The following is a 72,089-nucleotide window of genomic DNA, read 5'->3' as shown; positions in this document are numbered from 1 at the left end:
GGGAGGGTTGAATGGAGCTCTCTGCTCAAGCTGCCTGCATACCACCATTGGAATCAGAAGTCCTCCTTAAGAACATTTCTACTTAAGAACCTGGCCACGGAATAAATTAAGTTCTTAAGTAGAGGTACCACTGTATATGAAATTAATTACTAATTAGGCAAATGGAATTTGGGGACAAATTTATAAGAATGATTGATACAATATATTCTTCCCAGTCTGCCAAAGTATTAATAAATGGAGGCATGACAAAAGTATTCCCAATTAAGAAAGGAGTTAGGCAGGGGTGCCCTTTATCTCCTTTACCTTTCATATTGACATTGGAAGTGTTGTTAAATAAAATTAGAGAAAATACAGGAATCAAAGGAATGACAGTTAAAAGGGAGACATAAATTGCAGGCCTTTGCCAACTATTAGATTTTTTTCTTAGAAGAGCCACAAGAGGCAGGCCCATGTTTAACCCAAGAATTAGAAAAATAAAAAAGTAGCTAGCCTCAAGATAAATAAACAAAAAACTAAGGTATTAACGAAAAATATGACAGTACAACAACAAGTAGAGCTGGAAGGGGACTGAATTTGCAAATAGTTAAGAAAGTTAAATATTTAGGGATATATCTAACAAATAAATGTTCCACAATAAAAGAAAATAATTATTAAAAACTGTTAGAACAAATAGAATTGGATTTTTTAAAATGGGGAAATTTACAATGATCACTGTTGGGACAAATAGCAATAATTAAAATGAATACACTCCCAAAATTATTATATTCATTTCAAGTTGTTCCACTTAAACTAGACAGAAAATATTTTACAACTTTAGATAAAATGACAAAAAAGTTTATTTGGCAAAACAAAAAACCAATAATAAAAAAGACTAATTTACAAGATGCTAAAAGTAGATAATGTTTTGGTATGCTGGATTGGAAATTATATCAAATTGCAGCAACATTGGCTTGGATTAGAGATTGAGTTAATTTGAACAGCAACAGAATTTTGACATTAGAAGGACACGACCTAGAAACAGGCTGGCACTCCTTCCTATGGAATGAAGAGAAAATCCCAACCTACTTTAGGAAACAATCAGAGATGCAATTATTACAATATGGGCAGAAATAAAATTTTTAAAATGCATTAGTATAAAATACCAAACTGGTTATCAGTAATGGAAGCTGTAATATATCCGAATGTACTTGATAAAGAGAAAATAAAAAGCTATATAATTATTGATTGGTGGCCATACAGTCAGAATACAATCCAGGTATAAAAAGGACATGAAGGAAGATGGGATAAACATAACACCAAGTAAACATAACACCAAGTAACCTTCTAACTGGACCTAAAAATAAAATCATTTCTAAAATATATACTTGTTTACTATAATATGAAAGACCTGAAGATGTGGCAAAAGCGGCTATGGTGACATGGGCACAGAACATTGGTTACAATATTCACTTGGCAGACTGGGAACAAATATGGAACAGAAATTTTAAAATATCAAAATCAGTATCTCATAAGACAAATTACAATAAAATATGTTATCGATGGTATTTGATTACAAGAGATAATAGAAACAAAGATAGAATTCTTACTAGAATTGTTCTTATTGGGAATAATAAAAAAGCAATACAGTGATCCCCCGGTTATTGCGTCCCCAACCATTGCGAACAGGGTAATTTGCGAATTTTGAACCCGGAAGTCAAAATACCATCTACGCATGCGTGCCCTTTTTTCTATGGGCACGCATGCGTAGATGGCGCCGGGCAGATCAGCTGCTGGGCGGCTTCCCTGGGTCTTCCCCCTCTTGCTGGCGGGAGGGCGAAGCCCCCCCCAGCACCCGCTCGCCCGCCCTTCGCCCTTCGCCCGGCCACCCGCTCGCCCACCCGCTCGCCCTTCGCCCTTCGCCCGGCCGGCTCCGATCGTTTTAAAGCAGGCGCGCTGTTCTCCGCTGACTTCTAAAGCGGGGAAGTTCGCTAGGAGTCAGCGGAGAACGGCGCGCGTTTTAAAGCAGGCGCGCGTTTTAAAGCAGGCGCGCGTTTTAAAGCAGGCGCACGTTTTAAAGCAGGCGCACGTTTTAAAGCAGGCGCGCCGTTCTCCGCTGACTTCTAAAGCGGGGAAGTTTGCTAGGAGTCAGCTGAGAACGGCGCACGTTTTAAAGCAGGCGCGCATTTTAAAGCAGGCGCGCCGTTCTCCGCTGACTTCTAAAGCGGGGAAGTTCGCTAGGAGTCAGCGGAGCCGGCGCGCCTGCTTTAAAACGATCGGAGCCGGCCGGCTCCGATCGTTTTAAAGCAGGCGCGCCGTTCTCCGCTGACTCCTAGCGAACTTCCCCGCTTTAGAAGTCAGCGGAGAACGGCGCGTCTGCTTTAAAACGATCGGAGCTTTCCAATGAGTCCCGAAGACAAACGTCAAACTTCCGCGTTTGTCTTCGGGACTCATTGGAAAGCCGCGCCGGTGTTTTAAAACGTCGCCGCCGACATGGGGGGCTTGCTAGCACCCCCCCAAACCCGGGTTGGGGGTTCGGGGGGTGCTAGCGAGCCCCCCATGTCGGCGACGACGTTTTAAAACACCCGCGCCGCCCCCAATCTTCGGCTCCTCGCTAGCGCTGCGGAAGTTAAAAACACCATCTGCACATGCGCAGATGGTGTTTTTACTTCCGCAGCGCTACTTCGTGAAAACCCGCTCATTGCGGGGGGTCCTGGAACGGAACCCTTGCAACGAGCGGGGGATCACTGTATAGTAAAGCCGAAAAATATCTAATATTACATACGGTATTACAACTGTGATCAGAATGACCTTCACCCAATATTGAAAAAATACAGAACCCCCCTCAGAAAAAACAGTAATTAATAAGATATATAACTGTTGTGAAATGGATAAACTGACAATGGAATTAAGGGGCCCAAAAGATTCTGAGTATCCTGAAATATTGGCAAAATGCACAGACGGATTGAGTTAAGAAACAGAAACAAAAAGATTACAAAAGATATATAAAGATTAGTAAAATAAAGAATATAAATATGTAAATATGAATGACTTGAATAGGGATTTTGTAATTGTATGGAATAATATGAATATTACTGTAATTAATGTGTATATTATTACAGGACTTAATGAAATATCTGATGTAGCAATGCAGAAATATTGAATGTTTGCTGATATTATGTTTTTGTTATGTTTAACGTGTATGTCTTTTGTTGTTGTCTGTTTAAAATATATTTGAAAACCAATAAATTCCTCCCTCCCCCCAAAAATTGGCTGCATGTTATACAACGAATGTTGCCGAGACAGGACGGGGGCAGCGGCAACTGCTGAGGCAGCTCCGGGGGCTTCCCTCTAAGGGGGAGCAGCACCGGGAATGTCATGTCCATGACCCAGGCCACTGCCGCCACCAAATCTGAGGTCAGCGAACAGGCCCTGAAAGGGTAGAACCGTCATCCACACTGGCGCCATGTTGTTGGATGGCTGCCTCAGCCGAACTGGTCGTGGCAGGGACCAGTCAGGTGCCGCTTCTCCCTGGCTGAGGCAGATTTCCTCTGAGCACCTTTCACTGACCGCTGCACCCTCCCAAAGGCATCCCTGAAGGCAGATTTGGGTGGGGGCTGATGGAGACAAGGCCCCTCCTGCTGGACAATTGGGTCCACCCGAGTTAGCCGGTCCTGGTGGAGGCAGTGACAGAGGTGGTGGCAACTGCTGAGGTGGCTCCGGTGGCTTCCCTTCGAGGAGCAGCACTGGGAATGTCATGTCCACGCTCCAGGCTGCTGTACCGGTGCCATGTTGTTGGGTGGCGAGTTTGGGCTCCGCGGTAGCAGGCAGTCCATGTTTCCATCTTGTGGGTCCCTTTAGCAGCGGCTGTAACCAGAGCCGTGGGATGGACCCTACCAGAGAGAGATCGGAGAAACCTGGAGCGTGGAGTGCAGGAGAGGAATTGATCCTGCTCAGCCAGCTGTAAAACTAGAAACTGGTGGGGAGGAATGCCCGCTGAGTAGGTGAGGTGGGGTGCGCGTCGGCAGCTATGGAGAACTAGGCAGGCATTTCCTCTGCACTCTGCACCCAGCGGGCCTTCAGAGGACGCCTGCTGGATGGCCCTGATCGTCCAGCAGGAGGGGGCTCAGCCCCATCCTGGCTCAGGAGAAGCCTGACTGGTGGAGGAATTCTGGGAGTTGAACTCTTCTAGTCTTAAAGCTGTCAAGTTTGATGACCCGAGTTAGGGATTAGGAGTGCAAGGGTCTTCAAACCTGGCAAGATTAAGGCTTGTTGACTTCAACTTACATTCCTAAGGTAGCTTGACTGGTGGAGGAATTCTGGGAGTTGAAGTCCACAAGTCTTAAAGCTGTCAAGTTTAAGGTTTTTAAAAAGTGTTCATGATTTTAAAAAGTATACATGGTTGTAAAAAATACTCTGCTACACTGGTATTTTATTAAACAATATAATACCACACCATTTGGTTCAGAATATTTTTTTTCCTTGTTCTCTAAAATCTAGGTGCATCTTATACACCAAAAATACGGTATATCAAGAGTTAACTAACAATATGTGGAATACGATCTGCAAATTGAGTACTCAAGATGTCATTAATTTGCTCAATCATGGCAAGTGCTGCAGGCAGAACCACAATGAGATCTCCAGGTTGTTTCTTTTTAGTCAATAAATCAAATAATGAACTAAATAAATGTGTAGTTAATGAAAATTATGGGCAAACCCAATTGAGAGTGCCTAACAACTGCTCCAAATTGATCGAAGAAATAATTCTGGGTAACTCAAGTGAAGAACTGGAGCAGAATTGGATTGCAACATCCTGTATGCCCTAAAAAGATAGGGCAAGTGCAACTGTAGCTTTTCCAGGGCAATCTGCAATCCATAAATATTTAAATCATTTTGTATTTCAAAAACCTAATTAGGTTGTATCTTTGGGGCTCCAATTAAAATATCATCCATGTAATGATATATCAATGGATGTTTGCAAAAAAGGGCCAATGCTGCAGCAACATAAAGCTGACATAATGTGGGACTATTCAACATTCCCTGTGATAAAACTGTCCAGTGATAATATTTATTGGGTTCTGAATGATCCACTGCAGGCACAGAAAAGCAAACTTTTCCTGATCATGGGGGCACAGAGAAATAGAGAAAAACCAATCCTTTAAAAGTTACCCAAACATGTACAATTGATCAGGAATGAAGTCTTCCTGGATGAAGGGCACCCACAGCATATTGGTGTTTAAATTCAGTCCCAAACTACATATTGCGCAGGAGTAAGCAATATGCCAAAAGTAACTTTCCAATCTTCAGGTACTAAAATATGATTTCTCATAGTATGCCCTGCACATAGGTACTTCCCAATACCACGACTCTAATTTCTTTTCTAAGTTATTAAAATTACATATGACAAAGGGCAATATTCCACTATTTGAGCTCCATTTTGATCTACTTGCCTATCCCGTGGCATGCACTGGACAAACAAAAAGCATATTGATAGTTTCTTCTATATTCTCCCCGCCCCCTTTGTCTAAATGTTACCCTAATATTTGCCTTATGGAGGTGTACAATGGCCAAGAAGCAAGAATTAGCACCTCCAGGAGGTGGTGAAAGTCCAATTGGAGATGATTTCTGGTTGACAATTTTTACCTGATCATAATCACGTGGGGGAACTGGTAGTTAATTGTTGTCGTGCCAAAGCATCAAAGCCAAATCTTTCCACTGCTTGATGGCATTGATACAATAGATGTAATATCTGTACTGGAACCCAGGGTTCAAGATGTAAAGTATGCCCTATCTTTTTCCAATTCTGTAAATGGAATGTCCCACGCTCTGGATACCTCAGAGAGTGTTTTCCTACCTCTCCAACCAGCTTCCTTATATCTACCTCAGATGGTGCCACACTTGATTTATGTAACAGGAATCGGAGTTCCTGTACATGCTTATGCTGGTGTTAAGATAGATTGCAACCTATACTTACCAATGAGGAGTCCTGAAGGTGAAGGACGAAGATTATTATTATTTATTAGATTTGTATGCCGCCCCTCTCCGTAGACTCCTAGAGTGCACCTAGAGGTCTGGTTCCAGATAACGGTAAGTATGTTGGCTGTTGCTCCCCATGGGGGAGGGGGCCTTACCTTGGGCACTGGATGATGCAGTTAGAGACAAGTCATTGCAGGATGCTAAGAAGTCTGACTGCCTTCACAATGTTTATTGCTTTTTATAGTTTTCCAAGCAGCAAAAGGTGGAAATGTGCAACAGCATTTTCATTGGTGAATTCTCCCTGCAAATCTTTAAGAATATCTTGTTGATAGAACTTAGATGAGATCACATACCAGCCAGAGATAATGTCCTAAATCATTCTGGCTATGTGAACTGGGTGAGATCATGTAGGCATGAGAGGCCCATTAGAGGTAGGCAGTTTGCTGCACACAACTTCACATTGCCTCTATTTCTAGAGACCCATTAACCTCCAATGGGGGAATCAGGACCCAGGGTATTTCTGCCGATGGAAAGGCTTGGTGCTGCCACCTAGTCCCTGGCACCTGAACTGTTATTGCGGCCTACCTTTGTCGCTAAAATGTGTGAAAATCAGACATGTGCTGATAGAGCCTGAATGATGGGAGAAACTTGTCTTAGAAACATGTCCTCCATTTGTAGGAGGGTCATCTGACTTAGGGAGAAGGCTTAAAGCAAGTACAGCTACTTGGGAGGGTAGGATCTTCCCCTTATCCCTGGTGTCTATGAGAAAGGCCAAAGCATGGGCAAAGAGATTCTCCCCCTTCAAAGGGCCCAGAAGTTAGTTTTCAGCAGTTCTTGGCGTCCATGTGCCAATGGGGTAGCCAGACCAACCGCCACTCCATGACTGAAGACATGATGGATCAAGCCAAACACTTGGCTGCGGCCAAGGAGGTATCTGCCATAAACTCAGCAGCTGAATTTGGACAGGTTCTGGTGACTCCGAAAGTCCTCCAAGAAGGCCCTGTCCTGTAGCTGGCCATCTCAACAACACTCTAGTAAAAAAGGATGCTGTTGTAGTAGCCCAAGTGGCCCAAGCATCTCCCGTCACTCTTTGGCTTTCAAAGCATCATCTGTGTCCGGCGGCAGGATGGAATTCAAAGTCAAGGAAACCTCCTGCACATCAACCTGCGGGAACTGGAGCAATTTGGGTACTACCAGTGAAGGGCTACCAAAATTTTTACTACCACACTGTAGGTGTGGCTTATTTGTGGGTGTGGCTTGATGGTCATGTGACCAGGTAGGAATGGCTGGCTTGCAATATGACCAGGTGGGAGTAGCTTGACAATCATGTGACTTGACTGAGGATTTCCCAAGAACCTCAAAACAATACCCATATCAATGGACTCAAAACAAGGTGGTCATCGAATTCACCCACATCCTAGAAGTGAGCAGCTATAGAACAGTGAAATGAAAGAAACATCTCTTAGAATTCTGAAAGCACATTTTGAGTATTGTCATAAATGTGCCTTCATGATTAAAATGGCCACTCACAAAATAATCACTTACTCAAAGGCAACACTCTAAATTGTTCCTTGCTACTTTCACAGCCTAAGTGAATATTCCAAAATGTTCCATTTCACATAGGTTTTAACCCTCCTTCCTGCAGATTACCAAACAAACATGGCAAAACATTAGGTTTCAAGCATTATTCATTTTATTTTCTAGAGCAGGGGTCCCCAAATTTGGCAACTTTAAGACCTGTAAATTTCAATTCCCAGAATTCTCCATCCAGTTATGAAGACCTCTGTTCTAGAGCAGTGTTTCCCAACCGGTGTGCCGCGGCACACTGGTGTGCCGCGAGACATGGTCAGGTGTGCTGCGAAGAAATAAGCTCAGCTTCTGGTCTCGCAACTTTTTGCGAAGAGAAAAAAGTTGTGAGACCGGAAGCTGAGCTTGCTTCTTTGCGCCTTCCAGGTTTTCCAGCAGCTGCGGCGCCCCGCCCGGCTGGAGCTTCCCTGTCAGCAGGTGAGCTTTGGGGCTTGGTGGGAGGGCAGCGGCAGCGGGAGGGTGGCGCGCAGTGGGAGGGTGATGGCGGCGGCAGCGGCAGCGGGCAGGAGCCATGCCGTGGGGCGGTGGCAGGGTGGTCCCTCTCTCTCTCTCCCCCTCTTGCTTTCTCTTTCTCTCCCCCCCTCTCCCTCTCTCTTTCTCCCAGTAGCCGTGGGGCGACGTCAGGGTGATCAGCTGTGAGGCGGAGCTACGGAACAGAGAAACAGAGGCACCGACGGTGGCGGCTGGAAATGCTGGAATTGCGTGGCTGGCACTTGCCTGCTGGCTGGACCAGGACGGAGGCTCAAGCCCCACGTCCATGCCCAGCGCAACGCCAGAAATGTACGGCGTCTAGCCACCGCTGTCTGTGCCTCCGTTCTGGAGCTCCGCTTCACAGGTGATCACCCTGCCGTCACCCCACGGCTACTGGGAGAAAGAGGGAGAGAGGGGGGAGAGAAAGAGAAAGCAAGAGGGAGAGAGAGAGAGAGAGGAAGAGAGGGGGGAGAGAAAGAGAGAGAAAGATATAGCAAAAGAGGGAGAGAGAGAGAGGGAGAGAGGGGGGATAGAAAGAGAGAGAAAGAGATAGCAAGAGAGGTAGAGAGAGGAAGAGAGGGGGGATAGAAAGAGAGAGAAAGAGATAGCAAGAGAGGGAGAGAGAGGAGAGAGGGAGAGAGAAAGAGATAGCAAGAGAGGGGGAGAGAGAGGGGGAGAGAAAGAGATAGCAAGAGAGGGAGAGAAAGAGAGGGAGAGAGGGGGGAGAGAAAGGAGAGAGAGGGGGTAGAGAAAGAGAGAAAGCAAAAGAGAAAGAGAGAAAGCAAAAGAGAGAGAGAGAAAGAGAGATAGCAAGAGAGAGAAAGAGAGAGGGAGAGAGAGGGGAAGAGAAAGACAGCAAGAGAGAGAAAGCAAGAGAGAGAAAGAGGGTGGAAGGAGGGTGAGGGAAAGACAGAGAGAGGGAAGGAGGGCAAAAAAGAGAGGAAGGAAGGGAGAAACAAAGAGAGATGGAGAGAGAGGGTAAAGAAAGAGGAGGGAAGGGAGAGAGAGAAAGAGGGAGAGAGAAAAATAGAGCGAAAGGGAGGAAGAGATATTTTTTGTCCAAACTTTTTTTTACACACACACACCCGCCCCCGCTCAATGTTCCCCAGGATTTTGTAAATGTGAATAATGTGCCGCGGCTCAAAAAAGGTTGGGAAACACTGTTCTAGAGAATACTATAGCCATTTGGAAAGGAGGGGGAGACAGAAACTCAGATCACACTTTTCTGAGACAGTTTTGTTTGTAGCAGAGTCGCTGGCTTTGGGGTTTTTAAACGCTTTCAGGAAGAATGCAGAGGCTGCCCAAAGAGGACACCCTGCATTTTCTTTCAACATCTTTGGTGCAAATTGGGTGCTCTGGAGTGGAGCTCCATTTTCGCTACCCCACTGTGTCCCCCCCGTCCGGGCAGCAGTCCACCCCGGGTACCACAGTAAAACAGATGTTCATACTGCTAGGCCACTGAGAGCTGGCAGCAGAGTTCCACTGTGGCTAATAGTGTTCAGGAACATTTCAGGGATCAGGCTGGAATTAGGTGCCATCTCCTGCTTGGAAAAAAGAAAGTCCTCCTGCCCTGGTGTTGCAGGTCATATTCTAATATGAGCCAAGCGTACCTTAGGAGCTGCTTAAATAGGGCTGGATCTTGGCCAGGCGGACCTTGACCAGGAGATGCTTAAATAGGGCTGGACCAAACAGGCCCTTGAAGGATGGTTTGGATGATGATTCCAGATCCAGGTCCAAATAATCCTCCTCCCCTTGCAATTCTCCTTTGGAGGTGGAAACTGACTGGCATCTAAAAGACCAGCAGAATAGGCCCCTAACCACAATACCCCTCTGTTGGCCCTAACAGGGCTCATACACCGCTGATTGAGCTCTAGGGACAACTGATGTCTGATGCAGCTAAGCAGCAGTCAGCCAAGCCTTAACAGGAGGGATGATCTAGTCCAAAATCTCCTGGTGGAGCCCCGCCGCAGTAGGGGTAAAGATGGCTAAGGGACAAACCCAATTACTACCATTGGAAGCTGACACATTCTGGGCAGGCCAAGAATCCAGAACCTCCAGACAATCAGAGGTTAAGAGCACCCCCTGGGACACTGCACAGTTGTCCATGGTGTGTTCAAATTGACTGGCCACAAGTCCTCAGAGCGGGCTGGAATCAGCAGAAGGCCGCCCAGAAGCCACCTCAGGCACCCTTTGATGCCCTGCTGAGGAGTGCTGCTCTAAGGCCTCCTCTGAACTTGCAAACCTTTTTTCCAATGATCATTGGCATTTCAGGGCCACCTTTAAATCCACCTTAGAAACCTTTGTAAGGCCTGAGCCCTTTGTTTTAAGTTTTTCCGTAGCCACCAGACCAGTGGGTCTGGGTTGAACCATACCCTAGGCCAGTGTTTCCCAACCGGTGTGGTCAGGTGTGCCGCGAAGAAATAAGCTCAGCTTCTGGTCTCGCAACTTTTTACGAAGAGAAAAAAGTTGGGAGACCGGAAGCTGAGCTTGCTTCTTTGTGCCTTCCAAGTTTTCCAGCAGCTGCGGCGCCCCGCCCGGCTGGAGCTTCCCTGTCAGGTGAGCTTTGGGGCTTGGTGGGAGGGCAGCGGCAGGGCAGCGCGCAGCGGGAGGGTGATGGCGGCGGCGGCAGCGGGCAGGAGCCATGCCGTGGGGCGGTGGCAGGGTGGTCCCTCTCTCTCTCTCTCCCCCTCTCTTGCTTTCTCTTTCTCTCCCCCCTCTCCCTCTCTCTTTCTCCCAGTAGCCGTGGGGCGACATCAGGGTGATCAGCTGTGAGGCGGAGCTACGGAACAGAGGAACAGAGGCACCGATGGCGGTGGCTGGAAATGCTGTAATTGAGTGGCTGGCACTTGCCTGCTGGCTGGACCAGTACGGAGGCTCAAGCCCCACGTCCATGCCCAGCGCAACGCCAGAAATGTACGGCGTCTAGCCACCGCCGTCTGTGCCTCCGTTTCACAGCTGATCACCCTGCCGTCGCCCCACAGCTACTGGGAGAAAGAGAGAGGGAGAGAGAGGGGAAGAGAGAAAGAGAGAAAGACAGCAAGAGAGAGAAAGCAAGAGAGAGAGAGAAAGAGGGGGGAAGGAGGGTGAGGGAAAGACAGAGAGGGAAGGAGGGCAAAAAAGAGAGGAAGGAAGGGAGAAACAAAGAGAGATGGAGAGAGGGGAAAGAAAGAGGAGAGAAGGGAGAGAGAGAAAGAGGGAGAAAGAAAAATAGAGCGAAAGGGAGGAAGAGAGATATTTTTTGTCCAAACTTTTTTTTTACACACACACACCCGCCACCCGCCCCCGCTCAATGTTCCCCAGGATTTTGTAAATGTGAATAATGTGCCGCGGCTCAAAAAAGGTTGGGAAACACTGCCCTAGGCGCTCCATCGGAGGTGGGGGAGATCGAGATCCCCTACAATGGGAAGATGATGCAGTTTCTTAAGTAGTGAAATAAAAATAAACTAATATGTGCCGAATGAATGGTGTGCTGGAGTCTGGGCAATTTGGTCTGGACTGCTAGTCAGAGAGGACCAAGAAATAACAGGTCCACCAGGCCAGAAACCAACAGGGAGGCAAATGGAGGCCAACCTGTTAAAATGTTTATATCAGAGAAGGCAGACTTATGCAAAAGGCCGCTGCTCCTGCGCTAATGAAGAAAGAGTATGGCAGCAGCCTGAGACCCTGCAGATATAGGCAACACCCAGGGTTTACATATTGGGGCAGCTGAGCGCCGTAAAGAATGATCACTGTGAGGTGACCAAGAGTGAGTCTCAAATGCAGTTAGAAGCCCGGATTCTCTGAATTGTAGCTGGCTGTCAATTGAAGCTGGAACCCCACCCAGTTGCTGAACAATGAGGGAAGGGCCCGATAGAGGACAAAAGAGGGCTATACTGCACACCTTGAAGCTAACAATGTTATCTACTGCCTCAGATAAGTCTCTAAATGACTCCAAACAAAAAAATGTAAGTGCAAGCTATTGAATGCTATTGCTGGGCAGATTAAAATTGCAGCCACACTAATCTCAACAACAAACAGTTCCCACAGTTCCCACTGGAAAAGCAATGTGACCATTAGTAACAAAATGGTGTTCACGCCAAAATAAAACAGGTGAGCAGACGGCAAAAAAAGCCAGTAATGGCCAACTTCATTAAACACGCGGCTGCAAGCTAGCAAACGGTTGGGCTCTGGAGACAGCACATGAAGGCTTGTAAAAGACAGAATGGTCAGCATGCATGGCAACCAAAAGCAAGCGAGGTACATCAAAGCTGAAGAGGCAAAGTGGCCAGTTCACCCCACAGTCAAGGGCAAGCAGCGAACTTTAAAGTGCTCCAAGAAACGAAGCAGCCAGCCTGCATCACAGCCAAAGGCTAGCGAGGCTGATGGAGCCAGCAGAAGCTCCAGCCGGCAACTGAATTCTTCGGGAATTAGTCTCAACTTTGAGCAGGACAATTCAAAGGGTCCAGCTCCTCAGCACAGCCCCTACAGCCAGCCCCAATCAAATAAATGAAGCAGCCTGCTTGGGCAGCTGAAGACATTGCGACACAGGAACTTACAGTTGAAAGTCACAGAGATCCTTATGGTCAAAGAAAAAACGAAATTAAAACCAGGGAAAGTCCAGGATGGATTAAAAGATCACAATTCCCAAAAGTCACAGGAGTGAAGAAAAAAACGTCCATGAGCTGAGGACTGAGTTGAATGATTGAGGAAATGTTATCAGGGAGGCGGATCCTCAGAAAACTCAACCCAGTCCATAGAGCTACGGGGCTAGAGTAACCTATCTTGGATACTTCCTTCGATGTGAGGGAAAAGAAATACATTTTTAAGAACTTTCACTGGTGCCATCTACTTTTTAATTTTGACCAGGATGGGGACAAAAAAAGTTCCTCTGTCTTCTGTTCAACTCAATGTATTATGAATTTATTAGATTTCCCTAGGGGAGATGTTTTCTCCTTGCCAAAGTGGAGTAGCCAACTCCAGTGCGGTACTGCCCCATTGGGTCCTCAGGCCAATTTTTAGACTCTCATGGAATAATAAGAGACTGAGGGCAGATCTTGTCCCAAGAGGCAGAATGTTCCAAAGGGCAAGTGATAGAGAACAGAGAAAGCTCCTCCGGATCCTGTCAGCTGGAATTCTTTGATCAATGGGATCTACAGTAGGCCTCTGCTGGCACAACTGCGGTGGGCTTGACAGGAAGAGAATGTCTATATCCAGCCTCTTCATTTCTCCAAAGTTCATTATCAGTCAATGCAAGCCAATGTTAAGAATTGTGTGTTGACCAAATCCACATAAACAACTCTTGATATTAGGAAATTCCTATTTAGCGCATATAGAATGAATCCAATAAGGCTATTAACAGACCATATTTTTTTACATGGATCCTCCTCAAAAAAGCATTTAGCAATTATCAAATTTTAGCAAAACAGGTTCATTGCACAGAAAGAACAATATGATTTTTTCCCCTGACAGAATATTTAAGATAATTTATTTTAATAGGTTAGTGTTCATACTGAATGTAAACCCCCCCCCACATCAAAGTAATTTTTTTAACAGGTAAAGTTCTTTTTCATAGTTCTATATTTTGATACCTCTGTTCACTGTAAAATATAAAGCATAGGAATAGCACCGAATTAATCTGCGGGTTTCAGTTCCTATGCTCTAGGGGGGGGAAATTCATAAAAAAATTCATGCATGAGTATGAAATCATCCTGTAGCCAATCAATCTGATACCATGCAACCTGGTACCATCCTGTAAGTTAGGATTCCCAATAAGCAGGAACTTGGCAATGCTACCTTGGAAATCCAAAAATTTGGTAATGTCAAAGTATGTAGAAGCCAGCAGATTAAATACAGATTTACTATAATTTCATAAGGACCAAAGACTTTGTATATCCTAATGAACTGCATCAAGAAAATTTAAAAGCAGCACTTATACACCACAATGATTTTAAAGGCAAGTGTAATGTAAAAGATAGACATATAATATAAAGTATTGCATAAACTGCATGTGTTCCAGATAAAATAAGGTCATGTAGATAAGTTTCAATGAAAGGCATTCAATAATAGCATCTTAATATCAGAATAAAACAATGTAATAATATACAGCGTACCATCATGATATCTTTTCTATTGTACTTGAGCGCCATAAACAGCATACACAAGTTCCACTCTAAAGCTTATTTTTTGTGTTTTGAACATAATAGATACCAATGTGACTTTCAAAAAAATAATTAAGTCTCTGTACAACAGTTTTCTGTATCTAGAGAAATCCTGGACTAATAACTGATTATCTTATTGTATAAAAGGCAGCAAAATTCTTCTGTTCCCTCAATGAGGTAGAACAATGTTTAATGTACAAGCCAGGTGCACATATTAGTGTTCAAATGTTTTCTTAAGCATTATTTTCTAAATTACATTTTTATTCCTTCTTGCTGACTGAGTTGTGACAGAGTTTTCTTTATGCGTAAAGCTGTTAGTCTAGCTGCACCATTGGCATACCAGCATTCTCGCATAATCTTGGCCATTACTCGTAATGCCTGCAAATAAATAAAACAATTTTTAATGAGCCATTATTTGATATCACATAATAAATCATTTTAAGTACATTTATCCATAAATACAAATATGAGTCCATAATCTTATATGAACTGTCCTGACATTCGTATTTCTTTTAATTCAAATTCTAAAATCAAAATATTTCTTTTTAAAGAAAATATTGATTTATTTTTTAAAGTATTATTTAACTTATCTAAAGAAAAGAATCTACCTCACAACTTTGCCACCTATTTGGAGTACTGGGTCGTAGCTTCTGTTCACAAACAATTCTCCTCATTTCTTCAACTGAAGGATCAGAAGGAACAAGGTCGTAATACGGTAACTGATAATCTTCATGGATTCCTGAGAAATATAAACCAATATATAATTTAATGTTCACTTCTGACACTGATTGAAGTTAAATTTGTTGGGATTTTATTTGAACGTACCACCAATTGAGCAACGACGAGCTATTTCCCAAAATACTAGTCCCATTGCATAAATATCTGCTCTTTTGAAAGATTCAAAATGCTTCATGTTTATTGAATCATCAAGTACCTCAGGAGCCATGTACCTATGAATATAAAGACCAATATGTATTGTTTATAAAGCAATGCTGTTCGAACATTATTTAATTTTATTTTTTTAAAGCCATAAGAAACCGTTAGCACTTTTTGAATTCTACAAAGTAATCATCTGAACTTTATACTGTATTTATTGCTCTGATAAAATCCACAAATTTTTGCCTTTAAAAAAATTCTTTAAATTGGAAAACTAAACCACATACTGTATTGCAGGCTAAGTTAAGCACAGTAATTCACCATATATTTTGAAGTCATAATTACTATGAGGTACATACTACAACTTTTGAAAACTTTGATTTATAAAATAAAAATTGTACATATCTATTCGGGACTGTTTTGAAAGTATTAATCTACTGACACAATAGTATATGGCTATTCCCAAATAGCTAAGAAATCACAAACAAAGCAGCATTTCTGGCTCAGGGATGTGCATTCACTGCTGTTTGGGATCTGGGATCAAATATTCACTTTCCTTTCTTTTATGGAGAGAAATATACTTTGGCTATGAAAAGATTATAATCTAACTGGGTTAAAAGTTTCAAACTGTCTCTTTCCTGTTCATCTCAAGAATGACCCTAATATTTTACAGCTCCATCTCAAGTGACCAAAGTGATATTGCAGCTGCCCACTTGCACTAGAGACAGTAGGGGTTTGGATATGGGACAACCAGCTTCCATTGAAAGGAGCTAAGATGGGTTCAGAGGGCCTTGGGAGTTTATCATTTTTAGTTATGAATTGGGTTTTGCTACCTCAGATAGATTTTAGGAACAATCTGTGGGTTCTCCTGGACTCACACCTCTTGTTCAAAGAGTAGATAGCCTGGGATTGCCTTTGTTCAACTTCATGTTGTGCCCTAATTGTACCTTTTCCTGGATCAAGAGGTCCTGTGCAGAGTCACTTATGCTCTAGTCATCTCTCAAATTGGATTGCTGTAATGCATTTTACATGGGGTTATTCCTGAAAAGTATTCAGGAGCTACAACTAGTATTGAATGTAATAGTGTGAATAGTTCTAGAGGTCCCTCAGGTGACATATATAACAATGCTATGGTAGGAGCTGCACTGGTAGAAGTCTGTTTCTGAGTCCAATCTGAGTTGTTGGTTAACACCTCTAAAACCCTTTAGGCAGTGAGGGGCTGCTCTTCTTACCCTTGGAGGCTGTAGGTGTGCGTGCTCCCATCGGTAATGTACACGCCTGTCGGCGTGAGATTTGGCTTCTGCACATGCGCAGCAAGCCAAATCTCATGTGAGGACTTGCGTGAGAACAAGATTTTGGCTATTTTTGCCTATCGTTTGGCTTCTGCACATATTCAGAAGCAAAAAAATGGCAAAAATAGCTGAAATCTCACTTGCACGTGCGTCGTCCTGCGAGATTTGGCTTGCTGAGCATGGGCAGAAGCCAAACTTCATGCAGGGGTGTGCTGGGAGTGCGCTGCTGCGCATGCATCCAGGATTTTCCCACCGGAGCCACGCAACTGGAAGCACTGGCTGCTGCCCCTCAGTGCCTTTAGGAAATGAATCCAAAGTTACCTTAGGAGATGTCTCACCCCAATGGCACTGGCCCATCCCACTTGCCCCAGTGGGAGATGTCTACCTCAGATTTCATCTGCCAAAAAATTTTGGCTGTCGGGGTCCAAGAAAAGTGGCCCATGATCTTGGGTTTATTTAGTCTTTCATAATTTTAATTGCTTTATATTATAATCATTCTGTAGGCTGTTCAGTCACTGTGACAGTAAGATGGACAGCACATAAATTAATTAAATAGAAGCCATTTAGAATTTTGTAAGTTATTGCAAATTCTACAAGGGAGACAGATGCCTATACATCTTTTTGAACAGTAGCTACTGTTACACTATTTGAGTTGAGAAAAGCTAGAGATCAGTTTGGCATTTCACATGTAAAAGTGATGGAGAACCTTTTTTTCCTCAGGTGCCAAAAGCACATGCGCGTGTGATATCACACATATGCGAGTGCCCACCCCCATAATTCAATGTCTAGGGAGGGCAAAAACGACTTCCCTGACATCCCCCCCCCCCCCCCAGAGGCCCTCTGGAGGCTGGAAAGGACCTGTTTTCTGACTTCTGGAGGGTCCAATAGGCCTGTTTTTTGCGCTCCCCAGGCTCCAGAGCTTTCCCAGATCTGGGGAGAGTAAAAATGTCCTCCCCCTTCCCCCCCTGGAGGCCTTCCAGAAGCCGAAAATGCCCTTCCCGAGCTTCCGTGTGAGCCAAATCAGCTGGCCCGTGTGCACATTGTGCATTGGAGCTAAGCTAGGGCAACAGCTCGTTTGCCAGGGGATTTATTTATTTATTAGATTTGTATGCCGCCCCTCTCCGTAGACAAGATATGGCTCCATGTGCCACCTGTGGCATGTGTGTCATAGGTTCGCCATCACTGACATATAATATGTTTTAATTATTTATGTGACTGAATAGAATCTGCTATAAGATTTCTGGAAAAATAAAGCATTGAGCGAGATGAATAACTAATAGAGAAAATAATTGACTTTCATAGTATCAGGCTGCAGATGAAGATCTTTTTCTGACATAAAACTCTTCCATACAGAAAACTCTTTTGTCAGAGAAAACTACACTGTTATTGTATTGTTGCACATACTTCATCTAGAAACTGAAGTAATACAGTATATTTCAGATAAAGGTTTATGTGTCATTGGTTAAAACAAAGTTCATACATTTAAATAGAAACTTAATTCCTGATTAATATTTACATCAATTTCCAAGATTAAAAGATTAATAGGTTACCAAGAATTATAGAAAAATACAAGGCCAAGTATATAATTTTCTTCTCCATTTTATTTATTGCTCTGTGGAGAAAATGGTCACCTTTCAATTACTTATGCCTTCATTCTTAAAGAGAAGGCACTACTCAGCAGTTCTGAGACAATTACTAGAGAAGAATAAAGTAGGAAAGAATAAGGCAAAGAATATTATTTCCTCTCATTTGTGAGCATGCAGCAATGTGTGTATTTTTTTAATGATTTATAGTCAATAAGTTAAGATGATAAGCAATAACTTCAAATGCGTTCATACTTATTTGTGCGAAACTCCAAATCCATGTTCAATATGAGGACATTTTATTATACTGGTTTTCATAATTTAATAGTAAGAGAAAGTTTGTGTAATATACAACCAGAATATTTTTTTAGAATATTTAGATTTAGAAGTTCTGATCACACTATAGGTCACATTACTGCAAGATTCTAATGGCTCAACAGACTTTCTCCTATTGCTGTAGGGATAACTGTCTTTACAATCTACTGTTTATCTTATCTTCAGTCTGGATTATGTAAAATATTCCATTAAATATATTACCTCTTTGTTCCCACTCTGTGATTTGGTGCAATATCTATTGTATCTGTAGCTGAATCGTGTCTTACTGCCAGACCTAAATCTGCAATGCAACATGTTCCATTTTTCTTTACTAATATATTTTTTGATTTTAAGTCTCTATGAGCTATAGCTGGTTTACCTGAAATTAAAAAACACAGAAGCACTATTAATATCATCAACTAAATCAATCTGAATTTTAACTCAAGGCACAAAAGATGGTGCTCATAGAGTAAGAGCTGGAAGGGATCCTAGAGGTCTTCTGCCTATGGATCCTTACTCCATAGATTGTCCAATCTTTTCTTGATAACCTTTAGTAACAAATTAATCTTTCCCTTGGGATCTCAAATTATTCCACTTCGAATACACTATATAAAAACCTAATTCTCCACATAACACTAATATTGGGAAAGACTGAAGGAAAAGAGGACAATCAGCAATAAGATAGAAGAACACTATGGCGCACCACTGGAAGACTTAAACTAAAACACCATGCTCATAATGGAGAAAAATCTAAATCCTCAATAAAAGTTGATAATGACTTGATGGCAATCAAACTAAAATAAATTTCTTATTATGTATTAAAACTCAGATTTGTTAAATTCTGACAATATATCAAGAATTACTGAATAAAGACGAACAAGCTTTAAAGCAAGGTTTCAAACTAAAAGGTGTACCCCTTGAGATGAAGTCCACGGAAGATATAAGAATATTTTAGTTACATTGTTAGAATAAATCTATGTTCTCCAAAGTTTCATTATTATTTTATTGTTCATTTTGATGTTTGGGTTTTTAGGCAAGGTTACATTGAAAGGAGGTTGATTATAGGAATTTAGGAATTCCTGCTTTAAAATAATTACAATTTAATTGAGAATGCTAGTATCTGGGGAAATAAAGTGCTTCTGCATATTTAAGCATGACCAAAAAGAAGAATAAGTTCATATTCTCAAAATTACTCAGTGGTTAATTAAAAGTCTAAAATTGATGGGATAAAATATAGATGGTCACTTGAAATGAGCAATTATTTTTTAATCTAATTCAAATAAATCAATATTTTATAACATAAAATTCACAAATAATGGTTCTTACACTTACCATATTTTTCGAAGTATAAGACACACTGGAGTATAAAATGCACCTTAGTTTTTTTTTTGGGGGGGGAATAGGAAAAAAAATCTACCTACCAGGTATTCATCTGACTAGCGACCTTAATCTGTTCAGCTTCAGCACATTATTTATCCCCTTGTTAGGGCTGTCATCCTTAGATCTGGACAGAATTGCACTATCCCGATCAAACCCAGTTTGCAACTTTGGAATTCTCCTGGATTTATATCTTCTGGTCAAAGAGTGAGTAGAGGATAAGACCAGGAAAACCTTTGCACAACTCCAGTTTCTGCATCTGCTGCAACCTTTCCTGAATTATGATTCCCTGCACTCAGTTATTCAAGCCCTACATATCTCTTGTCTGGATTACTTAAATGTGCTCTGTATGGGGTAACCCTTGAAATCCATTCACAAGATTCAATTGGTGCAAAGTACAGCAACAACAGTCTCTGAGATTCTAGGATGTCCCATATAACACCTCTGCTCTGCAAACTTCAGTGGCAATCAATCTGCTTCTGAATGCAGTTCAACATGCTGTTTATGACCTTTAAAAACCTTAAGGGAATAATCCAGAGGTTGGGATCCAAAATAAGAGTTTTCTCTGCTGCAGCACTGCACTTTGCAACATCTTAACCACTAAGGTAAGATCTCTCCCCCCACCGCCCCCCAGGCCATCTTTTTCAAGGAGCCTAAAATCTTCATTCTGCCAGTTGGTTGAGTCCAAATGGAGAAATTGCACACTGGAGTTGACTGCTGTATTCAAGGCAGATTGTACCCTCCTCCCCTTGTTTTCTCTTCTCTCCCCATCCATGCTTCTTTTTTGGGGTGGGTGGGTGTATAATCATATAGTTGTAGCGCTCATTATGTTCCTTTTCATTGTTCCTTTTTTTTTTGCTTTATGAATAAGGAAGAATCAGTATGAACATTATAAAAAAACTATGCTCAATCATTTGGAGTTGTGATTTTTTAAAACTTGTGAATTTCAAATAAAATCAGTTTATTGCACACCAAAGGCTAAATGCAATAAAATATGTCTACATAAAAGAAACATATTAAATATAATAAAAATAATTAAGATATATAATAAAATAGAGCAAAATAAATACAGTATTATTAAAAAAATAAAACTTGGTATAGCTTATTCATCAATGGTAGCCAAAAATTGGATGAATTGGAAGATATTTTGTGTCTTTTTCTGAAAGAAGAAACATTAAATAGAAAGAACAGTCCCTACACAGATATTTCTTCAACATGGGATTAATAAAGATCTGCCTACAATCCTTGTATAGAAAGCAGCAATATAGCATCTTGCTTAAGAGTTTCTCTTAAGCTTTCTGTAGTTTTAACACATGGACCTAACTGAAGATGTAAAGGACTGATGCAGGCAATGCATCCAGCTTGGTTAAAATTAGAGTGCTTACAGAATTTCAGAATTGTAATGGATGATAAATAGGGGGCTGGCACAAACCTTTTCAGAAAAATATGATCAATATTAGGGTATGGCACTTTGCTAACACTTGTTTGGAGATCTATATGCCAAATTCATTGTTTTGAGAGTAGTTCTAACATTATAAAAACCCAATAACCACAAATTTTATATATAGAATCTCAGGATCTCATATCTAGGGTTTTTTAAAAAATGATCTCTACATAATAATGGAGGAAATAAAATTAACTTGAGTCAAAAGGTAATTAGAAGAAACCATGCTCTCTCTAGCATACAACAAGACCATACTTGTTTCTACATGCAGGATAGCATTTTGGAACTGTCCATATGTCTCAAATTAATAGTTCCAAGAATGTCAATCTTTGAAAAGAGTAAATTTAGGAGCCACAAGGAATCAGAAATATTACCTTAGTTTGGAAAATCTTAATTTTAGCTAAAAATACTAGACTACAGTAGATTTACTAGACATTACATTTTTAAAAAATCTGGTTTACCTCTCACTATTTTTACTATGTGTCTCCAGTACAACATGCTAGCTCACATGGTAAACGTATATAGAAAAGCTAAAGTAAGAGGGAAACAGTGAGGAGGGATGTTTCCTACTAAAAATTTTAATTAGTAGATTTCTAAAAGTATTATTCATGCAATCATTTTAATCTAAACATAAATCACTTAAATATTAAATCAAATTAAATTGCAATGGAGATGATTAAAATGATTTCAAAATGCATACTATTGAGAAGATGTACATTAACAACTGAAACAAACATTGGGATTAAGTTACCTTGTGTGCCAACAATTTCCATGTGGAGATGTGCAAGTCCACTGGCAGTTGACAATGCTAGCTTTATCATTCCCTCTACAGTAACAGTGTACCTGTTCAAATAATCAAAGAGAGAACCATGCTCATGATAATCTGACACTAGCCAGAGTTGTGTCCATGTACCATTATCTGCAAACCAAAACAAAAAAGGAACAATTAAATTCAAAATAAAGAAAAAACATTGTAAAAATGACTTCATATCTAGAATCTCTAACATTCTTTGTTAAAATATTGAAGTTTGCAAATGATACAACAGTTGTTGGTCTCATCAAAGTTGGTAATGAGTCTGCCTATAGATAGGAGATTGAACAACTGGTCTGTAATACATCTGGAATAATCTGGACATGCTTAAAACTGTAGAGAGTGGATTTTAGGAGAAGCCCTTCTACTCTACCACCATCTCTTACAATATTTGACAGTACAGTATCAGAACAGATCCTTCAAATGTTGGGGTTCTATAAAATCTATAATTTTTCAGGATTTGAGATAGATACTAACATTAGAATCATCATTAAAATGGCACAACAAAGAATGTTCTTTCTGTATCAATTCAAGGAATTCAGATTGCCCCGAGAGCTGTTGATAGAGTTTTGCAAAGGAATTATTGAGTGTGGCATTAGTATTTCTACAACTGTCTAGCTTGGTACAGCAACCAAACAGGACAAGTGCAATCTCCAATGGATAAGTAGGACTGCAGAAGAAACAGTAACAATTAGCCTGCCTTCCATAAAATATTGTGCAGGCCAGAAGGAGAACTGAGAAAATACATCCAGATCTCTCACATCTTGGACATAAACAGCTTTTGGTTCCCTCCCTTTGGACGTAGCTATAGGGCACTTCGACTGCAAGTTACCAAATATTGCAACACTGAATGTTGCCAAAACAACTAGACAACAGGATAAGGTTTTTCCCATCATGCTATCACTCTGCTGAACATCTAATTCTCACAATACTAGCTTATGCCTAAATATGGTATATTTAACCATATTATCTGGCTGTAGTATTATTGCTATCCTTCTTTACGAATTCCACTTATTGGGTAATATTATTATTAATTAGTAATTAGTATTACTCTGTAGTTCTACACGTATGAGAGCTTCTGAATTGAGACAAATGCATTATATGTCTAGTCACATTTGATCAAATATTCTCTTGTCCAGTCTACTCTTATGAAAAATATTAACTATTTTACTGAAGTCAGAATATGTTATTGCAGTCTACTTGTATCAAAAATAATGACTGCAAAATTACACATATCAACTGTTTAAATCCTAATGAAGTTATGGAGATTAAAGCAACACACATCTCACTGCATTGAATTTGTAATAAATGTTTTGGTTTTTTTTTAAATCCAAGATGAAAAACATGCCTACAATATAGAAAACATTTGTTAAATGTACTGCAGGCCATTGAAGGTGACTGTAGATCTGTAGGTCAGCGGTTCAAATCTCATCACCAGCTCAAGGTTGACTCAGCCTTCCATCCTTCCGAGGTGGGTAAAATGAGGACCCGGATTGTGGGGGCAATATGCTGGCTCTGTTAAAAAGTACTATTGCTAACATGTTGTAAGCCGCCCTGAGTCTAAGGAGAAGGGCGGCATAAAAATCGAATGAATGAATACCTGGCTTCTGACATAGAAAGTCAATGAGGAAAACAGATTTACTTAACAAATATAATTTAATAAATGCAATGGTTTGATTAATAACTATGGAAAAAAGAGCATAAGAATGGGGCACAGCTCACTTAACTGACTTGCCTAAGAACCACAATTGAGCCAATTGGGCTCAATTGTGGTTGCAATTTGAGGACTACCTGTATATAATAACAAATTATTGTTTTGATAAATGAAGTATTTCTGCATTGTGACAACCTTTATTGTCTGCAGCTATAAATCCAAGAATATTCTCATGACGGAGCATAACTGTTTGATAGATTTCAGCTTCACGAAACCATGAGCGTTCTTCTCTTGAAGAAAATATTTTAACTGCAACTTCTTCTCCTCTCCATTTTCCTCGCCAGACTTCTCCAAAGCGACCTTTTCCAATACTTTCTTGTAGTACAATTGTTCTTGCAATTGTTCTCTGAACAAGTAATGGCAAACCTAAAAAAAGTTTTCTGATCAGTGATAAAGAATCAATTAATCAATCCAGGTTTTGATCTACAAGGTTTTTCCTCCTATCAAAAGATTATTAAAGCTTCTAGCTATTACTAATTTTAGCAGAAGCCAAGCTTTTCCTTTGTTAATAAATAACAGAGACCAATTCTGTTTTCTTTTAAAAAAGGCAAATTAAATAATAGTTTAATTTCCAGTAATAATAATATTTTTGGGTATCCTTTGGCTGCATTAATCTCCAACATTATGCTATTGCATTTGTTATAAACAGACAAATACTTGAAGATTTTTTTATCACTGCAACTTTCTACTTTCATATCTAAGTAGCCGTTATCTCTAAAGATTATTAATACATTTCCACTAATACTTGAATATGTAATCTAAATCAATTAAGTGAGTCACAAAATCTGTTTAAAGCAGAAATAACTTTTCCAAATGGGGTCTAACCAAATCTGGTTGTACATACCTGTTTGTCTTTTGAAATAGACCAGGCCAGGAAATCTACTCCACAAGTCTGGGTGGAACTACATTTTATTGATATTAACTTGAACTGATTTTATTCAGTTCTTTTTATATTGTAGAGATTTTAACAGCTATTCGGACTGAGAATGCTGTCAAAAAACCCTACTTATTCCAGTGCGCACTTACTCCTTAACATGTATATTCATACAAACTTTACTTCTTTGTATTAATTAAACTCCATAATCAATTTTGGAACCAGTTACCTCCTGAGATTCGGATTACCCCCACCCTAATTTGCCTTCTGGAAAGCGGCTTTTCCGACAGGTCTGGGGCCATTGAGCCTATGGTGGTAATCAGCAGGATCCAGCCATGAACAGTATACAGGCATTTAATTGTTGTATTATAAATTGTTTTAAAATTGTTTTAGAGGTTTTAGTACTATTATTTTATATTTTTGCTGTGAGCTGCCTAGAGTCCTTAGGGTATTGGCCGGCATAGAAATTGAATGAATGAACAAATTAAGTGTTTGTAAAATGAAATGTGATATCACTTAATAACAGCAATTCTGACAGTCATGATTGCTGTTATAATTCCAGGACCACACAGATCAAGCAGGGAGATGAGAGTCTCAGGGAAGGACTATGGGTAGGCTGCAGAAAGGAGATTGTGGTTGGTTCAATGAGGGCCACAGGTGGACATGTGCTATGGATGCAGACAGGCTGGTGGAAGCCATGGAAAGGCCAATGGAGGCCACAAGTGAAGAAATGTGTCGTTGCTGGCAGGCTATATGAAAGAATCAGGGTGGGTAGGAGGTGCTACAGAGTACAATATCTTGTGTTCCACAGCAAGCTCCTTGCAAAACAGAATGGTGGGAGAACTTGTGACCTTTTCCTCCAGTGACTTTTCTTGTGGTAAGCTGCAAATGGCAAACTTGTGACTTGCTAGCTACAACATTGCAATCACAAACGAGACACTCGGGGACGGCATGAACTCTCTCCAGGTTTTAGAAGCCTCCAGACGGAGAGAGAAGCAGATCCACTTGGTACGGCAGCAGGGGAAGGAGGAGAAGGAGCAGGAGGACAGCTCTTTCCTTTCCTCCTCCTCCCCTGCGGCTGTGGGCTATTCTGGCTCTCCTCCGCCTCATTTCCCTGTTGCCGTCCCAAGTAGATCTCTTTAGCAAATCTGCTTCCCTGCACAACACATGGGGCAATAAAGGGAGAGGGAGGAGAGAGCCAGCAAGCTAAAGGGGGGGGGCAGGACGGCATGAACTATCTCCAGGCTTTAGAAGCCTCCAGCCGGAGAGAGAAGCAGATTTGTTAAAGAGATCCACTTGGTACGGCAGCAGGGGAAGGAGGAGAAGGAGCAGGAGGACAGCTCTTTCCTTTCCTCCTCCCCCCCCCCCCCCGCAGCTGTGGGCTATTCTGGCTCTCCACCTCCTCCTTTCCCTGCTGCCGTCCCAAGTGGATCTCTTTAGCAAATCTGCTTCCCTGCACAACACATGGGGCAATAAAGGGAGACGAGGAGGAGGGAGGATCAGAGGTGGGAGATCAAGCCAACGAGCCAGCCAGCAAGCTAAAGAGGGGTGGGGGGAAACAGCATGAACTCTCTCCAGGCTTCTAAAAACTCAAGTTTAAAGAGCCCTGGGTTAGGGTTAGAAATGCAAGAGTCTTCAAACCTGGAAAGATTAAAGCTTGTGGACTTCAACTCCTACTCCTGAAGTAGCATGGCTGGTGCAGGAATTCTGGGAGTTGAAGTCCACTAGTCTTAAAGCTGTCAAGTTTAAAGAGCCCTGGGTTAGGATTAGAAATGCAAGTCTTCAAACCTGGAAAGATTAAGGCTTGTGGACTTCAACTCCTACTCCTGAAGTAGTATGGCTGGTGCAGGAATTCTGGGAGTTGAAGTCCACTAGTCTTAAAACTGTCAAGTTTAAAGAGCCCTGGGTTAGGGTTAGAAATAGGTTTTAGCTTGGTTGCTGATTGAGCTACTTTTTTTTACTTTTTAATTTATTGTTATTACCAGATTGCTTTTGTTTACCCTCTTTTAAATTTACAGAGCTAATTTTGGTTTTCTTTAAAATAAATATTCTAAAACATCTACTGATGTCTCAATTAATGTAATTTTATTGGTTTCCATTTTTATAAGTTACCAGTAGCCACTGCATTTTCTAACCTCGGCTTATACTCGGGTCAATAAGTTTTCCCAGGTTTTTCTGGCAAAAACTGGTGCCTCGGCTTATACTCGGGTTGGCTTATACTCGAGTATATACGGTATTTCAAAGGAAATGTCAGAAAAGGATTGGCCAAGGGCACCTGGGAGGGTGAAAGCAAGCTCGTCTGTTGCTAGATTGAATGCCTTTCTCCACAACGTTCCTTCCTTGTAACCCAGCTCCTACCCTTTCTTTTCTTCTCTTTTAATCAAAGATCAAACTCTTTTAATCAAAGATCAGACTTCAGCTGCAGAATATATTCTTGAGTTGCAATCTTCACAAGTCTCGGGAAGACTTGTGAAGATTGCAACTTCCAAACACACACTTCCACAAACACAGACTTCCAAACACATACACGCAGGCAGAGTCGAGGGGAATGAAATACATTGTCACATTGTTATTATTATTGTTGTGAACTGCCCCGAGTCTGCGGAGAGGGGCGGCATACAAATCTAATAAATAATAATAATAATAATAATAATAATAATAATAATAATAATAATAATAATAATATTAATGAAAAGGAAGGAATGAAGAAGGGAATGGGATTCATGCTCCTCTGATTGCCTGATGGCAAAGTGTCCTCTGCGTCCAAAAGAACAGGGTGAAAGAGCTTTTGAGCCCATTCAGCAAATGGACCAAGGAGAAAAGGCAGCACCTGAATGGTTGGGGGCATAGCCTGTGCCAAGCAGAGGTGGTGAACAATCCCATTCCTTAAATTATGTCAGCTTAGGTCATTTATATGTTTCACCGTCTCTTTTAAGCATGTTTTTGCAACTGTTATCAATACCTTATTTCTCCAATTTCTCATTATTTCACCTGCTTGTCTTCTCTACAGTATTCAAAATACATGACAACCAATGTAATATGGTAGTTAAAAATTGGGCTAAAGGTTCTAAACTACCTTTAGCCAAAGAACTAATCATTCCCACTAGCCCAAAGAGAACTGTTACGGGACAAAAGAGGAGGAAGGAGCTCTATGTATACTACTCTGAGAAAATTGCAGTATAAAGATAAATACAGATAAGTATAGATAGATAAAGATAAGTAGTCCTTGCTTAGTAATCACTTGTTCATCAACTGTTTGCATTGATGCTGAATTGTTCATCAATTGTTTGCACTGATGCTGAATGAGTATTATTTATAACTGCTTCTTGAAGTTCTGGCTGTAGTATAGCCCCCATAATTCACAAATGGATTGCAACAGCTAATGAATTAAATCACAAATGGATTGCAACAGCTAATGAATTATTTGATAGTTATTTGCCATTTTCCTTGCCACTTCCTATAACCAAGTCAATGGGAAAGCTGCCAGGAAGTCTGCAAGTTGTTCTAGCAAGCCTCTCCCACCTGGTAGCAATCCCCGGCCCAAAATCTCATCCATGTAACAATCTACACTCTGATCCAATAGTAACGACCTTCAGATCAAACAAGATTGCACATCCCTCTGCAGACATGTATACTCTCCCTCATTTGGAAACAACTATTTACCTTTCTGCTGGCCTTATGAGCTACCTGGAACTTACTGCTTCCTTTGATCTTGTCAAAATAATATTGGTTGGTGGAAATCAGTAGGAAGTTGCAAAGTGGTCCTTGTTAATGATCTATGCTTTCTGCTGAATTATAGCAACAGGGACTGCCTGTATTGTGGTAACTAAGTGATGTGATCACATAATTTGTGCTTTATAACCAAGTTTTAAGTTTAATTGGATTTGTATGCCGCCCCTCTCCGAGGACTCCTAACCACATTGCTAAGGAACAGAATTGCAATCCCAATTATTGTTGTTAAGTGATGATTACCCATGTGTTATAAACATTAAGGATAAATAATAGTTAGGTTAGGGTTTTACCTACAAGACATTAAACTTGGAAATACAATAAAACTTAAAATATTGTTTTTATTCTGATATGAAAAATCATAAAGAAAGGGATTTCTTTTTCTATTTGACAATATAAGGTGCAAACGTCTCTATGAACAAAATAAAAATTTCTTATTGGCATAACAAATGAAACCCTTAAACACCCCCCCCCCCCAAAAAGGCTACAGCTAAAATTTAATTTTTTTAAAAAAATTCCCCTTATAATTTATAGCAAGTTTCTATGTGTCCATAGCACTAAGAGCCGGGGTGGCACAGCAGGTAGAGTGCTGTACTGCAAGCCACTGAAGCTGACTGTAGATCTGTAGGTCAGCGGTTCAAATCCCATCACCGGCTCAAGATTGACTCAGCCTTCCATCCTTCCAAGGTGGGTAAAATGAGGACCAGGACTGTGGAGGCAATACGCTGGCTCTGTTAAAAAAGTGCTATTGCTAACATGTTGAAAGCCACCCTGAGTCTAAGAAATGCGGCATAAAAATTGAATAAACAAATAAATAAATATTAACATAACCTTTATATTAACATAAACCATTTACTAGAATATGAGAGCTGATTACCTGATCCTGATCCCGAAGTGGTCATATCATAAATTAAATCTTTTAAAGTAGTTCCTTCAGATATAAATGGTCGCTCCATTGAAGGATCTTCTTCACTTGGAACTCGATGGTGTATAAATGTACGATTATGGCAGACATAAAGAATCAACATAAGAGAAATACAAAGAAAACAAACTGGCCCAGCAATGGCAGCAGCTAATTCCACAGGTCCTAAGGTAGAAGAAAACTTCCCTGTTACAGGACCTAAGGATGTGAAAAGGGAGCACAAAATAAATAAATAAAACAAAGAACTATTTAGTTAAATAGTATATTAAGAATTTGGTAATTCGTGAAATGAAAGACAATAAAACTGTGCTTTATAGATGTGTTTGATTATAGCAAATTCTTTCAGTTATCCGTTTTCTGCTAGTAATGCAAAATGTTACCTGGTGTTGGAATTGGAAGATCTACTTTATTGCAGAAGTCTTTATCGCAGCAATGAGGCACTGTAATTCCTCCTTCACTTGTTGAAATAGCACAAACAAATGGCCTGTCTCTGGGAAATAGATCGACTTCTGCAAGACACATACTATTGCGATGAATTTTGTTTCTATTCCGTGTCACTGAAGTAAGACAGAGCCCATCTGTTATACATGTGAAGTTCTCTTTTGTACAGTGAAGACAAAAACACTGCAAAGCTGTTTAAAAGAAAAATGTTTAATAGTAATGCTATTTTAAATAGTTAAATAGTATCAAATTAAAATAATGTCATTGAACTCCAAAAGGCACTAAACTCAAATTTACTTCATAAATAGCTGTATTCTGTTGAAAGTCTCTAGACCAATGACAGCAAACCTTTCCTTCCCTCCTCCTGCATGTACAAATCCCCCAGCTGCCCCCACACGTGCACAGGCCTTTCTGAAGCCTGATAGGTGGGGAAAAAAATCACCCAACGGACAAACCGGAAGTTCAGAAAAAACACATTTCCGGTTTGCCACTGTGCTGTTTTTTGCACTCTGAAGTGCAAAAAAGTGCAAATGAGAAAATAGGAACAGGCAGAAGATGCTGGGAAAGAATGACCAGAATCGAGGGAATAATCTCTCACAACAGGTGAAAGCAGGAGTTAGGGGAAGAAAGCTTCTGCTTTTGGCTGCATGGAAACAGCAGAAATCTGTCTTTCTTTCTCCCAAACTCCGGCTCTTTGGCTTTCAAACCCAGCCAGGGCAGCAGCTGTTCTGGATGAATGTCTAGGAAGGGCCTTTCACAGTGGGGAGAGCTGTGAGATGCGTGTCCTACCTGGGACTTATAGCTCCATCGTGTTTCTCAGCGTTGTGTCCAGGAAAGGAATCCCATTATACTGGCAAAATAAAATGTCTCTCAAGTTCAATCAAACTTCTCAAACTCACGAGAAGTTTTCTTTTACTGGTACAATTCGCTTCCTTCCCTAGACACAATGTTGAGGAACACAATGGAGCTATGTTGCCCAACTAATGGCCTGCCCAGCCCCCATTCCCCTACGCCCCACTTCCCCAAACTGCGATCTACTGCGAGACGCGCATCTTACCTGGCACTTGTAGCTCCGTTGCGTTCCTGGTGCTGTGTCTAGAGAAGCCCATTGTAAATGAAAATGTCTCAAGAGTTCAATCAAGCTTGACTGAACTCGCAAGACTTTTCTTTTAGAAGGGGCTAGACATAACGGCCTGTTCTAAAAGAACGTATTGCCTGTAGAAGCTGCCGATTGCAATTGGGAAAGGCAGAAGCTATCAGGTAAAGAATGCTCCCTGAGTTGCAATTGGCATCTTCTGCTGGCAGCGCTAAGCTAGGCAAAAGTTGCCCTGGCCGGAAGAGCAAGCTTCATTGGCTCTGCCTCCTTCGCTTGGCTCCCACCGCCTCTTCGCTCTAAAATGCACTCCTGTCTGCCCCTCCCCCCCAGGGAGAAGCCAAAAGATCCCACACTGACTTTGGGATCAGTGGCAGGATGGCAGCTCCATTAAATACAATACAAGGCAAAAAATCTCTGTTGGGCGCACTTGTTTAAAGTAACGCATTCACCCGCTCACTTTTTCAAATCAGGAATACTTTTGGAAAGAACTTTGGGGGGATCGCCTGTCACACCCTCGTCACACCCTCCTTTTAGCTGAAGAAGAGCGGGAAGAGAAACAGAAACTTCAGGCAAAAAGGGTGACATTTCTGAGATCCTTAGTGCTACAAGGACGCCTCTTCTTCCTCCTTGAACAGCACCCTCTTCTTTTGCCTAGCAATCGCTCTTCCGAGCCATGTGTTTTGGAGCAGGTCATGGAAGGCAGGCGTGGGGAATATCTGCTTTGCAGTTTTATCTGATGGTTTAAAATCAGGGGAGGGAAAAAAATCCCTCTAGGAGGGTGGGTTTGTTACTAGCTTTAAAACCTCTGCAGCTGGAGAAGAGCGAAAGAGAGGATGGAGGAGAAAAGTCTCCCCACGAAGAGAAGCAGAATTCTCTTTAAATTATTCCTTCTCCCGCCGCCAAGGAAAAAAAAGAAAGAAAGATGATTGGACTGCTTCCCAAAGCCAGCAACTCTTTCCAATCTTCTGTCTTTTTTTCTCTCTCTCTCTCTTCCTGGCCATGGGAGAAGGAAGAAAATGCTCAGAGACCGCCTGGCATATCCTTCCACTGGCTTTCCAGGCAGCAGCACTTTCTCTCCCCCCCCCCCCCCAATGGCTCCCACCATCCTGGAGGCTGATGGAGCTCCATGGGTGCTCACCCTGACGCTTCCCAGCCCATGTAGATCCCAGAGCTGAAGCCGGGAAGGCGCAGAAAGAGTGCTCCCTGCCTCTGGGCAGACAGAAGTGCGTTTTAGAGTGAAGAGGCGGTGGGAGCCAAGCAAAGGAGGCAGAGCCAAAGAAGCTTGCTCTTGCTCTTCCAGCCAGGAGCTGTTCTTTCTGCAGTGGGAATTCTTTTGGCCAAGAGAGAGAGAGTAAGAAGAGGTGGTTACGTGCACCTCCCGCGAGATTGGATTGCTCCTCTTGGCTTGCCTGTGGCAGCATTTTCAAACGCACTAAAGCCTGTGCGGAGTTTGTGAGCCGCTCTTTCCGCGGCAGCCGAGGGAGGGAAGGAGGGAGGCGGCGGTGACAAGCACAACCAAAGAGGCAGAGGCTGAGCGGAGGAAGCGGCGGTGGCAGAGCTCTTGTGTCTAGAAAGCCCATTCGAAAAGAAAATGTTTTACGTTTTCTTTTATAATGAGATTCTCTGGACACAATGCCAAGGAATACGACAGAGCTACAAGTGTTAGATAGGACGCCTGTCTCGCACACGCAGAACCTCCAATCCATCCCACCTAACCTGTCACCCTGGATAGTTTGCTGCATGTTCGCAGTATTAGCAGCTGAGGAAAGGAACGGGCAACAGAAGCTATCTCCATTCCCTAGGCTACTGGAGGGGGGGATGGAGATAGCTCCTGCCATCTGTTGAGCAATCTTTTTGCCTCCTGAAGCTTCCCTGAAGCATCCAAAGTCCAAACAACAGCACAACGGCAAACTGAAAGTGCGTTTTTCCGAACTTCCGGTTTGTCCATTGGGGGATTTTTTTGCCTCTGTGGCTTCAATGGAAGCTTCCCTGAAGCGTCTGGAGGACAAAACAGCCTTTCCCACGGCTGAAAAAACAGCTGGCCAGCACGCACATGTGCACTGGAGCTGACATAGGGAAATGCCTCACATGCCCTCTGAAATGGCTCAGTGTGCCACCTGTGGCACGCATGCCACAGTTTCACCATCACGCTCTACACTCAGAGACAAAATGGTTCAACAAGTTTTGACATGGGGATTTGCGCATGCGTCGAAAGAGATAGACGCCTCTACAGAGAACTCCCTAATGTGAATTGGGAAAAGTGAAAGTTAACCCCTGACAACCCTCTCTGGCTTGATGGAAAGCGGATTGAGAGGAAGAGAACTAAACGGAGTTTTTGAAAACGTTACAAAAAAGAAGCAAGCTGCTGTTTTAAACGTGAGTAGGGGAAAAATAGTGAACAAAGGAAAAATGGCGACTACTCCGGATTTGGGGGGGGGAAATGGACTCACTGTTAATGGCATTTGCAAATATGGGGCAGTAACTCAAAGAGATGCAAAAGGCGATAGCTGCCGTCAGTGCTGGTGTAACAGATTTAAAAGAGCAGTCGAAAGCACAAGATCTGAGAATTGTGAAACTGGAGGAGGGGAAAGTTCGCCAGGAGTCACGCATAAATAACTTAGAAGACAGACAAAGGAGATCTAATCTGCGTTTGAGGGGCTTCAAGCAAGATTTAGTTGCGGGTAAACGTCTCATCCAAGCGATCCATCAATGGTTTGGTGAAAATAACATTAAATGTGACCCAGGTGAATATGAGAGAGCACACTGGGTATTTGGCCCTCGGAGTCAAGGAAATCAAAAGGATATTATCGTAAGATTTATTTCGGAAAAGAGGACAGCCGAAATTTACAGAGAATTAAAGCAAATTCCAAATTTACATTATAAAGTCACTCCAATACGCGTTTTAAAAGACTTGTCTGCAGAGACGCTCCAGGCGAGAAATCAAATGAGACTTATCACGAGTCAATTATATCAAAACGGAGTCCGTTTCACCTGGAAATTTCCTGCTATAATAATTGTTTTTAAAGATTCCAAAGTTCTCCAGGCAAGATCCTTGGATGAGGGGAAGAAACTGCTCCAACAGCTGGGGATTGATTCGGATGGAAATCTCCAGGCATCAGCAGGGAAGGAGAAACCAGCAGCAGAAGAAGGAAGAGGAAAAGATGATCTGTTTACAGCTCAGCCAACTCGCACAGCAGATCAAGAAAAAGATGAAAAAATTGCAGCCTTACAAAAGGAGCTTGCATTACTCCAGGAAAGAGAAAAAAAAGAAGAATCTAGAATTACGCGTCAAAAGAAGAAATAATGAATTGAACTGATCTGTTAACATGGTATTATTGTTCTCAACTAACTAGCTTCTTTGTGTATGTTATGCTAACTAACAAGGGATAAAGAGGGAAGGAGGGGGGGATTTCCTTTATTGCTTTTAAAGGGGAAAGGGGGGGGGAGTTCTCCAGTGGAACGCAAATCCAGGAGTGCCTCTTGGATAATGAAAATTCTTTTCGTTGCCTCCCCTTTGGGGGGGTGCAAGGGAAGGGGCACTAGGGTGGGGGTTCAAGACAATTAACAAATACTTTTCCAACAGGCTCTGTTTTGCAGGAGGGGGAAACACACTTAAAAGTATGTAAAATGGGTGAAAGAATTCTACTGTCATTAAATGTGAACGGATTGTCATCGCAGAAAAAACGTTATAGAATCATGAAGCTGGCCAGGGATAGTAGAGCTGATTTTTTATTTCTATCAGAAACTCATAAAGGGAGGAAAAGATCAGACAAATTAGTTACCAATAGTGATTGGCAACGGGTCTATGAGTCCAGAGGGACCGCAAAAAGCAGGGGCGTGGCAATTCTGATAAATCAAAGAGTGCCATTTCAATTAATTAATATTAAAAGAGATAAAGACGGCAGAATGTTATTCATTAAGGGGAAAATAAATAATAAGGTAGCAACTTTAGCAGTAATCTATGCTCCCAATGCAAATACAAAGCAATTTATAATAAATGTCAAGCGTAAATTAGACAATTTTGCGGAAGGCATAGTGACCTTAGCAGGTGATTTTAATTTAGAATTAACAGCAGGGAGGGGAGAAAAGAAAAAGTTACACTTAAATAAAATTAATATGTTGGACCTCCACGCAAACTCAGGAAACAGGGATACATTTTATTCAGCAAGACATAATAAATTTAGCTGCATTGACTATATATTAATGAATAAAACGGGGGAGGTACACCTCAAGAGAGCAGAAGTTAAAAGTATTTGGTTATCAGATCACGCTCCATTGTTAGCAGTGATTGAAATGGATGCTAGTAGACAAAAAAGGTTTTGGAGATACAACCCTGTGGTTTCAGCCAGTGAAAAAAATAGACTCAAATTACAAAAGGAATTGTGTGAATTCTTTAGTACTAACGAAACAGGAGAAATTAAGCAAACAATAGTTTGGGATACACACAAGGCTGTTATGAGAGGTAATTGTATTAGCACTGAAGCTTTTATTAAGAAATCTTGGGAAGTTGAAAGAGAAAGATTATTAAAAGAGATAGACCTAATCCAAGAGAGTCTGAAAATTACAAGAAATAGAGCCTGGAATACATTATTATTATTTAAGAAAAAGAAACTACAATCTCTTGAGGAAGAGAGATGGAATAAAATGAAAATGATTGTAAAACAGAGAATTATGGGATGGGGGAACAAATCAATGAAACAAATGGTACACTATCTGAAAAAAAAGAAAGGAGAAATCCCATATCCCTGCTTTAAAGGATAAGGAAGGTGCAATAAAATGTAGTAATATTGAAATGGAAAAAATAATGAGAGACTTTTATGGTAATTTATATAAAAAAGAACAAATCACAATGCAAACTATAGAAGTTAATGAGAAATTAACGGAAGAAGATAGACAAATCTTAAATGCAAAAATAACAAATGATGAGATATCTAGAGTTACTAAAGGGTTGAAACCTGCTAAAGCCCCAGGCCCAGATGGTTTTACTGGTGAATATTATAAGACTTATAAGAATGAGTTATTACCGCATTTGGAAAAATTGTTTAATAATGTTTTTCAGACCTTCGAAATTCCACAGTCATGGAAAATTTCAGAGATTATAACTATCCCAAAGCCGGATCGTGATTTAATGGATCCAGGTTCCTATCGCCCTATCAGCTTACTTAACCAGGATTACAAAATATTTATGAAAAGATAGAGAATATTTTACCAAAGATAATTGGAGAAGACCAATATGGATTTGTTAAAGGAAGAAAGATTTATGAACCAATTAGAAACGTTGCTAATGTGATACACCATGCTACCACTACCAAAAGAAAACTAGGTATTTTAAAGTTAGATGTGTACAAAGCTTTCGATAAAGTTAACCATGATTACTTGTTTCAATTGTGTAAAGATTTAAATATGGGAGATAGCTTCTGTAAAATTATAAAAGCAATTTATAAGGATAATATAGCTTATATTAGGGTAAATGGTAACAGAACAGAGAAGGTTAAAATTCAGAATGGAACTAAACAGGGTTGCCCACTATCCCCAATGTTATTTGCATTGGCAATTGAGGTCTTAGCAAATAAAATTAGAAATGACAAGGAGTGAAGAGGTTACCAAATAGGAAAACTTGAATTAAAATTAAATCTTTTTGCAGACGATGCTATAGTATTAACTGAAACCCCAATTGAAATGATGAAAAGAATAAAGATCTTACTCCAGGAATTTAAAGACCAGTCGGGTCTTACAGTTAATATAGAGAAATCAGAGATACCGTATTTTTCGCTCTATAAGACGCACCTGCTGATAAGACGCACCTAGATTTTAGAGGTTCGGGGGGGTGCTGGGAAGCCCCCCAGGCCGGCTGCGATCTTTTAAAACAGCCGCGCCGCTTCCCAGCTGTCTCCTGAAGCCAAACGCCAAAGGCGAACTTCCGCGTTCGGCTTCAGGAGTCAGCTGGGAAGCCCCCCAGGCCGGCTGCGATCTTTTAAAACAGTGGCGCCGCTTCTCAGCTGACTCCTGAAGCGCGGAAGTTCGCTTTTGGCTTCAGGAGTCAGCTGGGAAGCGGCGCGGCTGTTTTAAAAGATCGCAGCCGGCCTGGGGGGCTTTCCAGCACCCCCCCCAAACCCCCAACTCGGAACCGCGTTCAGACGATTCCCCCCTGTCCCCGTCCTTGCGCCTACCGCACACCGCTCGCCTTCCCGGGCAGCCCGACACACCGGATCGCTCGCTCCCTCGCGCGTCCCGCCCGCCAAGCCCCGCCCGCCGCCAGGCTCCTTTCATCCACTCGGCCTGGGCGGCCGCTTTCCCGGGGCGCAGGCGGAGCTGCTGCTCCAGTTCGCTGCCAGTACTGTAGTATCCAGCTTGCACACATTAATCGCTTTTCCATTGTTTCCTATGGGAAACAATGTTTCAACATACGAGCTTTTCGACTCACGAGCCTCCTTCCGGCACCAATTAAATTCGTATGTCGAGGTTCTACTGTATATCGCCGGGCCCCCCCTCTGCTCCAGCGCCTCCCCCCCCTCCCTGCCTGCATCTTCGCTCCATAAGACGGGGCTGATTTTTCATCCTACTTTGGGAGGAAAAAAACTGCGTCTTATGGAGCGAATAATACGGTAATTTGTTTAAATACAGGCCCTAAAGAGCAAATTGAGATACAAAAAGTGTCAGGATTGAAACTAGGATGTAAAAAAATGAAATACTTAGGAGTTTGGTTGTTAAAGAATCCCAACAAAATTGCGACGGTTAATTATAATTCAATATGGAAGAGACTTCAAAAGCAGATAAAAAACTGAAGGAAAAAAAGGTTGAGAAGAATTGCTAAGATTAGAGCCCTTAAAATGATGATTATACCAAAAATGATGTATTTATTTCAGGTTTTACCAGGTACCTTTCCTGGTGCAAAATTGAGAGAATGGGATAGTAAACTAAATTTTTGGATTGAAGGAAACAAAAGGCCTAGAATAAGGAAAAAATGGCTGTTTGCCCACGAGAAAGGGGTGGGGTGGGGAAGCCCGAGCTTAGAATTATATAGAGAAGCATTTCAAATAGAAAGATTAATGGAACTATAGTTATGGGGGGGAAAGAAGTGGGTGAAATTGGAAAAGGAAATTAATAATATAAATAATAAGGAGTTATTATTTAAAAAATGGAGTAAAATAGAAATTAATAATTTAACCGACCCTCTGAAAGCAGGTTTAGAAATATGGTTTAAATGGCAGGGGAAATGGGGAACTAGAAACTCAAAATTATCAACGTTACATGTATTGAATACAGGTAATGACGTTAACTTAAGCAGAATTATAAAAGAGTTAAATAGTAAAGGGATAATGAGAATTGAACAATTATATGAGAAGGACGGGAGAGTTAGCAGAACTCGTCTGGAAAGGTGGCTGGGTCAACAGAAATGGCTGCAGATTAATGAAATAAGTAAATATTTAAATAAAAGTGAGAATAAAGAAGCTTTCTTGAGAGAAGAAAATTGTTTAGAGAAAATAATAAAAGAAAAGATTAATAATAAAAAAGCTCAAGCTAGCAATATATATAGAACAGTGTTCCCTCTAATTTTTTTGGGGGGTGGGCGGAAAAGTATAGTGTCTGAGCGGCAGTCCCTTTGGGACTGGGCGGCATAAAAGTATAAATAAATAAATAAATAAATAAATGAAGTGTGGGTGTGCGCTATCACACATGAGCGAGTTCTTGCAGCCATAATTCTATATTTTTAATAGTGTATTTTCAAATACACAGTAATCATTCAACACTCCAAACTAACTAAGATTAGCCTCACAACAGCCATTGCAAATTATAAATCTTTCCCTCTAGAAATACCAAGATGTATTTGAGAACTTTAGGTTTAGTCTGTCAGTCTCAGATTAAAAACATTATCAATATCCAATATATTCATAAATGTATTTAATAAGTCAAAAAAGTCTGGCTCGCATTACAGTTTCTCACATCTGTCTCTCACATTGATGATGACCATTCTATCTTTGTCTTTGTCCATTCTCAAATACATCTTGGTATTTCTAGAGGGAAAGATTTATAATTTGCAATAGCTGTTGTAAGAGGCTAATCTTAGGTAGTTTGCAGTGATTAAGTGGGCGATAGAACAAATCAAATATAATAAATTAACCATACCTATTGGTACATCCAGACTTTCTATCTTTCTCTCCCTGCCTTTCTCCCTCTTTCTTTCCTTTCCTTTTCCCTCTCTCTATCCTATTTCCCCCCTCTCCCTCCTGTCTATCTCATCCTCCCTCTTTCCTTTCCCCCTTTCTCTCCCTCTTTTCTTTCTATCTTTCTCTCCCTCTTTCCTTTCTCCCTCTTTCCTTTCTATCTTTCTGTCCCTGTCTTTCTCCCTCTTTCCCTTCATCTCTCCCTCTCTCTTTATCTCAATTCCCTCTTTCTCCCTGGGCTGCTGTGTCTGCCCTGCAGCCCCACCACGGACGGACTGCCTTAGCATCGGCGCCCCCCCCCCCCATACACACACACACACGCTGCAGCTCCCGGACCATCAGCGGCACACACACACACACACACACACACCACACACGTTGCGTTTCTCCCGGCCTTTCTCCCTTTCCCTTCATCTCTCCACGCACACGCTGCAGCTCCCGGACCATCGGCAGCACACACACACGCGCACACACACCCCACACACGCTGCGTTTCTCCCTACTTTTCTCCCTCTTTCCCTTCATCTCTCCACGCACACGCTGCAGCTCCCGGATCATCGGCGGCACACACACACACACCCCACACACGCTGCGTTTCTTCCTGCCTTTCTCCCTTTCCCTTCATCTCTCCACGCACACGCTGCAGCTCCCGGACCATCGGCGGCGCACACACACACGCGCACACACCCCACACACGCTGCGTTTCTCGCTCTTTCCCTCTTTCTTTCTTGCTCTCTCACTCTCTCTTCCTTCCTATCTTCTCTCTCTCCCTTCCTTTCTTTCCTTCTCTCTTCCTTCCACTTTTTTCTCTTTGTCTCTCTCTTTTCCTTCCTTCCCCTCTTCCCCTTCCTTTCTCCCTCTCTCCCTTTATATTTATCTCTACCTTCCTTCCTCTCTTCCTCCCTTTCTCTCTCCCTCTCGTTCACTTTTCTCTCCCTTCCTTCCCTCCCTCCTTCTGTCCACTCCTCTTTTCCTCCCTCTCTTTCCCTTCTTTCTCTCCACGTCTCTGGCGTGCAGCTGGCTTTGCTGACCGGCACAAGGCTTAAGCCAGCTGCTCCGGAAAGCCAGGAAGGTCCTCCTGCCCCCCCCAGCCGAAAACACAACGGAGGTCTGCCGCCACCAGCTTCAGCCTCCCGTTGCTCCACTCGGTTTCGCCTGTCATCCTGGACCTCCGTTGTGTTTTCGGGGGGGGGGGGGCAGCGGGAAAGCCCTGTGCCAGCCAGGAAAGCTGGCTTTCCGAGAAAGCAGCGCGCTTTTCAAATGTGCTGCTTTCTTGCAACTCTTTCCTGGGCAGGGGGGAGGAAAGCAGCGTGTTTAAAAGGCGCACTGCTTTCTCGGAAAGCCAGCTTTCCTGGCCGGCACAGGGCTTTCCCGCCACTCACACACACACCCCCGAAAACACAACAGAGGATGACAGGCAGGGCGAAGCGGGGTGGAGCTACGGGAGGCTCATGCAGGCAGTTCGGCGGAAGAGGAGGAGAGGGGGCGGATCGGGCGGGCTGGGGGCAGCGCCTTCTACTGCCGGTGCCTCCCCGCCCCCGCCCCCCCGAGGGCTGGCAGGGGGATGGGGATTGCGTGCCCATGGAAAAGGGTGCACGGGGGGGTATTTTGGGGTGCGCGCATGCTCACGCGCGCAGCTTATGGGGAACAGTGATAAAGAATGTTATTACAAGCAGAAGAGGAAGTAATAAAAGGTTTGACAAGATGCTGGCAAAATGATTTACAAATAGATGAAAGTGAAATGAAAGAAATAGTAGAAAATATACATAAGATTAAAAACACAAGAGTTAAAGAGATGAGAAGAAAAATCTTACATAAATGGTATTATACACCAGCACAACTTGCACACTTCCAGGGGAAAGAGAAAGGTATTTGTTGGCATGGTTGCCAAAAGAAAGGAATTTTCATGCATATGTTCTGGGAGTGTGTAGAAATTCAGAAATTTTGGAAGGAAGTGCAGAATGAAATAAATAAAATGTTAAATATTAATTGGACAATTACAAAAGAAATAGCGATTTTAATTAAACAAAGAGAACTAAGAGATTTTAAAGAAATAAAAACTGCAGCATTGGAAAGTGCTCAAGCAGTAGTAGTATTGGGTTGGAAAGAGTCTATAAAATGGACATTACAGAACTGGTACTGGTACATGGTGGATCACATACATTTTGAAATCATGGAAATAAGATTTAACAACTTTGATGAAAACAAACTGGAGAAGCTGATGGCACGATGGAATAAGGTGAAAGGTTATATGTTGAGTAGAATCTGTGATGCAAATGTGAAAAATAAACTCCAATCACTCTTTCAGTAATAACAAATGCAAAGTAGAGCCAAGGAAATATATATATATAAACTAGTAAATATTTGAACCCCCCGCAATGGGTGGTGGTGGTGATGGGGGTTCTTTTGTCGGTCAGGTGATGGGCACATGCACTGTGCACTGTTTTATGTTTGTTCTTTATGTAACCATATTTACAAAATCAATAAAAAATATATATTTTTTAAAAAAACAAGTTTTGACATGAAAACTCCTATCACAGTTCTGATCATTTAATATTCTTTTCCTCAAAATAAGACAACTCCTAATAATAAGCCCAACTGGGCTTTTGAGTGCATGGCAATAAGGCTGTGTGCTTATTTCAGGGTTAAAAAAAAAAATAAGACAGGGTTTTATTTTCAGGGCAACATAGGTAGGGGATAAATTAATTCAATAGGAAAAAAGCAACACTCCACATATTTTTTTTAGTATAAACTACATTACTATTAACATTCAAAGAAATGAAATCTATAGATTTGGGAATAGATTCCTGTGCTTATATGTGTACATATATATGTCTCTTGGTGTGTGTGTGTGTGTGTTTTAGAGTGAATAAACCATCTTGCCCAGACATTTTCCTTATTTTTGTGTTTTTAATGGCTTTACAAACTTCTGTTGAGGTGTAAGGATCAATTTTCTTGACACTATTATATCCATATATATATAAAATTTTGTTACAATTGCAATAGAAGTTTAAGAGATGGTTACATACTATGATATCAGGCAGATATTTGTGACATTAAAATCATGCAGATCTCAAAACTATGTTTCAAATTTAATTTTTATAATTTTTATTAATTTTATATACTTTGAAGAAATTAATTACAATTTTTATTTTTTCCTTACCAAATTGGGGCATCCAAGATTTACAATGTTAATTGTAAGTTGGTTTTTATAACATAAACCACTTAAATTGATTTGAGGATGCATTATATAAACATATAGGAACAATCATTTTATATTAGTTTGTGCATTTATCATGAGCCACAGTGCCAGAGTGATTAGAATGTAGTCCTTCAGGATACTTCTGCTGCCTGACGACTGCCTGCAATTTGGCAGTTCAAATCTCAACAGGCTCAAGGTTGACTCAGCCTTCCATCCTTCTAAGGTGGGCAAAATAAAGACCCAAATTATTGGGGGCAATATGCTGACTCTGTAAATTGCTTAGAGAGGGCTGTAAGGCATTGTAAAGTGGTATATAAGTCTAAGTGCCAGTGCTATCATAAAAGAGAGAAAAACTGAAGACCAATGTCAGCAAATCCAATACTTAAGTATTCATCCTCCTTCAAATAATGTATAAAAAGATTTTAAAAGAACTCAATTTTAGTAATGATGTTTAGTATTCTTTAAGAAAATTACATATAATTAGAATTCAACATACTTATTTATTTATTTTGTCAAACAATATAGGATTGTGGTTTGTATAAGCATAACATAAGTAGTAAATAATAAAAGAAGACAGGACAGGGACGGTAGGCACAATGGTGCGCTTACGCATGCCCCTTCAGAATAATTAGAATACAGTGTTCCCTCGATTTCCACGGGGGATGCGTTCCGAGACCGTCCGCGAAAGTCGAATTTCCGTGAAGTAGAGATGCGTAAGTAAATACACTATTTTTGGCTATGAACAGTATCCCAAGCCTTCCCTTAGCACTTTAAACCCCTAAATTGCAATTCCCATTCCCTTAGCAACCATTTAGATTATTACTCACCATGTTTATTTATTAAAGTTTATTAAAAAAATATTTATTAAAGGCAGACGAAGATTTGGCGATGACATATGACGTCATCAGGTGGGGAAAACCGTGGTATAGGGGGAGAAAACCCACTAAGTATTTTTAATTAATATTTTTGAAAAACCGTGGTATAGACTTCGCGAAGTTCGAACCCGTGAAAATCGAGGGAACACTAATTATTTTAGAATAATTAGTCTTAATATCAGGATAGTGACAACAGCTGCAGATGGACATGAGATGTTTAAAATCAACCTGGAGGAAACTGAATTAATTCACGAATTTATCTTCCTTGTTCTATTCGTGAAATCAAATGTAGGATAATCTTTTCTTTTTCAATATTTTTTTTATTAATTTTCTTAAAATTGACACACAGACTTACAAACATTCAACATAAAGTGTGGGGATGTATCTTCCCCGCTTTTCTCAAAAGTATAAATGCAGATATAGAAAAGGAATACATAGTTAAATACAGTGGTACCTCAAGATACGAACTTAATTGGTGCCGGGAGGAGGTTCGTAAGGTGAAAAGTTCGTAAGATGAAACATTGTTTCCCATAGGAATCAATGGAAAAGCAATTAATGCGTGCAAGCCCAAAACTCAGAAACCGGGAAGCCAGCCGCCACCACCAAAGGAGGCTTGAGCCTCCCTTTGCCCCACGCTGCTTCGCCCTGCCTGTTGTCCTGGGTGAAGTGCTGGGGGGAGGGAGTCAGGAAGGTCTTCCTGCTCCCCTCCGCAGCCAAAAACACAAAGACAGGCAGGGCGGAGCAGCGTGGAGCAAAGGGAGGCTGAAACCGCCGGCGGCTCCAGCTTCCCATTGCTCCGCGGGAGCGGCAGACCGCCTTTGTATTTTTGGCTGGGGGGGGAAGCAGGAGGTGCAGGATTGGGCCGGCGGCGGGCGCGCCGCGAGGTAGCGGGTCAGCATCCTGGGCGGCTGGCGAGGAGGCGCGGCCGAGCGGACCTGGCTCCGGCTCCGGCTAGACCTCCAGCGAGAATGGGGTGGGCAGTGGGCGCGGCGGCAGCGGTAGCAGCGAGGGTGCGTCCGATTCGGGGCTGGCGGCCCCCGACGCAGTGGGGAACATCGGCGCGGGAGGCAGGAGAGGACCGGGCAACTGGAGCAGCAGCGCGGCTTCTTTTTGCCTGGGAGGGAAGGTGAAATGCCGGCGGCTCTAGCAGCTGCTACGAGCGGCATTTCACCTTCCCTCCCAGGCAAAAAGATGCCGGGGAGAGGGGCACGCCTTCCGCCTGGGAAGTCCGGCCCCATCATCCCAGAATGCCGGCATCTTTTTGCCTGGGAGAGAAAGTGAAATGCCGCTCGTAGCAGCTGCTACGAGCGGCATTTCACCTTCCCTCCCAGGCAAAAAGATGCCGGGTAGCGGGGCACGCCTTCCGCCTGGGAAGTCCGGCCCCATCATCCCAGAATGCCGGCAACTTTTTGCCTGGGAGAGAAAGTGAAATGCCGCTCGTAGCAGCTGCTATGAGCGGCATTTCACAGCCAGGCTGGGGGGCTTCCCAGCAACCTCCCGAACCCCGAACTTCCGGGTTCGAGGTTGGGGGGTGGTGGCAAGCCCCTGAGGCCGGCTGCGACCTTTTAAAACACCTGCGCCGCTTCGCTGCTGTCTCCTGAAGCCGAACGCTAAAGCCGAACTTCCGCGTTCGGCTTCGGGAGACAGCCGCGAAGCGGCGCGGGTGTTTTAAAAGGTCGCAGCCGGCCTGGGGGGCTTGCCACCACCCCCGAACCCAGGTTTGGGGTTCGGGGGGGGTGCTGGCAAGCCCCCCAGGCCGGCTGCGACCTTTTTAAAACACCCGCGCCGCTTCGCAGCTGTCTCCTGAAGCCGAACGCTAAAGCCGAACTTCCGCGTTCGGCTTCGGGAGACAGCTGTGAAGCGGCGCGGGTGTTTTAAAAGGTTGCAGCCGGCCTGGGGGGCTTCCCAGCAACCTCCCGAACTGAACCCGGGGTTGAGCAAAATTTTGCCTCTTCTTACGAACTTTGTTCGAGTTACGAACCGGCGTTCGGGAGGCTTCTGGAAAGCCCCGCCGCCCGGCTGTTACCTTTTAAAACAGCCGCGCGGCTTCCCAGCAGTCTCCGAACGCCGGTTCGTAACTCGAAAAAAGTTCGTAAGAAGAGGCAAAATTTTTCTGAACCCCGGGTTCGTATCACGAGTTGTTCGTAAGACGAGGGGTTCGTATCTTGAGGTACCATTGTACATAATTTGATACTACTAATACAAAAATGTCTAATAAGGAAAAATTGATATTATAAAAAAGAAAAATAGTTGTAACTAATATAAAACCAAACAGTCTTATCAATTCTATGTATATAAACTAATTCTAGTATTGTTCTTAAACAGAAAAAGGAAAATTTAAACCAAAACATCTACCGTATTTTTCGCTCCATAAGATGGTTTTTTTCCTCCCAAAGTAGGATGAAAAATCAGCCCCGTCTTATGGAGCGAAGATGCAGGCAGGGAGGGGGGGGGAGGCGCTGGAGCAGAGGGGGGGCGGCGATATACAGTAGAACCTCGACATACGAATTTAATTGGTGCCGGAAGGAGGCTCGTGAGTCGAAAAGCTCGTATGTCGAAACATTGTTTCCCATAGGAAACAATGAAAAAGCGATTAATGCGTGCAAGCTGGGTACTACAGTACTGGCAGCGAACTGGAGCAGCAGCTCCGCCTGCGTCCCGGGAAAGCGGCCGCCCAGGCCGAGTGGATGGAAGGAGCCTGGCGGCGGGCGGAACGCGCGAGGGAGCGAGCGATCCGGCGTGTCAGGCTGCCCGGGAAGGCGAACGGTGCGCGGTAGGCGCGGGGACGGAGACAGGGGGGGAATCGTCTGAACGCGGTTCCGAGTTGGGGGTTCGGGGGGTGCTGGAAAGCCCCCCAGGCCGGCTGCGATCTTTTAAAACAGCCACGCTGCTTCCCAGCTGACTCCTGAAGCCAAAAGCGAACTTCCGCGCTTCAGGAGTCAGCTGAGAAGCGGCGCGGCTGTTTTAAAAGATCGCAGCCGGCCTGGGGGGCTTTCCAGCACCCCCCCGAACCCCCAACCCGGGTTCGAGGGGGTGCTGGGAAGCCCCCCAGGCCGGCTACGATCTTTTAACCCTGCTGTTCTGTTCGGGCCGTATGCGACCCGAAGCCAAGTTTGAGTCCCTGTAAAAAATTTTCCCTGCATATCTGAAACTTGAAATTTCATGACTTTTCATCATTTCAGGGGTTCTCTCTATGAGAATTTTTTTTGGGGGGGTGGGGGGCTTAGTTTTTGCTGGGCAAAAAAAGTTACAAATCTTCTGTTCCCGGGTCACCCTGACCCGGACCGAAAACTCTTCATTTGCAGTGCTTATGTTTGGTCTTTTTGAAAGCTTTTTTCACTTGGAAAGTAGTCTGAACATTTCTGCACACAATGATATGAAAACTGAAATGAAAAAAGTAAATCTTATTGGTTTATTTTGCGGATATAATGCACCCCCCCCCCCGTTTTTGTGAAATGTTTTTCAATTTATGGATAGTTTTGCTTGCAAAATGCATTCTATTTTACTAAAGTTGGTGTGGGATTGGTAGCTTGAACATTTCTGAATATAAGAAAAATATAAAGGAACTGAAAAAAATGATTCTTATTGGTTTTTTAATATCAGAAATAAGCCCCCCCCCCTCGGCTGCTTGCAACCATTTTCACTTTTTATTTTTTTATGCTCCAAATCCGAAATATTCTTTAAAATCTTAGGCATTCATTTACTCAATTTAACAATGCTGATCATAAAAAAATATTTTTGGGGTGGTGGCTAATTGTTTTCTGGGCAAAAAAAAATCATAACTTCGAGTCTGTTTCTGTTCATATATGACCGGACCAAAAATAATTTTTTTAGGTACTTGAATTTGATCTTTTTGAAAACTTTTTCAACTGGAAAACTAGTTTGAACATTTATGATCATAATGATATGAAAATTGAACTGGAAAAATTGAGACTTATATTTTTATTTTGATCAAAAAGCCCCTCCCCCCATCCTTTTTTAATTTCGTGTCAATTTCTATTTTTTAAGGCTACAAATCCCTAAGGAATTTCCCCCCAAAAGGTTTGATATACTAAATTGAACATTTCTGAATATAAGAAAAATATAAATGAACTGAAAAAAATAGTTCTTATTGGTTTATTTTTGCCACAAAAGGGCCACCCCCCACCCCCCGGCCTTGCTATGTGCCATTATTGTCACTTTTTATACATATTTGTCTAGAAATATTTGGAATATCCTTTTGAAAATCAACCACATTGTAGCCAGAGAACTAATTTTATGAAACAAATCCATTTTACTAAAAAAAAGTATGTAAGTTTGAAATTAACAGCATAATTTTTATATAAATTGAAATAATTGAACACGGGGGGAGGCATACATTTATGTGCAAAATAAACCAATATGCATCAATTTTTCCAGTTCAATTTTCATATCATTATGTTCAGAAATGTTCAAGCTACCAATCCCACACCAACTTTAGTAAAATAGAATGTATTTTGCTAGCAAAACTATCCATAAAGTGAAGACTATTTTTAAAAAAACGGGGGGGGGCGTGCATTTCATCAACAAAATAAACCAATATGCATCAATTTTTCCAGTTCAATTTTCATATCATTATGTTCAGAAATGTTCAAGCTACCAATCCCATACCAACTTTAGTAAAATAGAATGTATTTTGCAGGCATAATTATCAATAAACCTAAAGAAAATTCACAAAAACGGGGGGGAGGCATATTTATGTGCAAAATAAACCAATAAGGATTAATTTCTTCAGTTCAATTTTCATATCATTGTGTGCAGAAATGTTCAGACTACTTTCCAAGTGAAAAAAGTATTCAAATTGACCAAACATAAGCACTGCAAATGAAGGGTTTTCAGTCCGGGTCAGGGTGACCCGGGAACAGAAGATTTGTTACTTTTCTTAAACAGAACAGGAGGGTTAAAACAGCCGCGCCGCTTCTCAGCTGACTCCTGAAGCCAAAAGCCAAAGGCGAACTTCCGCGCTTCAGGAGTCAGCTGAGAAGCGGTGCGGCTGTTTTAAAAGATCGCAGCCGGCCTGGGGGGCTTCCCAGCACCCCCCCGAACCCGGGTTGGGGGTTCGGGGGGGTGCTGGAAAGCCCCCCAGGCCGGCTGCGATCTTTTAAAACAGCCGCGCCGCTTCTCAGCTGACTCCTGAAGCGCGGAAGTTCGCTTTTGGCTTCAGGAGTCAGCTGGGAAGCGGCGCGGCTGTTTTAAAAGATCGCAGCTGGCCTGGGGGGCTTCCCAGCACCCCCCCGAACCCGCTTCCCAGCTGACTCCTGAAGCCGAACGCGGAAGTTCGCCTTTGGCGTTTGGCTTCAGGAGACAGCTGGGAAGCGGCGCGGCAGTTTTAAAAGATCGCAGCCGGCCTGGGGGGCTTCCCAGCACCCCCCCGAACCTCTAAAATCTAGGTGCGTCTTATCAGCAGGTGTGTCTTATAGAGCGAAAAATACGGTATATTTATTTTTAATTTTCTGTTATTTTTTTTTCTTATCTATCCATACATAAACTTTGTTCCATGTTTCATAAAATTTCGTTTCTTCTTGATCGTTTAAGCGTCTTGTCATCATATCCATTTCCGCACAATCTAATATTTTTGTAATAACTTCCTCTTCTTTGGGGATATTTTCCCCTTTCCAATTTTGCGCGTAAATAATCCTTGCCGCTGTGAAAATATGTATAATTAAATACAAAACTTCTTTTTTGTAATTTTGGTTAGTAATTCCTAGTAAGCAGAACTCCGGGGTAATTTCTATGTTTTGCTTTACTATCTCTTTTGTCATTTTCTCTATCATTCTCCAGTACATTTTAGCTTTGTTACATGTCCACCATTGGTGGTAGTAGAATCCTATTTCTTTCTTACATTTCCAACACAAAGGTGATGTCTTGGGAAACATTTTTGCTATTCTACTTGGTGGGAGATGCCATCTATAGAACATTTTAATTTGATTTTCTTTTAAAGAAACTGATTTTGTCATTTTCCAGTTGTGCATCCAAACTTTCTCCCATGTGTCTATATCTATTTCTTTGCCTATATTTCTAAACCACAGTATCATACTGTCTTTTAAAGTTAAATCAATATTCTTGTGAGCAATCAAGTATTTGTATATTTTCCCAATTACTCTGTTTTGATTTATAGTAATTAAGTCACTTAATAAATTTTTATTTTTGTTAAATATGTAAAGTATGCTGTCTTTCTGGTATCTAGATCTAATCTATGCATAGTGCCACCAATCAATTTGTATCCCTTCCTCTTGTAATTTGATTCTAGTTTTTAATTTCATTTGATCATCTAACAAGTCTTTATATCTTATTATTCTTGTATCCTTGACAGAATTTGGATGTATTATTGCATCTAATGGGGCAACCCAATCCGGAATTGTTAAAAAGTGGTTTTTCTTTATATCTTTCCAAACATCAAATAAGTATTTTCTTAGTGTATGTCTTTTAAAATAAGAATGGTTTTTATCTTTATCATACCATACGAAGGCATGCCAGCCAAGCATAAGGTCATGTCCTTCTAATTTTAATGTTCTCTTATCCTCTAAGGTTATCCAATTTTTAATCCATGTTAAGGCGGCTGCCTGATAATATAATTTCCAATTAGGGAGGGCAAAACCTCCCCTCTCTTTTATATCTTCTAACATATTTATCTTAATTCTTGCCTTTTTGCCTTGCCATAGAAATTTTCTAACCACATTTGTTAAATTTTTTAAAAAATTTACCCCTGGATTTATTGGTATCACTTGAAATAAAAATAAAACCTTGGGTAAGATATTCATCTTAATTGTGGCAATTCTTCCCAGAAAAGATATTTTTAAGTTGTTCCATATTTCTAAATCTTTTTTAATTTCATTAATTAATTTTATATAATTATCATTTTTTAATGTTATTGTTTTGGCTGTTAACCATATTCCCAAATACTTTACTTTTTTAACTATTTGTATTCCAGAGATACGTTCTAAATTGTTTTCTTGTACTTTATTCATGTTTTTTGTTATAAATTGTGTTTTATTTTTATTTATTTTCAGACCTGCTACCTTACCATATTGTTCTATTGTCTGGATTAATCTTGGTGCTGTAACTATTGGATCTTCCATTATAAAGGTCAAATCATCTGCAAAAGCCTGGACTTTATATATCTCTTTTCTAACGGTTAACCCTTTTATCTTTGGATCTGCTCTTATTTTTATTAATAGTGTTTCTAAAGTCATAATGAACAGGAGGGGTGAAATAGGACATCCTTGTCGAACTCCTTTATTTATTTTAAACGCTTCCAATTGCTCATTGTTTAATATGATTTTTGTTGTTTGTTCTGAATAAATAGCATCTATTAAATTGACAAATTTAGGGCCAAATCTCATTTTATTTAGTTGCATTTTTATAAATATCCAATTAACGTTATCAAAGGCTTTTTGAGCATCTAAAAACATTAATGATAATGTTTTATCTGGATGTTGCTCATAATATTCTAATACATTAATAATTGTTCTAAGGTTATTTTTAATCTGTCTGCCTGGCAGGAAACCATTCTGGTCTGAATGAATTTTACTATTTATAACTGTTTTCAACCTATCTGCATATATTGCAATAAATATTTTATAATCGACGTTTAATAATGATATTGGTCTATAGTTTTTAATTTTTTCCGTTGCTATATCCGGTTTGTGAATTAAAGTTATCAAAGATTCAGATCATGATTTGGGAATTTTGCCATCTAACCTGCATTCATTAAAGATTTGCAGCATATTATTTCTTAATGTTTCATTTTCTATTTTATACCACTCTGCTGGAATGGCGTCTGGTCCTGTGGCTTTATTATTTTTTTGCTTCTTAATAGTTATAAGGAGTTCTTCCAGTGTTATGGGACTCTCCATCCTCTCCTGTTGTTCTTCTGTTAACTGGGGTAATTCCGAACTTTCTAAATATTTAAATACTTCATCTTCCTCTATATTATCATTTTTATACAATTCTTTAAAAAAAAATTGTACTATATTTGCTTTTCCTTCTGTATCATATTTTATTGTTCCATCTTTATCTTCTAATTGTTTAATTAATTTAGATTGTCTCTGTTTTCTCAGTTTATATGCTAACCATCTACCAGGTTTATTGGCATGTTCAAAATATTGTTGCTTAGCTCTTTTTATTTTTTCCAGCATTTGATTCTGTTCTTCCAATCTAATTTTATGTTTAAAAATGTCAATTATGTCCCCTCTTTCTGTTCTCCAGGCTATACAGATTAAGTTCATTAAGTCTTTCCTGATAGGTTTTATGCTTAAGACCTTCCACCATTTTTGTAGCCCATCTTTGGACCCATTCAATTTTGTCAATATCTTTTTTTAGGTGAGGTCACTAGAACTGAACACAATATTCCAAATGTGGTCTCAACAGCGCTCTATACAGTGGGATCACAATCTCCCTCTTCCTGCTTGTTATACCTCTAGGTATGAAGCCAAGCATTCTACTTGCTTTCCCTACCGCCTGATGCATTGTTCTCCCATTTTGAGCTGTCAGAAATCACTACCCTTAAATCCTTCTCTTCTGAAGTTTTTGCTAACACAGAACTGCCAATACAATACTCAGATTGAGGATTCCTTTTCCCCAAGTGCATTATTTTACATTTGGAAACATTAAACTGCAGTTTCCATTACTTTGACCACTTATCTAGTAAAGCTAAATCATTTTTCATATTACAGACACCTCCAGAACAGATCCTTGTGGCACACCGCTTGTAACCAGTCTCTGCTCAGAATATTCACCATTAACAACAACCCTCTGATATCTATGCTTCAGCCAGTTGCAAATCCACTGAACTATCCAGGGATTAAGTCCACTCTTCACTAATTTATCTATCAGCTTTTTACGTGGAACCATATCAAAGGCTTTGAAGTCCAGATAGGCAATATACACAGCAACATCTTCATCAAACGCCTTTGTGACATAGTCAAAGAAATCAATGAGATTAGTCTGACATGATTTGCCCTCAGTAAAGCCATGCTGGTTTGGATCCAATAAGTTATTGGGTTTTAGGTGCTGATTTATCCTCATTTTAACTATAACTGATGTCAAGCTAACTGGCCTGTAGTTACCAGCTTCTTCTCTACTACACCTTGTGGATAGGCACAACATTGGCCATGCTCCAATCATCAGGATCATCTCCTGTTAAAAGGGATTGGTTAAACAAATTAGTCAGGGGGGTAGCAATGACATATCTGAGTTCTTTAAGAACTCTGAGGTGGATGCCATCTGGACCCAGTTAGTAGTAATTTTTAATTTAATTTAATTTAATTTCATTTATTAGATTTGTATGCCGCCCCTCTCCAAAAACTAGGGGCGGCTCACAACAATAATAAACAATGTTCAAATCCAATATTTAAAAACACAATTTAAAACCCTTATAATAAAATAATCACACAACCCAATCAAACCATACATAAACCAAAATAGTTAGGGGAGGTGTCAATTTCCCCATGCCTGGTGGCAAAGGTGAGTTTTCAACAACTTACGAAAGGCGAGGATGGTGGGGGCAGTTCTGATCTCCAGTGGGAGTTGATTCCAGAGGGCCGGGGCCGCCACAGAGAAGGCTATTTCCCTGGGCCCCGCCAGACAACATTGCTTAATCGACAGAACCCGAAGAAGGACCTAATCGGCCGCTGGGATTCGTGCCGGAAGTATTCTGGTCCAATGCCGTGTAGGCCTTTATAGGTCATAACCAACTTTTTGAATTGTGACTGGAAACTGATCGGCAGCCAGTGCAGGCTGCGGAGTGTTGACGAGACATGGGCATATCTGGGAAGGCCCATGATTGCTCTCGCAGCCGCATTCTGCACAATCTGAAGTTTCAGAACACTTTTCAAAGGTAACCCCATGTAGAGAGCGTTGCAGTAGTCGAACCTTGAGGTGATGAGAGCATGAGTGACTGTGAGCAGAGACTCCCTGTCCAGCAGGCGAACCTGGGCAAACACCCTCCTCGCCACAGCCGAAAGATGGTGCTCTAATGTTAGCTGTGGATCGAGGAGGGCAGTGTTCCCTCTAATTTTTTTTCAGTGTGGGCGGAAAAGTATAGTGTCTGAGTGGCAGTCCCTTCGGAACTAAGTGGCATAGAAGTAATAAATAAACAAATAAACAAATAAATAAATAAATAAATAAATGGTAAAATCCCCTTCTTTTTTATTAAAAGAAATTAATAATAAAACAAAACCAAAATCAATTACTATTAAAACTAAATAGGCGTTGATTGCTTACCTGAACGCCTCTTCTCGTACGGTGAGCGGGTACAGCAGTCACATGGGTTGCTCATGTCCAATCCGGTGGAACTGAGCCTAGTGTTAAAAAAGCTTGCTGGATCCGCCCCTTCCCCAGAATTCGCGAATCCATAGACTAGGCTCAGCTGTGAAGCTCTGTAGTGTTCAACTCTCATTGTTAGAGGAAGAAAGGTTATAGGAAGGTAAAGAAGACACATACAAGGGCGGGAAGTGACTGCTGTACCCGCTCACCGTACGAGAAGAGGCGTTCAGGTAAGCAATCAACGCCTATTCTCCGTACTGAAGGAGCGGGTCCAGCAGTCACATGGGACATACCCAATAGATGGTCCCTAGGGTGGGGTTAGATTGCTATCGTGAGAGATAACGGATTGGAGTACCCTTCTGCCGAAGGCAGCGTCCGCTGAAGCGTAAGAGTCAATCTTGTAGTGCCTGATGAAGGAATTTGGCGAGGCCCAAGTGGCTGCTTTGCAGACCTCCTCCAACGGGGCTTGAGTCGCCCAAGCGGCCGAGGTGGCTGCGCTCCTGGTGGAATGCGCTGTGATGTTCCTTGGAACTGAAAGGGAGGCCGACTCGTAGGCCTTAGATATAGTCCCTCTGATCCAACGGCCTATTACTGTTGAAGACACTTTGGCACCCATGACTCTGGGGTGATAGGCTATAAAAAGTGCTTCTGACCTCCGAAAGGGTCCTGTGCGTTGGATATAAATTCTCAGCGCTCTAATGAGATCCAGGGTGTGCCATCTAATTGCCAAGGGATGGTCTCGTTGGAGGCAGAAGGAAGGTAAGACAATATCCTGAGTTCTGTGGAACATGGAACTGACCTTGGGTAAGAAGGTGGGGTCCAGTCGCAAGACTACCTTGTCCTGATGAAATTGACAGAGGTCCTGCCTGATTGAGAGGGCAGCCAGCTCCGAAATGCGTCGGGCAGAGGTAATAGCCACCAGGAATGCTACTTTAAAGGATAGGTACCTGAGGGACGCCGATTTTAGGGGTTCGTATGGTGCCTGCGTGAGGGAATGGAGAACCCGTGGCAAATCCCAGGATGGATACCTGTGGACCTTGGAAGGTCTGAGGTTGGCTATGCCCTTGAGGAATTCCTGAACTTCTGGAAAGGAACGGAGAGGCTGTCTGCGGGGCCCCGCTAGGACAGAGGAAATGGCCGCCAGATGACGCCGGAGGGTGCTGGTGGAAAGTCCCTGATGGAAACCTTGCATAAGGAAGGAAATGATCCTGTGTATGGGGATGCACAGGGGAGAGAGGCCTTCCTGTAGACACCACTGGTGAAACTTGGACCACGTATGGTCGTAGATTCGATTGGTCGAACCCCTTCTGGCCTTTAAAATGACCTCCACTGTATCGGGGTCGTGGCCACGCAGTTCTAAGTCTCTCCTGATAACAGCCAGGCGGTGAGGTGGAACCACTCCGGGTCTGGATGGAATGAGGCCCCCTGCCGCAGCATATCCCCCGAAACGGGGAGTCGCCAAGGGTCCTGGACGGACAACTGTTGGAGATCCGCGAACCAGGGCCGGCGGGGCCAATGAGGGGCGATTAGGATTACTCGGGCCCTCTCGGTGAGGACCTTGTGAATCACGTCCGGGAGAATTGGAATTGGAGGGAATGCGTAAAGTAGGCCTGGAGGCCATGGGCTCCGGAGGGCATTGATTGCTTCCGCTCCCGGGGATGGAAATCTGGAAAAAAAGCGGGGGAGTTGGGCGTTCGCATTGGTCGCGAAGAGATCCAGAACTGGTAGGCCGAATCTGAGGCTGATTTGATGGAACAGGTCTTGATGGAGATTCCACTCTCCTGGGTCTATCGTTGCTCGAGATAGCCAATCCGCCTGGACGTTGAGGCTCCCCGAGATGTGGTCGGCTAGGAGCGACCGAAGATGTTTTTCCGCCCAAAGGCCCAACTTGAGGGCCTCCCTCATGAGGGCCTTGGATCTCGTGCCCCCCTGTCTGCAGATATGGCTTTTTGTGGCAATGTTGTCGGTGAGAATGAGAACGTGCCGGTTGGGAATGTGAGGAAAGAAATGCTTCAGAGCCAGGGATACGGCTCTTAACTCTAGCCAATTGATTGGCTTGGAAGCTTCCTCCGGGGACCACGTGCCCTGGGCTATCATCCCCTGGGCGTGGGCGCCCCATCCCGATAGACTGGCATCTGTGGTGATGACAAATTGATCCGGGCACCTGAACGGGGATCCTTTGTCCATGGCCGGAGACTTCCACCACTTGAATGATCTGCGAACAATTGGTGGGATGACAATGCGACGACTTGAGTTGCTGTGCCCCGATCTCTGAAAGGGTAATAGGAGCCACTGTAGTTCCCTAGCATGAAGGCGAGCCCAGGGAATGATGCCTATACATGACACCATCTTCCCCAAAAGGGAAGACAGGGTTACTATGGAAACTGAAGGTTGAGATAAAATGCAAGAAATTAACTCCCCTATACTGATTTTTCTCTCAGGAGAGAGAAAGACCTGGGAGGATTCTGAATTAATAACGGATCCCAGGTGTAAAATGGATGTGGAAGGTTGGAGATGACTTTTGTCAAAGTTGATGGAAAATCCATGGTCCTGAAGAACTGACATGGTGACAGAAAGGTCTGTTTTCACTTTCTCTAGGGAGTTCCCATGAACCAAAATATCATCAAGGTAACATAAAATGTGAATGGGAGACGCCCGGATAAAGGCCGCCAGGGACCCCAAGAGCTTTGTAAAGACCCGAGGGGCCGAGGAAAGGCCAAATGGCATCGCCCTATACTGGAAATGCCTGCCCTGAAAGGAGAAACGTAAAAATTTTCTGTGGCATTTGGCTATAGGAATATGGAGGTAGGCCTCGGTGAGGCCTAAAGAGACCATGAAATCTCCCGGGTGGATGGCGGCCAAAATGGATGATAAGGAGTGCATCTTAAACTTTCTATATTTGATGAATAGGTTCAGCTTCTTTAAATCCAAAATAGCTCTCCAACCTCCGGAGGATTTTGGAACCATAAATAGGATGGAATAAAAGCCTAGACCCTTCTGACCGGGGGGAACCGGTTGAATGGCTCTGATGGACAATAAGTGGGAAATGGCCTCCTCCATACGGTTACAATCTGAGGAGGACCTGGGAGAAGGGCAGGAAATAAAACGTTTCGGGGGGGGAGAGGTAAATTCTAAAAGAAGGCCTGTTTGAACAGTGTCAATGACCCAGGGGTCCTTGGAGGTGAGACGCCAATTAGAGGCGAAATGGGCTAGGCGACCACCTATGGGAATCGAGGAAACACTACCATCTAGGTTTTTTTGAAGCCCTGTTAGAGGACGCTCCCCTTTGGAAGCGAAAACCTCTGCCCCTGGAGTTCCTACCTTGGGAACGAAAGCGGGGGGAATACTGACCTGGAGATCTCTGATAGGAAGCCGCTTGATCTTGCTGACGCCCTGGGCGACGAAAGGACTGCGTTTTGGTAGCCTTTTTGGTGGTTGGGCCCAATACTTTCTTCTTGTCCGTGGTTTCCGTGAGGAGTGGATCCAGAAGATCCCCGAAAAGCAGGTCGCGCTTTAAGGGTCCCAGAGATAACTGCCACTTCTGACGTACTCCTGCTTGCCAAGGGCGAAGCCATAGGAGTCTTCTTGCCGTTGTAGAAGCTGCAATAGACTTAGCAGAAAATCTAGTAGACTGTAAAGTGGCATCAGCCACGTACTGAGCAGCTGCAAAGACCTTGTTGAAGTCTTGTTGACCTCTCAAGTCATCGGGAGGAATATGCTGTTGAAGTTGGCGAAGCCACAGAAGCATGGCTCTGGAGAAAAAGGAAGCTGCTGCAGAACTTTTAATGGCCCAGGAATCTGCGGTGAATCCTCTTTTGAGCATCTGTTCAATCCGCTTGTCCTCTGGGCGGAGAACCTCCTCTGCTTCGCCTGGCACGGCAGCCGCCGAGTGAAGGATCTTGATAGGTTCATCCGGTTTAGGAAAAGATAGGAGCTCCTCATAGGAAGAGGAAAGTTTGTACAACTTTTTGTCCTTGGTTGTGGGAATAAACCCAGAGGCTGGAAAATCCCACTGCTTAAGTAAGGCATCTTTAAACAATTTAGGCATAGGAATTACCTCGTTATCCTCCTGTTCCTCTGTGAAGTAAGGTAAGTTCTCCTCCGGGGGATCAGTGGATGTGGAGGCCTGTTTCTCCTGGGCCGCCAATCCCGTAGAAATTCGAGCTTTGAGGAGGAGAGATTTGAACAATTGAGAGGGAAAAATAGTAATTGGAGAAGGAACCTTTATTTGGGATTCCTCATCATCTGAGAGACCTTGAAAGGGATCCTCATCCTCTTCCATATCCTCATATTCGTCCTGAGAGGAATCTGATTCATCCTGAATAGGAGCTCTAACCATTGGGGAAGAACCCAAGGGGCGGGAGGAACGAGGAGGTGGAGGAGGTAAGGAGGGCACATTGATGGTAGAGAGTTTAGCATCAATGGCCTTGGATAACACAGAAAAAATAGATTGAAATTCAGGAGGTAAACTGGAAATATCAGCAGGAATGGCAGAGGAATCCCTGAAAGCCTGGGAGGATCCTGGCTGGGGGGAATCTTCAATAATATCTGGTTCCTCTGGACCTAATCCCCATAGGTTAGGTTGGGGTCTGTCTAGGTTTGGCTCATCCAGAGATAACACAGTGACCCCAGAAGAAGGCAAATTAGGAGCCTCTGGGGGGTCATGACTACTGAGTACTTGGGCCTGTACTTTCAAACGCTTTGCTGATTTGTCATGAAGTTTTTGTAGGGCTTGGTCCCTTCTCTTCTCAGCCCTGGTGACTTTGGTCAAGGGGCGGGCCCCTGAAGAAGAGGAGGTCGAGGCCTGGGGGATACTGGTAATCTCATCGCCTGTAGGCCTGGCCTCTCTGGGACCTTGAGTGGTGCCTCTCTTGGGAAAAGTAGCCATAGTCTGACAATTAACAGAAGACAAGGCTGAGCCAAATAAGCTGGATAATTAGGGAGAAGAATTTCAAAGACTTCCCAAGAGGAAAGGATCCTGCTCCGAGGCCTCGGAGCTGCTGAGACTTGAGGGCAATCTGGGCAAACCCAGAGTTCATGTCCCCAAATACAGCGTGGCCAGCCTCCCTAAACTTTAATTAAAGTAACCAAGGCACTCTGGTTGGAGGCTTAGCCGGTGGAGAATTAAGCCTGAGCGTCCCAAAGCCCACTCCGGGATCCAAGCGGTGGACTGAGGCCTACGCGGCTGGCAGAAGGCCAACACGAGAGGCCTAAATTTAAAAAGGGCGCGAAGGCCTTCGCGCCGAAAAATCGCTCCGTAAAAGAATTCTTAAAGGGGAAGCGATCGACTAAGTCCAGGAGACTAGAAACAAGCGTCTCACTCCGCAGGAGGAATTTCTTAAGCCCTTTAACAACAATACTATAATAAATCAATGAAGCAATACTTGCACCAAGACCTCCAGGCCAAAGGATTAAAGGAATCCACAAGCGGCAGCGGGGATCGTAAACGGCAAAACAGCCGGGGGGAAACGAAACCGCAACTTCTCCCAAGGAAAAAAAGCCGAGCCACACACGGCTGGCGCTATTAGTGCAAGTAAACAAATAAGGATAAACAATTCTTACTACTTTTGAAGGAAAGATCGAAGGGAAGGTGTTAGAATGTTGAACGAGCTATCACAATACAACCGCAGGATATGCGAACTGAGCGAATTCTGGGGAAGGGGCGGATCCAGCAAGCTTTTTTAACACTAGGCTCAGTTCCACCGGATTGGACATGAGCAACCCATGTGACTGCTGGACCCGCTCCTTCAGTACGGAGAAACAACCAGCAAAACCAAAAACACAACTATTAATAAATCCATGTTTTAAAATCTTCATTTCTTAAATATTTATCACAGTATTATAGTAATCTAATAATACTATGAAAATCTATCTGAATACCAATGCATCAATTAATATATTTCCATATTTACTTTTCTATAATTTCATTCAATATTTCCAAGCTCAATTAATTTTCAGGCACTTAGCATTTACTATCATTAACTTTCATCAATCTTCTACATTTCCAAGTATATTTTAAATTCATAATGCAAAGTCACAAAATCATACAGTACATATCATAAACCCCTTATTTATCTTATGTATCTTCCATTAATTTTACCTGTGTAAGTCTATATAATTCTAAAATTCTAATCCAATTTTATGAATTAATACATCCTAATATTAAACAACATATAAAAATATTCTTCCACCAGTCATGCTACCTTAGGAATGGGAGTTGAAGTCCACAAGTCTTAAACTTGCCAGGTTTGAAGACCCTGCACTCTTAACCCCTAACTCAGGGGTCTTGAAACTTGAAAGCTTTATGTTCAAAACAAGTCCAAAATAAAGCAAACAAAAGAAGGCTCTACAATCAGCCTCTCCACAAGGTAGCCAGAAAATTATTTATTTCCTAAATTACAGCAGGATGGTAGCCACATCTTTCTTGGGGAAGGGGGTCATTCCAGAGGCTTATGTTGCACAGAGCAATTTGCATATGTGAAAAGTTCGGTTGTAGATCTTTCAACAGCATAATATATCCAATCTTGTTTAGATAAGTTGGATGGAGAGGTAGGATAATCATCAAAAATGTTAAATGAATAACAGCACTGTTTTATTAGATTCCAAAACTGCTCAGCTCTAAAATGACTCAGAGCAACTTATAATAAACATAGAAATCAAATTCCTGATGTACAAAATTGACAGATTTTTTGAAAACTTGTTATAAGTTGTTGGTTGATGAAGTATAATTTCTCTCCTAGCATTTGTACATTAGTACAATTGTGTTTTCAATCGTTTGTAAAATACAGCATAGAATAAACTCTTCAAGAGAATTGCAGTCTGCTGAAATATAAGCAAAAAGGCTTAAAAGTCAGCCTTTGAAGCCAAAAGACTTCAATTATCAAAATCAGGTCTCCATCTGTGTTCCTCTGCACTGTGAAGCATCTCTTTTAAGATTTGCACAGCTCTAGTAAGAATTGTTATATGTCCAATAAGGAAATGTAGTGACAGAATTTAAAGCCCATGACTGTAGTTACCTCTGTAAAAACACGAAACTTAAGAAATCTATTGGAACTAAACCAGTTCTTTTAACTAACCAAAGAGTACATTGAATGAACACTTCCATTCTTTAAACACAAGTAGCTAAATGAGGAATTCAAATCATCTTAGAAGGGAATCTCACTTCAACCTGTAGTTTACAAATATTCAGAAAGGGAGGGGTTTCTTTTTCAAGCTTTCAATAAACAGGAACGAGTAACATTGCTTTTCTGAATGTGTTCTGCGGCTGGATGAGGACCCTCTCTTCCATTCACAGGGCACAAATGAAAGGAGAGCTACAAGAACAAAGCATTAATTGCTCTGAAGCGCGTCACTAAACCTAAGGAGGAGGTCGACAAAAAAAAGATCTCCAGTTAAAAGTCTGGCATTCCGAAATCATTACCTGACATTCCGGAACTAACCAACCCCTATTTATTTGAAGCAGGCTTGCTCTCCGCAGCGTCCCTGCGTTGGTGGCTTCGGCCCCCTGGTCACCTTCACAGCTGGTGGCAGGGGCACTCCGAAGACCACGCTGCTGTAACTCTAAGGCAGGAGCGGGGAGGGGCGGGCAAGAGGAGACAGCGACGGCAGAACTGCCTAGGAGGCCGTTCTCCTCTGCTGCAGTGGGACCTCCAAGACCTTTCCCCCAGAGCTTGGGCTGCGCACATAAGGAGAACACTCACCTGGCTTGGCTGAGGCAGGGGTGGACAGGTCCGAGGACGCTCGGAGCAAAACCGCCTCATCCAAGCTGGGCAAGCAGCTGTGGGAGACGCCAGTCAGGTGCAGCCTCTACCGGGCTGAAGCGCTCCCTGTTCTTTCTTTCTCTTCACTTCTCTCTCTCTCTACTTCTCCGGCGGGCACTGCCTCTGCGCCATCCCCTTGGCTTTGCCTCCCGCTGCTGCCGCGCAACTCATCTCAGTAGAAGCCTTGACGCTTGAGAGCAGACTCGGGGCTCTCGGCATCAGCGCCAACCACAGTGCCATTGCTGAGGAAAGCGGCACACGAAAGCGGCGTGTTTGAAAAGCATGCCACTTTCCCGGGCAGCCGGCTTTGCTTGTGGGCACAGGGCTTTGCTGGCCAGCATGGCGGCGGGGGAGGAGGTAGAGTTCAGGGCTGAGTAGGCCAAGCCCGGGCCCATTGCCCCCAGCTCCAGGGGGCAGCCTCCAGTGTGGCGGTGGGGGAGGCCAACGCCTCCTCCGACGCCGCACAGGTGGGTATCAGAGCCAGGGCAGCCTCAGGCCTGGCCGCCGACGCCAAGGCGGGGAGGCGAGGGAAAGGTCCTCTGCGCTGGAATTTAAAATTCCTATGTTAAGTGCTAAAAACCAGCGCGCTATGGCGCGCTGCACACCTTAGAGGAAACATTGCCCCAGGGTAATGGATGGACAGATGGAATTGTCTTTGGAGGGCAAAACCCACAGCCACTCTGTCTTGTCAGCGTTGAGTTTGAACCTGTTGACACATATCCAGACCCTAACAGCCTCCAGGCACCGGGCACATCATTTCCACTGCTTCGCTGACTGTACATGAGGTGGAGATGTACAACTGGGTATCATCAGTGTACTGATGATACCTCACCTCATGCCCTTGGATGATTTCACACAGCGGTTTCATGTAGATATTGAATAGTAGGGGGAGAAGACCGACCCCTGAGGTACCTCACAAGGGAGAGACCTAGAGGTCGACCTCTGACCCCCCACTAACACCGACTGCGACCAACTGGAGAGGTAGGAGGAGAACCACTGCAGAACAGTGCCTCCCACTCCCAACCCTTCCAGCCGGCACAGAAGGATACCATGGTTGATGGTATCGAAAGCCACTGAGAGATCAAGAAGCACTAGGACAGAAGACAAGCCCCTGTCCCAGAGATCATCCATCAGCGCGACCAAAGCAGTTTCCGTGCTGTAACCGGACTTGAATCCTGACTGTTGAGGGCCTAAATAATTGGCTTCTTCCAAGGACCGCTGGAGCTGGAGCAACACCTCCTTCTCAACAATCTTCCCCATAAAGGGAAGGTTGGAGAGTGAACGATAGTTGTTGAGAACGTCTGAGCCCAGGGAAGGCTTCTTGAGGAGGGGGCACACGAAAGCCTCCTTGTAGGGAGCAGGAAAGGACCCCCTCCCCAAAGAAGCATTGACAATCTCCTGGATTCAGCTCCATGTCACCTCCCTGCTGGCCGAAACCAACCAGTATCCAGTAAACAGGTGGCGGAACTCAGAGCTCCAATGGCCTTGTCCACTTCATCAAGTGTCACCAGGCCAAACTCCTCCCAGACAGATGGACAATGACAAGCCCCAGTCACCTTAACTGACTTGTTGTCAGCCGACTCTGTTATCCAATTGGAGTCAAGGTCCATCCGAATCTGAGCGATTTTATCAGCGAAAAATTTGTTAAAGTCCTTGGCACTAGCCTGCAAGGGCTCCCCAACTCCCCCAAGTAAGAAGGGAGTGAGTTACCCTAAACAAAGTGTCCGGCCAGGATTCCGCTGATGCAATCAAGGCGGCATGATACGTGCATCTTGCCGCCTTGAGCGCCACTTTGTAAGTCTTAATACGAGCTCTTACAGATTCAGATTTACTTTTCTTCCAGACATCTCTTCTGGCGTTTCAACACCCGGAGTTCCTCGGTGAACCAAGGAGCTCTCCGGCGTCTAGTGCCAGAGAGAGGTCACAACGGCGCAATCTGGTCAAGAGCCTCTGTCGCAGCCTTGTTCCAGGCCACGGCAAGAGACTCTGCCAAACTGTGGATAAGTGAATCTGGTAAAACCCCAAGCGCCCTCTGAAAGCCCTCTGGGTCCATCAGGCCCCTGGGGCGGAACCACGTAGTCAGTTCCGCCTCCCTGTGGGGGAGGATTGTAGCCTTGAAGTAATCCGTAGCAGAAAATGGTCTGGCTATGACAAAAGCAAAACATTTAAGCCCCTTAGTGTCAGACCATCACTCAGCTGCTCCGAGAGAAATATCATGTCGGGTGCATGCCCCCGCTCATCAGTCGGACCCTCAACTACTTTGGTCAGGTCCATGGCTGTCATGGTGGCCAGGAACTCCTGTGCTAGCCCAGAGGATTCACCGAGCGATGGTAGATTCATGTCCCCCAAGACAGTAAGCCTGGGGAACTCCACTGTGCTGCTCGAGGCTACCTCCTCGAGCAGCACAGGCAAGGCTGTTGACACGCAGCTGGGAGGCAGATACGTGAGCAACAAGCCCACCTGAACCCCTAGGTCTAACTTCACAAAGAGGGACTCACAACTCCCAATATCAGGAGCAGCGAGTCTGTGCAGGCTAATAGTCTCCTTGGCTATAATAGCCATTCTTCCCCCCCCCCCCTTCCCTGGGGTCATGACTGATGCCATACCTGAAACCCGGCTGGGCATATTTCAGAGAGAAACTCTTCCCTCTGGGCCAAGCCAGGTTTCAGTCACACATACCAGGTCGGCCTCCTCCTCCAGGATAAGAAGAGCCTTATTCACAACCAGCCTGGCATTGAGCAGCAGCAGCCTGAGTCCAGGGCCGGGATTACAACTTATCACCAGAGCCCTGGGCTGAGTCCATCAGTCCAAAACATGGGATCACTTCCAAGCAGCGTTCCCTCGTTCCCCTAAAATGGCCTGCCCCACATCTTCCATCATATCTGCTTCTCCCCAGCAGCACTGGAATTTTTTGGCTCTCTTCCACCCTCCTGCCTCTATGTCATCAGGCAAGCTAACCCAATCATTCATTCCATTCATCTCATACATATCTTACATCCGATCCCAAACATCCATCACTAAAATTACTCCCCATAAACTAAAAGAATATAAAAATTTAAAAAGGTTAACTGGTCAATTATAAATTAATTAGATTTGTTGTTGTGTTGCCTTTGTATCTTGTGAGCCGCCCCAAGTCTTCGGAGAAGGGCAGCATACAAATCTAATAAATAATAATAATAATAATAATAATAATAGCCTTATTTATCTTTAATTGTTCAAGTTCTTCTAAGACATCGACCTCTGAGATCACTGGAACTGAATCCCTACAGCTGGAAGGAATGCTATGTTTATCCATAGTATTATATTGTAAGCTGTCTTCTGAGAAAACTGAAGAGAAATAACTATTCAAATGGTCAGCAACCTCCTTATTCCCATCAATGTATGTATTATCCCCAGTACAAAGCTTTGTGATGCTGCAGTTTTTCTTCTTCCTATCACTAATATATCTGAAGAAGGTTTTATCCCCCTTCTTTACAGATTTGGCAATTTCTTCCTCTTTTGAGGCTTTAGCAGCATATATTATCTGTTTTGCCTCCTGTCTCATTTTATACATCTCTCTGTCAGCTATACTTCCAGACTCTTTATACTTCCTATAGGCAGACTTTTTTTTCATTGACTATACATCATTGCTAAACCATAGCAGTTTCTTCTTCGTTTTACCTTTAGTTATTTGCCTTACATACAGTCCAGTGGCTTTTAAGATGGCCTTTTTTAATACAGTCCACTGGGCACTCGCTCTTGCCATTTTATCCCTCCCCTTTAATTCATTATTTAAATATTTCCCCATTTCATTGAAATTTGTTTTTCTGAAATCCAATACAATCAGTTTTTACATCAAACCGCAAACAAATAGGGTCACTGCAACCTAAATTTCGTTTATTCATTTATTCATTCATTCGACTTCTATGCCGCCCAATCCCGAAGGACTTAGGGTGGTTTACAAAATAATAATACAAATACAAAAGATACAAAGCAATAAAAGAAGTCAAATATAGTATCTAAAACTAACCCCATGATAAATGTTACAAGATGCAAGAATTGTGGGGCTTTGGCCTTCCCAATTGGGAATTGTATTACCAAGTATATCAGAGAATGGATCTTATTGCATAATAAGAGACTCTTAGATTTAGAGGAATATGATGGGATGGCATGCACTTATTTGGTATGGAAAGAATAAAATACATAGCTACTTCCAGAGGCATGCAGTTAGAAAATCACTATACAGTGGTACCTCTGCTTATGAACTTAATTTGTTCCGTGACCAGGTTCTTAAGTAGAAAAATTTGTAAGCAGCAACAATTTTTCCCATAGGAATCAATGTAAAAGCAAATAATACATGGATTGGGGAAACCATAGGGAGGGTGGATGCCCTGTTTCCTCCCAGGAGATTCCCAGAGGGGCCCCACAGAGGCTTCTCCCTGCCTTTTCCGGTTATAGTTTTGGAGATGGAAAATGGTTCTTGAGAAGAGGTAAAAAAAATCTTGAAAATCCGGTTCTTATCTAGAAAAAATAAAATCTAAACATTATTTGAGTGTCCCACTGTGGATATCTAAGCTTTATCACACCCAAGTTGAGTTAATTGGGATTATATCTCAAGGTATAAGGACATTTGAACAAAGAATGATGAATTAAAATCTGCACGAACTTTAGAAAAACAGGGAATACAAATGGATTGGTTCATGAGATTGCAGTTACAATCAAGATTTGAAGCAGAAGGTATCAACCTAGAAGTGACTGAACTAGATGAAATTCTACTAGGGAAAAATGAAAAACTGATAAAAAGCTATATGATTATTTATTTTAATGTCGATCTAGAATTTGAACAGGTGAAAGAGACAACGATAAAATGGATGAGACACATTGGGCACACAACAGAACTGGAAAAATGGCAGCAACTTTGGGAAAGGAACTATAAAATGACTATGGCTACTGCTTATAAAGAGAATCTGTATAAAATGTCTTATAGGTGGCATATATCATCAGAAAGAATAGGAAAAATGTTTAAAGATAAATCTATGGAATGTTAGAAATATACCGTATTTTTCGCTCTATAAGACGCACAGACGCACCTAGATTTTAGAGGAGGAAAATAGAAGAAAAATATTTTGAGCCAAAAAGTAGGCTAAAATATTTAGTACAATAACACTGCCCTAGGGGAATTGGGAAAATATACAAACAAGCAACATCTCACTTGGATCATTTTGATGTTAAATATAATTGACTTTCTACTAAAGCTCAGATACAAGGGTAAATAATAACTTGTATGACAATGCCAGGCAGCATCTTACATAAAGTAGCTAGCAGCTATCACTGTTAAAAGAGAATTTAATGAGTTTCAATCTCCTCCTCCAAGTCGCGGCGCGCTCTTCCACGGAGGCGGCGCTCGAAACCCGCCACCGGCCCCGGAACGGAATGTCTCCCCTGCAGCCCCGGCTGTCCAGGAGGGCGCCCGGTCGGACGCAGCGCGGGCCCACGCACCGTGCGGCAGCGGGAGCGAGCAAGCAAGCAGGCGGGCAGGCGGACGGGCGGGGGGGGGTTGTCCTGCAGTCCCAGAGGCGCTCGCGGGGCAGAGCATCATCCCGGGCGAGCCGCTCCGCCCGAGCCACACGGCAGCTGCCCGCCGCGCAGGAGAGAGCCAGCGGGGCGAGCAGGCAGCAACCGCCGCTCCCGATGCACTCCGGAGCCCCGCCGGCGAGGAGGGCGGCTGGCACGGGTCATCCTCTGCCCACCGCCGCCTGGAGTGCTGGTGGGAACAAAGAGGGACCGGTGGGTGGGGGCGGGTGGGCAGGAGTGAACCGTGGCGCCAGCGACCCCACTCGCTCAGCGCCGCAACGGTCTCGGAGGGGCGACTTCTCCGGCGCGGGGCGGGGGCGCTTCTACTCGGCCTGCTCCTGCCACTCTGCGGGCGAGGAAGAGGTCGGCGGCGGCTGCTCTCCGGGGCGAAGGCCCCGTCGGCGAGGAGGGCGGCTGGCACGGGTCATCCCCCGCCCGCCGCCGCCTGGAGTGCTGGTGGGAAAAAAGAGGGACCGGTGGGTGGGGGCGGGTGGGCAGGAGTGAACCGTGGCGCCAGCGATCCCACTCGCTCAGCACCGCAACGGGCCGCGGGTGGGCGAGCTTCGCCCCTGCCACATCTGCCCGGAACGTCGGGCTCGGAGGGGCGACTTCTCCGGCGCGGGGCAAGGGCGCTTCTGCTCGGCCTGCTCCTGCCACTCCGTGGGCGAGGAAGAGGTCGGCGGCAGCTGCTCTCCGGGGCGAAGGCGCTTTTTGAGCTTGCGCCTCCCCCCCCCCCGCCTGCCTCTTCGCTCCATAAGACGCGGCTGATTTTTCATCCTACTTTGGGAGGAAAAAAACTGCGTCTTATGGAGCGAAAAATACGGTAAGTAAATTCCAGATTCTTTTTATCATGTATGGTAGACTTGCACTGAAACTAGAAAATACTAGATTATGATTAAAGCATGTTCAGAAGAAATGTTGGACCAAAAACTAGAGTTAAAGGCAGAGAGTTTCCTATTGAGAATATTGTTAGAGAAATTCAAAAAAAGATGAAATTAATTTGATTATACATGAGGTGACTTCTGACCGAATAACATATGGCCAAAAGTGGAAGTTGAAAGCAGTTCCGATGGAAGAAGTGCTAAAGAAGATACTAGATTGATTGCACAGAAATAAATAAATTGACAATGAAGATTAAAGATAAAGAAGATTCTCAATAGTATTATAAAATATGGGTGAAATTTTGTGTGGTTGGATAACAAATTCAATTAGAAAAGAGATTGAGTAAAAGTTAAAAAGAAAAAAGGGAGGATAAGAAGTTTTATTATTAACCCAGGTGACAAGAATAGTAGGGAGGCAGCACTGATAAAGATTATACAGCTAAAATAAATTCTAATGTCAGATTGAAAATAATAACATAATAATAAAAGCTTTGGCAAGATTGTAAGAATGCAAAAAGAAACCGCCAGTCTATTTCAATGAACAATTGTTAGAATTAGAGATATTTCACTCAGGGAAGGGTAAAGAAAGGAGAGGAGGTAGGAAGATAGGAGGAGAGAGGATGGAGAGGGTAGAGAAGGAAGGGGGAGAGAAAGTTAAAGAAAGTGGATGGGAGAGGAGAAGGAGGGTCCAGCGAAAAGATAATGGAAGTTCAGATTGGCAGACACAGATAATAATGATTTAGATCGAAGCCAAAGCAAGGTATTTTTGGTGTTTTTTATTATAATTTGTTTGTGATGATGTAAACATTTGATGTATAGAGGAGAAAAAAAACTTAAGGAAAAAAAACATTGCAAGAAGCTGAAGGCAATTTTTGATTGCAGATATCTAACAACCTTGACAGTAAATTGATAAAGAAATTCTCAAACTCAGACTAATTCCCATAGTTGGTCCTCAGATAGGAAGTACGTCTATATTAATAAACAAATACCATCTGCCCTATCCTGAAAGACTAAGAGAAGATTACAGGGAGGAATTCGGGGCTCTCTTTGCCTGCACAAGATTTATTTCAAATGGTAGAGTTTCTACGAAGATAACAGCAATATTCCATGCTTAATTGCAAAAACACAAAACACTGATACAATGCATAGCGTCCAGAAAAGGAGCATTCTAAATGTTTATTTTATGGGATTCATTTTCTAAGAAAACGGAGAGGGCGAGCTCTAGTCGATGACCTTTTGTTTGCTCGCCTGCTTCAGGCAGAGAATGAAATGATAGAACGAAAAGACTATATAATTCCATCCGTTACAATTATGTTTAAAGAAAGCCGCTAAATTGCTTTGAGCAGCTATTGTTCATTCTGCCGCCGTAGCGGTTCCTCGTCGATGAAATCCGCATTCCCTCTATCGACCATCTCGTAACAGTGTTCCCCGACGCTCTTAGTCCTGGGGAGCTGCGGAAGCGCCATGTTCCTTAAAGGGGACATACTGGACCGGCCCAGTTGCTCCCAACCCGGCTCATTTTAAGTATCATACCCGACTCACCCGTTGCTGCTTCAGGAAGAAGGAAAAGCAGCAATCCAGTTGCAGTTGTCATCGTCAAAGCAACTGAACAGCAAAAACTTGCAAGAAAGGCCTGTAACAGCCTCCGAAAAGAAACTGCTAGCGCCGCCATTGTCCCGTCCAAATACCACAACCTTCTCCGCCCCTCGCAAGCAGCTCATAGAAACAAACACAACCCTCTCGCGCCGCATCCAAAACCCTCCCACTTTTTCAGAACCTCCCTCCTGTGCGACAGATAGGATAGTAATCATTTTTTCTTGCCAGACAGTGACTAATACAAAACAATTTAACTAGAAAGTAAGGTCGTTTGATGATTGGGCAATTTCGTCACGAGGCTCCGACCACATTTCACCCATCTTCTTCTTTTCTTGCTTATAGCAGAAAAAAAAAGTACAAAATGAACCAAGTTTGACGTAAGAGAAGAAGGCCTAAATGAAATATTTAATTGCAACGTGGGCGTTCTTGCTCCAGAAAAAGGAACATTACATTAAGGAAAGTTTGTAAAGAAGAGCTCTATAGTGCTATTCTCCTGTTTTTTGTTATTCCATTAAAGCCATAAGCAATTTATCACAACAACTATTTTATTAAGTGATCAGAGATCCATTAAAACGACGAGGTCGAATGCCATGGTTTTCAATGAAGCAGGACAAAAAAATATTATTAAAGCTGTAAAAAAATTAAAGGATTAATAAAAAGGTGATCAAATTAAAAATATCTAAAATCTATACCTAAAAAGGTATAAATAATCTAGGAAATAAACAGGAAAAGAATCAAGGGTAACAATTTTTGTATTCTACGCTGCCAAAAGTCATTGATTGAGATGAGTGACTATAGAAATTAAATAAACTTAAGGAAAACAAAACAATTGCAACAGCAAAGCTGCATAAGACAGCAATAAAAGTTAAAAATGTACCTACTGTATATCTAAAGCAAGTTAACCAAATCACCAGCCACAAGTGGCACGCAGAGCCATATCTGCTGGCATGCGAGCTGTTGCCCTAGCTTAGCTCAAACATGCATGTGAGTGCCGGCCAGCTGATTTTTGGCATGCACAGAGGCTCTGGGAAGGCATTTTTGGCTTCCAGAGAGTCTCCAGGAGGATGGTGGAGGGCATTTTTAGTCTGCCCCAGCTCCTGGGAAGCCTTTGGAGCCTGGGGAGTGTGAAACACGAGCCTACTAGGCCCACCAGCAGTTGGGAAACAAGCCATTTGCAGCCTCCAGGGGGTGGGGGAAGCTGTTTTCACCTTTCCCAGACATTGATTTATTGATTGTATGGAACAAGAAAAAGGCTTTATATCCTTCTGTTTGTGTGTTCCAATCACGAGTTCCATCCCATGAAATTTCAAAATAGCTACAATGTCATACTTTCCCTCAGATATTAGGATTTTTTTTTTTTGGAAAAAGTTTTTTTTTCTCTTCTACATCCATAACATTTAAAAAAAAGGAATACATCACATATACCTTCAATAAGAATCAATTTAATATTGCTTAATTACATATCTGTTACTCACGGTATATGTTATTAATCTCCTACTACCTCTTTTGTCTAGTTTCACCACCTGGTTTACACCTTTTGCTTCATACTCCCAATTGGTTTTAATTTTTAATACTGTTCTTTACATCCTCTACTAATTATTCTCTCTTGCTTAATCATTATTCATTATTCTATATCTTTCTCTTTTATGCTTCAATATAACAAGTCCAAATTTGTATCAAATTATAATGAAATTAATTTTTTTCAAATTATTTCTTTATATAATTAATTAATTTTGAGTAGATATATTAAATTTAATTCTTAAATAAGATTAATCTATCTCAATGCCAATGTGATTATCATCATCAACTACTGATCATTTAAAATCCAAAATTCCAGGTGAAGGGGTGGGGTCTATGACCACGGCAGCACAAGGCTGCCCTCGCTCCTCTGAGGGTAGCCCCAAATTCCCACCGTCTGGGGATCTTGGTTCTGCTGAACCAGGCCGGGTCCTTCCCGGAGGGGAAATGATGTAGGGGACGCTATCGGGGGTCTGGTCTGGGGTCAGCACACCCCGCCAGATGAACCGGCCTGGTCTCGCACCGGCAGTGGCGTGAAGTCGGCTAGGCTGCTATGCCTGTGCTGGCACCAGCCATGGAAGACAAGGCAACGCAATGCAGGAGATTGAAGAAGAGCGGTAACATCTAGGAAGAGGAAAAAACTTTAAGCATAAGCACTTTCAGATCACAGGGGCCAGAAAAATTGCTCCTGGCTGGGACCTGAGACCTAGTGAGAGAAGGCGAGAAAGGTAGTGCTTTTTAAGACATTTTCTATTTCTTGAATTCAAAGAGCTCGGGCAGATATTACTGGCTGGTAAGAAGGAGAAAGGCAAGAAAGGGACAATTTTATTGGCAGTTTGAGTTCAAGCACAGACCACTCACAGGTTAGGCTGGGGCGGGACTAGACTGGGAAGGATAAAAAAGGAGGGAAAAGACATTTTAAATCGCACTTTCAGATCACAGAGGCCAGAAAAACTGCTCCTGGCTGGGACCTGAGACCTAGTGAGAGACGGAGGAGAGAACCAAAACCAGCAAAGTTTGGAAGCTATAGGGGTTGTTGATTTTCTTGCTAAGTACTTGTATTTCAATAAATTGTTAAGATGTCTGACTTGGTGCAGTGTAACACTTGTTTGGCTGTTGTGTTCCGTAATACCTTGTGGAACTTGGGGTGCTGCCCTCTTTGCATAAGGACATCTAGTTTATATGGTGAGATATGTAGATTGCAGTCCTTAGTTTGTAGCTTGCAGTCAGAAGTGGAAAGATTGTCCCAGCCATGTGCTGTAGTGCAGCCATGTGTGCAGCCTCCACTTCCACAGCGCCCTCCGAGGAGGAGGGCTGTGTGGACAACTGTCGGTTCAGGAAGATTACATGCAGTGGAGCAAAAACATAGCAATTTTGGTCTCTCTGTATCGAATTCCTATAATGTTCATGCGGATTTAAATGGTAAGGATGTTGTAGATATTAGCGAGGCCCCTCAGGCAGAGAATGAAGGGATGTTCCAAGGGGAAGCTGTTGTAAGTGAGGTGCATAGTGTCACCAAACCATCAAGTGCAGTTAGTAGAAATAAAAAGAGGACACATTTTCTTGTGGGTGACTCGACTGTTAGAGGTGTTGATTTGGGACAGAGTAAGGATGTGGTGAAGCTGATGAGGTGTC

At 42.8% G+C, this 72,089-nt stretch overlaps 1 protein-coding gene across 1 annotated transcript; it reads right to left on the bottom strand.

Annotated features, from left to right (window-relative positions):
* Positions 1-13,341: 13,341 nt before the first annotated feature.
* TGFBR1 (transforming growth factor beta receptor 1) lies at positions 13,342-69,279 on the bottom strand. The gene is made up of 9 exons (XM_070727803.1): positions 68,883-69,279; positions 29,465-29,716; positions 29,040-29,282; positions 23,695-23,925; positions 21,786-21,953; positions 18,436-18,592; positions 14,973-15,097; positions 14,756-14,886; positions 13,342-14,525 (listed from the first exon to the last, which is right to left on the bottom strand). Exons 1-9 carry the CDS (start codon positions 69,010-69,012, stop codon positions 14,400-14,402), a joined length of 1,563 nt encoding a protein of 520 aa, XP_070583904.1. The 5' UTR covers positions 69,013-69,279; the 3' UTR covers positions 13,342-14,399.
* Between the last annotated feature and the right edge of the window lie 2,810 nt (positions 69,280-72,089).

Source organism: Erythrolamprus reginae, chromosome Z (assembly GCF_031021105.1).
Source record: "Erythrolamprus reginae isolate rEryReg1 chromosome Z, rEryReg1.hap1, whole genome shotgun sequence".
Taxonomy (NCBI): Eukaryota; Metazoa; Chordata; class Lepidosauria; order Squamata; family Dipsadidae; genus Erythrolamprus; species Erythrolamprus reginae.
This window is presented reverse-complemented; position numbering and strand designations above follow the sequence as displayed.

What these genes read in the sequence shown, in the direction of transcription:
- TGFBR1 (XM_070727803.1), bottom strand. Translation starts at nt 69,012, where the DNA reads ATGGCGGCGCTAGCAGTTTCTTTTCGGAGGCTGTTACAGGCCTTTCTT. An exon ending in CACAGAGTGGGAACAAAGAG is followed by an intron (nt 15,098 to 18,435) that starts GTAATATATTTA and finishes TTATATTCATAG; the next exon opens with GTACATGGCTCCTGAGGTAC. An exon ending in TCGTCGTTGCTCAATTGGTG is followed by an intron (nt 14,887 to 14,972) that starts GTACGTTCAAAT and finishes TATATTTCTCAG; the next exon opens with GAATCCATGAAGATTATCAG.